Source organism: Nuphar pumila, chromosome 6, assembly GCF_984573655.1.
Source record: "Nuphar pumila chromosome 6, dmNupPumi1.hap1.1, whole genome shotgun sequence".
NCBI classification, from domain to species: domain Eukaryota; kingdom Viridiplantae; phylum Streptophyta; class Magnoliopsida; order Nymphaeales; family Nymphaeaceae; genus Nuphar; species Nuphar pumila.
Window position 1 is genome coordinate 130,873,915 of NC_143254.1, and position 72,089 is coordinate 130,946,003.

Sequence of the window (72,089 nt, forward strand, 5' to 3'; positions counted from 1 at the left end):
TTAACTTCAACAGTTTTAAGTTGTCTATCATGGCGTCTTCCTACACTGGTTGGATTTGGAAGGACAAACCACGAACTGTTTCCCTTTCATTTTTTGTAACCTTCTTTTCCTTCTGTCTATCTATACTAGTGGGGGTCTGCCTAACACCAGCTGGTCAATAAAAAAAAAACGTGTCTAACACTTGCGTGTGTATGAGAGATAGGGCTGATAAACCAGCCAAATGAACCGAGCTTAGGCTGTTCCGGGTTGGCTCATGAGATCATCATGAACTGAGCCGTGCTCGAGCTATGTGAGCTAATCACAAGCTGGCTCATTTTCTTTAAAATAATTTATTTTTAAGTGTTTTTTAAGCCGAACGGCAAGGTGCTTATTTTGTTTCCCAACCCTAATGAGAGAGAGAGAGAGAGAGAGAGAGAGATTTGTACGTGTCTTAGCCACAGTTACCAGAAAGCGATATGTGAAGCGGAAGTGGGGAAGCGAGTGTCAACAAGTAGGATGAGTTAGATAGCGGGAAGCAGGATTTGTTTTAGAAGCATTTGAGAAGCTAAAAAAAAAAGAAACGTAGAGGAAACAAGGTACAATGGGTGAGAAGCGAAGGGAAACTGAGGGAGAAATGAAAAATATAAATATTAACATGAAAAACACAAAAAAAAGGCGAAGTGAGGAGAAATAAGGTAAAATCAAGTAAAACGTAAAGAATGCAAGAGAGAAACGAGGGAAATCTAGTGGGAAACAAAAGGATAGCGAGAGACGAGTGATTTGATAAACGAGTGGGAAACATGATTCCTATAAATGGAAAACGAGTTTTCCCCCACACTGCCCTTTTTCGGGGGAAGCATGGCCCTTCCTGCTTGCGCTTCCAACAAATATGGTCTTGGCTGTTATCAATGTTGCCAATGAGTCTTTCTTTTTTATTTCATTAGTTTGCTTTTGCATTAACCAAATAGGCAAAAAAATTCATGCAAATACTGTTTGTTTGTTTTTTGCAATCTTTGCATGCAAAAAGTACTGTCCCAAATGAAAGCGTTCCAAAAAGTGGGCAAGGGACCTACCAGTTTATATCAACTACAATCTTTTTTTTTTCTAATACAAGTTTATCCATCACATGCCAAAAGATCTTCCTCCATTTTTCCTTATCTACTTGTATTTTTCCTATGATTCTATTACTTCCCCAAGGCGGGCTTTATGGTAGGCCCTTTGAATAAGACAAGACTGGTTTGCCTGATCATATCAACAACAATGGGTCCAACTAGACTTGAAGCTTTTCTCTGTCAGGAATCATATGTTGGAACCAACTCCTTGCACCACTCAAAACCAAATCTGAGTTGCCTTGGATGCACAAAAGGAGCAAAGCAACCAGCTCATGACTTTGCAGTTGGTGGAGCAGGTGTATCTTATCACTAGTTTTCTCTTCTACTGCTATAGTCCTATGTCACAAAGATACAGGTACGACCCGACACGTGAGTCATATTCAATAGGCGAGTTCGAAACTTTTTCAAAAACAATATGATACAGTGACACGGGCTTTCTAATTTTTTTAATAAATAAAAACTTTTTTTGATATTTTAATAAATAAAAATGTACTTATTGAAGTATTATAAAAAAAACTGCTAAAATGATATTACAAAATGTCCATACATGTCAGAGTCGTATCATATAATGCCCTACTCGTGTGATCCTTGACATACCCTAAATGGCGTGTCATTGTGACATAGCTTGTCTTCTATGCGTATATTTCTTGACTCTAATTATACTTGGTTGAGTCAGATGACCATGACCTACTTTACAAGGCGACAATTGCTTTTTTTGCAGAATTCTTAAGACCTGAAAGTTGATACTCTTTTCATCTTTTCACATGTATAATACAAACGGTTTTGTCTTCACATGTCAAACTAGGATCTTCTCTAACCCTTTTTGGTGGTGTCTTTAGTTATAAAGCTCCATTTGCGTATTAGCTTAACTTACTAACTAATTCATGTTTTTATAAATTTCTTAACTTCAAAGATATGGTACGTCTGGCACCTAATCAAGAATTTGAAAAAAAAAAGCAACCAAATTCATGATCTCAGATGTTTCTAAAATAGAGACCTCAAAAGTTTTGGAATACATGAAATTGGTTGTCTTTCACGTGGTGTCCAAACATGGGCCTTATTTTTTATTTATTCTCAGGATCAAGATTCACAGTAGCATCAACTAAAGGCCAAAAGCCCTTTTCTAAACTTGATTGGCTCCGAGATTACGATCCGGGAGAAGAGAGCATTTGACAGGAAGATTCTGAAATTGCAGGGACTTGGTTCAATTAAGCTACTGAGTATTGGAAACAAGCCATGGTGTTAATTACTCCATATATTGAAATTACTGATGCTCATAATCTTTTGTAAAAGTCAAACCCCCTCAGATCCTTGGAACAAAGATTTGCATCCCTTTCTTTCACAGAAACTTGAGTATTTTGAAAATGTTATGAATCAACTCCCATCATGGACATGAATCTATAGTACCCAAATGAATCCAATAGATGAATTCAATTTGTTCAAGTTGTTTTCATGCATTTGGTGGTCTCTATTGAGTGGGGTTACACCATTCTGATATTTTTCTACTAGTTGGTCTCATTTTGTGGTTAATAGAGCTAAGCATTACATGAGAAGCCGTGGTGTTCCCACTAGTAGCCCAATAATTAAAAGCAAAGGTGATAGAAATTAACGGATTCCCTGCTAACAAAGTAAAAGCAAGCAGCTGCACTGCGTCATTCCAAGAGCTTTTGTTTACTTGGACAGAATCTCATCATCACAAAGATCAAAAGTAGCATGTAGCCCCCCTCTCCTCATCCCCCTGTCCCCCTTTGAAATCCACTCTGTTCACCAACTTTACACTGTCTCTCTAAAGATTAAGATGCTTAATTTCATGTTTATTTCATTATAATACAATCAAAATGTACAAGCACAAGTAGACATCTAGTCAACAAGAACACTTTGTTTTTTTTTTTATCTTTTTCTTCCCTTTTTTGTTTTTGTTTATTCACTCCCTAGCTAGAAGTCTATTCTTTCTACAAAGCTTACAATCGAAAGCCAAATTCAAAACCAACATTAGTACCAAGTACCAACATTAACAATAACTACAAGCCAACCCTCCATACTCAAACTGCTGAATGACACCGTGAACCAGGCATCAAACTAACAGGAGGCCCACCAACAGCACTAAATTTGTTGTAAGCCATGAATGCATCACACTGCACCTCCAGATTAGAGTGACTAGAAGCCCAGCTCAATACTTTCCACCTTACTTTGCCTGCCAACTTCACACTCAACAGGAATTTCCCGGCCGACTGATCGACGGCCATGTCGTAACCGAAAGAAGGTGACACGGGAACCGAGTTCCCTGCCAACCATGAAGACAAAACATTGACATCATCATGGCCTTGGTAGAAAGGAGTGAAGGAGGACTGCATGGTGATCTGCTGTCCCTTGTAGGCAACATAAGCTTCAAGCTTGTCATAGTATATACCAACTCTTTGGTTTGGATTCTTGGACACCAAAGTGACCTGCATGGCTGAGGTGAGAAGGTGCTGACTTGTGAGATTCATCTGATAGATGGCAGCCTCCAGTAGAGAGAACCTTGGCTTAGAAGGATGAAGTGTGTACCATATGAGAACAATGATCATGACTAGGGAGAAAATCAAGGAGAAGAAGAAAGAGAATTTCTTGAACAGTTTCCTATGGTTAATTTGTTTGCCAGAGCAAGGTTTTGGAGATGTTGTGAAATAGTCTGACATGGGTTGTGGGAAAGGGAGAGGTGGAAGAAGAAGGAAAGATGGAGAAAACAATACAGCCAATGCAGTGAGGAAGATGAGGGGGAATGGGTTTATAATAAAAAAGTAGTTCATGGCAAAGCAGTGATTATTTTGGCCTTTTTGACCGGCAGTTCCTGTTTGGTTTGGTGAAAACAAAGTTGGGAATTTAATTACTATAATTGTTTCTAGTCCATGAGATCCTGGTGGAGTTCAGGGTTTTAGGTAATACTGATTGAGATTATTCTAGTAGATACTGGGATCTCTGGTTATGGGACAAACCGGGGGACGCTTTTAGAATAATTGAGAAGAAAGCGAAGCACTAATTGAATGCTTTTTCTAGATTGGAGAGGTAGATGCAAGTGGGTACACCAGAAGAATAATACCATCAAGATTCACAATAAGGTCATGGATTGCGGCACCACATTCTGGACGCTCAAACATGAAGGGCCATTGACATGCCACGTGGAAGATCGAACGGTTCATGATGAGCCATGATAAAATCACCAAAGCAATTTCATTGTTGCTGGAGACCCACTGCATGGCACATTCAAATAGGGAGGCCCATCAATGCATGACTGTATGTTTTCATGTTTTTTTCTTCTTTTTTTGGGATAGCCAAGCTATGACTCATGAAAGTAGATTCAGTAATCGGGGGGAGTACCTTTTAAGGTACTCGGCTATCCAAAATGCGACACATGTCTCCCTATCTGCGTTCTTCATTTTTTTTAATTAATGTCTTTTTTCGACAAAAATCGATGCCGGTGAGTTTTCATTCCCTTGCAATCAGGAAAATCGCTTGACAATTCAGTGACGGCACTATAAGAAAAAGTTTAGTGACTTTTAATCAAAGTCCCCAAAAAATGCTGAACCGTTCAGTGAATTTTGTAAAAGCCACCATTAAAAAAAATGCAAAAAGGGGTGATGGAAGGAAGAGCAGGTCCAGTGTTTCGAAGCAGGTTATATGTTTCCCCCCTCGAAGACGGTCATTAGCTACATCGCGTGTTTTGGGTCCCAATGAGCGCCATATATGTAAGCATGTGCGGTTCGTATTCTCATGTTTGTCAGCATCAGTTAGCGTCGAAGTCAGGTGCGGTTGCAAAGACTTAAGTACCCTTTCCTCCATTGGTGCCATAAAAATGACGATTCTAGAAAAGGAACGATTGCAAAGACTTAAGTACCCCGAAGATGGTTATTTAAGACCCAGTCCCTGCACTGCAGGATTATCCGAGAAAGAAATCCCTCCTGAAGAAGGCCATGAACATCAACCCTCTCTCACTCTCTCCATTCTCTTTATGCCTCTATACACATCCAACAGACGATCCTACATTGCTTTATCAAACACTGATTGACCTGCACACTGCCTCTTTGCACATCCAGCAGACGATCCTATATTGTAGCATGGTTCAACTTGATGAGTTGTGGAGCCTGATTCAAAGTTTTTGCCCTTACGAGAGGAGGGTCTGAGGGGTCCCCCGATTTTTTGGGGGCCTTGTATAAACTCTTTCTTTTCTTTCCCTCTTGTAACTATCGAAAATGAGCAATAAAGTGTTTTGTTTGATCGTGTCGCTCATATGTTTTCTTCGGTTGTTTTTTGCTCGAGGTTTTCGTAACACCCCTTCTCGTGATTTTCTGTTTTTTTTTTTTGCTACGCGATTTTCGTAAATTGCTACTCGATTTAGCGAATTTCTATTTTTTTTTTGCTACGCGATTTTCATAAATCGCTACTCAATTTAGCGATTTACGAAAATCACATAGCAATTTGTCATTTATTTTCGCTACGCGATTTTTGTAAATCGCTACTCGATATAGCAATTTGCCATTGATTTGGGAGGGAGGTGGGTCATGTCGGAGAGTACGATGCCGGAGGTTGAGATGAGGACCTCATGGTTCCAGAACCCGATGAATGACCGCCAAGACTTGAGGGTACGAACGCCTGTATTGAACAGCATCATGGTGGTCTGGAAGGCAGAGCCCTTATCGGAAGTATTACCGACGTAGGGGTAGACAGATTGTACTTTGAAAGACTCTGTTGTAGGTGTACTGGAGGAAGATTCTATTTTAGGTGTTCCTCGAAGGCGACGGAGGGGCCACCGATTGTGCTTTGAAACGACAAGGGCAGCATTCTAGCCACTGCTAGCAGAAAGAGGACGGTGATTACCATCGGATCGCCGACTCTTTGCCTCCCTTAATACAGTGTTTCACGGCGAAGGAAGAAGAAGAAGATGACGATGGAAAGTTCAAACGGAAAAAAAAGAGAGAGTGTTTCAGGTTTGTTTCGTTGTTTGGACTTTGAAGAGTTAACATCATCCTCGACTTTCTGGATTGAGGATATTTTTGTCCTTTTTTTGAACCATCGTTTCCCTTTTTATAAATGGAGGACATTTTTGTCATTTTTTTGAACCATCGTTTCATGGCGAGAATAGCAAGAAAGGGTATTTAAGTCTTTGCAACTGCACCTGACGCTAACTGATGCTGACAAACATGGGGATACAAGCCCCATGTGCTTATATACGTGGCGCTCATTGAGACCCCCCGAACGCACAATGTAGCTAACGGCCATCTTCGGGGAAAAACACACACCACCCTCTCTCAGTGTTAGGGGCAGAAGGCAGATCATCTTATAAGGTTATAAGGTGTTCCGCCCTAGCGCCTACCCCTATAGAAAAAAGAGGCACCCTTTATTAAAGAGGGGAGGGCACTGTATTAAAGAGGGGACCAGTGTATTAAAAAGGCCAAACACTTATTTGAGCACGAAAAATAACTGTATTATCTTTACAAAATGGTGCACTTCTCGAAATGCCTATCAATTTGACAATATTTTTGCTTGTTTAAAATTTTAATTCTCTACTTTTTTAGGACATTTTTGTCTATTCGCAAATATAACATGAACTGCTTTTAATTAAAAAAAATGCATAAGGAAGCACACAAAGGAGGACCTCTGCAAATATAGCACAAACTGTTATCAAAATGTGCAAACCTCATTTAACTAAATAATCGCAGATTTGTGAATGTCCCGAACTTCGCATGTGAATGTCATGGTTTTTCAATTACCTTCATTCTCCATTAAATAAGTTAAAAAATTTTATTAATCGAGGAAAAATCTCAATTCAAATATGGGGCATAGAGGAGATTGACACTATGTTGTATGGCCCACCTACAAACAGTTAAAACTCGTCTACCACCCTCTTTGCCTGCCAGGAAACATGCTACTTTGGAGTTAAACATGCATTTCAAGCATCGAATTCTTTACATCCTTCAACTTGAACACCTTAAGCTAATTCACCTAACCAGGCATGTGGAGCCCTCTGGTCTCCTAAATAAGTTTTTTTTTTTTGTGAAGGACGAAGAACCCACCCTCAAAATCAGAGACCTAGTCATGATGGCTAAGTTTGCTGTACCTACGGTCACTGTCCTCCTTGCCACTAGAGAATTGCCAAGCTTCAACTGAGCAAGGGATTGTTCGTTGTCCTCATTAATGTAAGTTGCTGATGCTCATGTGGAACCCAGACCACCTGTCTAATAGCCAAGAGGGTTGTCAACGGGTCAGGTTTGATTCAGACCCAGGTGGAATCAGACTTGGACCTTATTTTTGGATATAGTATCGGGTCCAGACCTAGGTCTAATCGGGTCCACTATAAGTGAAACCATACCTGGACCTGATAAGAACTACATGAACCAGACCCGGATCATACCCGATAAAAAAATATTTTTATTATTTTAACATTGAAAAACTGCAGGTCCTAATCCGAACTCAGGTCAGGCTGGGGTCTGTTATAAAATTTTACAAACTATACCCGGATCCATGTATTAATCGGACTTTCGAGTCTGAACCCGGGTCTTAAACAAATCTTCTTATTTATTATCATACCCAGAGCCTATAGGGTTTGGTCCGTGTCAGAGAAGTAAACCAAACCCATTGACACCCCTAGTAGCCAAGGCCCCTTCCACTGCACCAAACCCTTTAGGGCTTTGGGCTACCGAATGAGTTAACACCCATGTCGACATCCCTCACAGACTTATACCTGATCCAACATTAGCTTAACACACCAGGCATCATTCAATAGTCTGGAAAAAAGAAAAAAAGATGGGACACCAAAAATTTGAGGTCATTTTGAGACGTGGTTTTTACAAGCTTGATTTCTTCCTCTTCTGTCTTTAGTGCGCTCATTGAGAGGAAAAAGCTTTACAATTGGCAGTTAAATATAAAAAGGTTTACAATTGTTTAATTGTAAACTTTTTTTTCTCAGAGAGTGCACTAAAGACAGAAGAGGAAGGAACAGAGAGAGTCACGCAAGTCTCTTTTTGAGGCAAGAGGTGATTGCACACTCACATGCAGCCCCATATATATCTGTCAAAAGCTTCATCTTTTCTAATATCTAGATAAATCTCGTGCTTTAGACATCAAGGATTCAATCATAATTGAAATAGCGATGGTGTGATTATTCAAACCCTCTCCTTTCTCTTTGTGGTGGTCCCTTAAAAGCTAAAGCCTTTTTGGAAACCAGGAAGGAAAAAATATCGGTCTAGCCGCCACAGTAGCTAGCCGAACAAGGGATTTCAATTTGTTTTTTTATTTTTATTTTTCTGATATAATTTTAAAATGGACTGGTACATAATCATTCATGATGGTCCCATTGCTTCCATATGTCACACCCCATTGCTGTCATCATCAGTTAGGCTCATAAATCTTCTTTCCTAAGCATATCGTATCAACACTTTGTGCAAGCGTAGTGACAAATATGGCGAGATTTATGAAAATCTCGTGATGATATCGTGAAAAATTACTTGAACGTTTTAAATGGTAATTTCTCACGATATATTCAAAATATCATGATTTTTTTTGTCAAAGCATAAATATCGTGATTTAAACACAATATTTACATTTTTAAGGGCTATTTATCATGAAAAAACTGTGGTTTTTATTTTTACTCTATTTTTATTGTCAAAAAAATTTCAAAAAATAAATACAAGATTTTGAAAAAAATCAAATTCTTGCAAGATTTTAAGTGCTGATATTTTACCGTATTTAACTTTTGTCACTATGTGTTCCGGTACTGGCACATGCATGTGCTTGCATGCACATACACACACGTGTGCACACGGAGCAGATCCATTAATCTGGCCTGAGTACTCGAGCCACATAAAACACAGAAATCACTAAGCGAGCATGCATAACGATTTTCTGTGTTTGTGTTTTACACAAAAAAAAATCGCTGCACGGCGATTTTTTGTGTTTTTTGTTTCTATTGCATTTTATCTCAGTGTATGACATTCTGTTTTGTGATATTTGAGAATCACACCGTCAATACCTTGGTGTAGATTCGATGGCTATTTACAACCATCCAATTAAGAGTTCTTATGTGATTAACTAACACTGCATCAAAGCTGCAGTCATTGATTCTCTCAAGAGGCCATAATTACCAAGATCAAGGGTATTAATATTAATATAATGTCGAGGAACACATTTTTGCTATGCTACTAAGACTTGCTCTACTATTCTAGCTAAACCTGGTTGAGGAAGAGTTACAGAGACTAAAACACAAATATGCTGATTCGGACTGAGCATGCTATATGTAACTAATATCGATAAATAGTAAGGCCATTGCATTTCGACAAAAGATCTACACCCAAGTTCCAGCCTGAGTATTTTATAAAGTAATCAACCCGACCACCTAACCATGCCTCGCATGCATCTAGCTACCGAAATTCATCGACTTTTATTATCCTAAACAAATTCAGAGATTCCATGACCGAGTCAAAAAGCAATATTAAAAGGGATAGCATTTGGTAACCGTGTCATTATGTACAAAATGCCTCTAGATCTCCATAGCGTAGGTTATTTTGATCCAATCCAACCTCATGGATAGATTCCACATGTTCAAAATAGCGGAGACCAGTTTTTGGATCATGTTTTTTTGACAAAAAAAATGATTTTATGACCCAAGAAACTATCACATTGTAAGCTATTGATTTTTGTAGCCTTATAAAAATCTGTTTACATGTAATCGGACGATTCAAAAACAGATTCCCACTAAGCTAAAATGTAGATTACATTTGTAAGGTTAGTTTCATTAAAAACATGAAATTTTAAGAAAAAAAAAGCCGGAGTGACACCATTGCCAAATGTTATCCCAATTAGCCGAGTGTTTTAGAAATGAATGAAGCACGAAATTTTTTATGACGCTTGTAAGAAACAACAATAGATATGAGTAGAAAATGACAAAGGTATAACAAAAAATTATGTTTTTCACTTAAAACGAATTTTAGGTGTTCTTATTAAAAAAAATTAAATAAAAAATAAATTTTGGAGGCTTTTGAAAAAGGTACAATATCATGCAAGTTCATTTTGGGAGAAATTATTTTCCATTTTTCAGGAGTATATTACCAAGCATCAAAAGGTGGCATATTATTACAAGCATGAAAAACGTGTAGTTTCACACTTCCAATAACTATGGTCTTTTGTTTTGAATGATAACTAGGAAGAATATTCTTGCAATTTTAAACAAAAACACAGATGAATTTTGCATCTTCCCAAAATAGGCAGTGTATTTATTGTACTTTCCAAAAATCAGGCAATGTTTTTCCAACGGTTGTCTCACGAAAGTACCTTATCTAGAGTGATGGAACATAAAGCTACCATGAAAATTTGGAATTTATCAATGAAAATAAAAATTGAACAAACTTATGGTAACATCCACATTCAATTCATTCATAAAGGACGAATATAAATACTAGTTTGGCTGCAAAAGTCTTTTTGCTTTTTGACACAATAAACATGAACATTTCCATTTTCTGTTAATGAATTCCGATAAACAGTTAAAAAAAACATGTGACGTGCATAAACGGCAGGGGAAAAAATGCTAAACCTTTTCAAAACCAAGGAGTGGACTATTATAGAAATTGAAAATCTTGACAACTGAATTAATTAATTAAATAAAAACCCAAACCTATTTGGTTTCTGTTCAGTAATAGATAACAACAATATGATACAAAATTGTGCTTCTGTCAATAACATCAGAAGAAAGTGAAGACTTTTCAGATCAACTTCTAATGAAACAAAATAAAGCAAGAGGATTAAATCTCCTGTTTACATGACTTGAACGGACAATGATTCTGCTTTTTTATGTAAGCTGACATACCATGACCACTTTCCAACTGGACGGGAGTGAAACCAGTTCACATTGTAGAATTCAGCATTGCAGCAAATATTGGAACAGCTAATCAACCAGATTATCAGGGAAAACAGACTTGGCAACTCGCTTCAGTGACTCTGATGCCTTCAACAGATCGAAATCTGAGTGGGCAGAAGAAACAAACAAGCGAATCCCAGCAGGAAGAAGGCAATGATCAAGTGCTGACCTTTTCGAAACAACAAGAAGCACAGAATCTTCTCTCAGCACCTGAGAAACAACTTAGGTTATGAGGCTTATTCATCTTTCAATCAGTTGGCCAAAAAATTTCAAGACAAGTTATCTTACTCGTTCAACAATATCTTCAAGTAACTGCAGATCACCCTTGAAGGAGCCAGTAGAAATCTTTAATTTAAGAAAGACAATGGGTGACAAAGGATGGCTGCTAATTACAAGTCCTGGTACATCCGACAAACCTGCAAATCCCAAGTAAAATTTAGAGAGATCTCCAAGCATCAATGTAATAAACTACAGTGTCAAATATATATACTCACTTTGCCACCTCTCTCTCTCTCTCTCTCTCTCTCTCTCTCTCTATATATATATATATATATATATATATATATATATATATATATATAAAGAGAGAGAGAGAGAGAGATTTAACACTTCTACAGGTTTTTCCACAAATGAAAAAGGAAAGGAGCATGATGTTATAATTAAAGCTCCAAATTGAAAGTATTGTGATATTATGAGAAATTTGGTATTTTTCACAAAAAAAAATAGAATTTCAGTTTCATTTTTTAAATATTCAATATTCATTATTATTTTTTTCGGAAAGTAATTTTTAAAGTCTTCCGAGAAATACCCCCAGTATGTGACACCAGCATTGGTTACTTCACACCACACACACACAGGTTTAATAAGAAAATACCTTTCCATAGGAGAGAAATATTATCCTTCAGCTTTGACAGCAAATTAGGATTTTCCTCCAAAACATTGAGTGCAGTTATTGCAGCAGTTGCTAGATATGGTGGCAAAGATGCAGAAAATACATAACCAGAGCTGCTGAGACGCTGCAAGGTAATAAGAAAAATTTCATCAATTTACCTGGCATAACCTTATTTTTAGTAATGGAAGATAATAAGTATTCTATAACTGCACATATACATATATAGAAAGAGAGAGAGAGAGAGAGAGTAATGAGTAGCTCATAAACTGTCCTAAACGCCATCAAAGGGACAAAGTTTCAGGCTACGTCACACGGATACTCCATTTTGACTGCAGTTCCGTATCCCTTTACATACAAGTCATATTGGAAACTTCATAAAAATGGTTGTATCCCCATATCCGTAGCCATATCCATGTGACATAGGTTTCGGTCTTTCAGACTATGTCACAGGGACTTGGCCAACTGGGTGCCGCACCCGCGTCGACGCGAAGCAACGTGACGCGACGCGGGTGCGCATGCGGCTGTGGCACCCAATGCGGTCAACCTGACCCTGGGTGCATTGATCGCACCCAGGGTCATTTATATCTAACTTTTGGACTTTATATATATATATATATATATATATATAATATTTTTGCCGCACCCCCGCACCCAAGTTTTTTCAAAGTGTCGTAACCCCGCACCCGCACCCATGTGACATAGGTTTCAGATGTTTGACTAATCCAAATTCATGGACATATTCTCTATAGTTTACTTCCTAGGAAACATGTACTAGATTAGGCATTTTTTGTGTTTCGGTGTGTATTTAGAGTCGTTGATTTCTCATAGTACACCAAAACTTGTGATATAGAAATGGAGGTTTCTTATTGAATTGATTTGATCCAAAGCATGGTTTCTAGTGAATAAGCAATGATGAGACATCGGTTTCAGATGTTTGATAAATCCAAATTCATGGACATATTTGTTAAAATGTATCTCCAAAAACATGTTGTAAGTATAAATATATATACTTATATACTTAGAGATACATATACATATAATATATTATATGTATATGTATCTCTACATATATAAATATATATACTTATTCATAATTTTATTTTCTTACCCTAAAAGGGTAGTCTTGTAATCTTGCGCATATTCCATTTTGGAATATGTTGTAATTTATTTTTGTATTTTACATTTCTTTATTTTTTGTTTTTTGTTTTTAATATTCTTCATAAAGTGCATTGGGGGTCCCCCAATAGAGTCGTGGGGGCCCCCAATAGAGTCGTGGGGGCCCCCAACGGTCACAAATGTGACCGTTGGGGGCTCCCCAACGACTCCTTTGGGAGCCCCCCTTTGCACTCCTTTCATTTTGTATAAATAGGGGTGTTCCCCCTTGTAAATTCTTAAGCTTGAGAGTCTCAAGCATTTGCTCCTTCTATAAAATACATGCATTATTGCATGTTCATTATTTTTACGCTTTTTGCGTATTTTGTTCAAGTGTTGTGAGAGTGCTTTCGTGCACTTCTTTTATAAAGTATTTATGCTTGTATGTGTATTGTCTCTTCATAGACAATTTCACAATATTCTCTACAGTTTACTTCCTAGGAAACATGTATTAGATTAGGCATTTTTTGTGTTTAGGTGTGTAGTTAGAGTCGCTGATTTATCATAGTGCACCAAAACTTGTGATATAGAAATGGAGGTTTCTTATTGAATTGATTTGATCCAAAGCATGGTTTCTAATGAATAAGCAATGATGAATGCATATATACAATAGGATCAAGCAAGAAACATGCACAACTATATTTTTTAGAAGTGTATAAGATGGTTTAGGATATAAACTGTTTCAGAGCTACCCATCTCTCTCTCTCTCTCTCTCTCTCTCTCTCTCTCTCTCTCTATATATATATATATATATATATATATATATATATATATATATATAGATAGATATAGAAAGAGAGAGAGAGAAATTGATACGTGCTAAATGATACGTTTTAAACGGGTTTTTCTGCCCTTCCAGTGTTTTTTTTTTGCAGTTCCGACCCCATAAATGTCTTGGGCATGGTCGATTTACGAGGAATCCACACCTTGATCATGTGTTTTCGATGAAAAAATGATATTTGGAGCTTCAAAATTTTACAAACATTTTGGATCGTTGATTTTTCAAACATTATAAAAACTCACCCATGTGTCGGAATCGAACACTTCAAGAGCTGATCCCTATAAAATCAAATATATAGATCACATCTGTACGGTCAGAATTTAAAAATAAAATGAAAAACCCTGAAAAACTCATTTGGCACCTATCATTTTGCACCTATATATATATATATGGGATAGCATTTGCTACCCTCGTGGGTAAGGAACCCCTTAGTTAGAACTCATAGGGAGAGGTTATTTTGACCAAATCTGACATCATGGATGTGTTCAGCATGGTCAAAATAATAGAAATCAATTCTTGAATCATAGTTTTTTAACATAAAAACATGTTTTTTTGAGGTTTGAAAATCTGGTACATTGTAGGCCATTCATTTTTAACCCTCATAAAATCTGACATATATGTCAAAAATGATCCAAATGTCAGTTTCCACTAAACTTAATATGTAGATCACATCTGGAGGATCAGATGTGTAACAAAACTGAAAAAAATGAAAATATTATATTTTTCAGTAAGGGGTTCCATACCCAAGAGTGTAGCCGATATTATCCCTATATATATATATATATATATATATATATATATATATATATATATATATATATATATATATATATATATCACATTAGGGCATGATCCCTTCGTTATTCTCACTAAACTTACATCATATATTTACAAAAGGTGACCAGAATAGCATTTAAATATTACAGAAAAACAATCAATTCCAACCGTTTGGTCAAACCTTTTTATGCTGGTCATGTTTAGACTGGATAATAGCAGATGGCAATTCCCTAACATCTAGATGGAAGTGGAAAATCTTATTGAAAAAAAGGATGAAAGTGGAAAAGCCACTGGATTATAAAGACTACTTTTGAGGGTCTACAAAAAATCTGGTGCTGGTTCGTTAAGACCTTCCAACAGCTCTATGGCTGGAGAGAAGCAACTATTATTGCCAAAATAAGATTCCTTTAGTCCTATTATTGGCCAAATCCAACACGATATAAGCATCTAAGCTAGTGTCACTTGGCCAAACTCAAATAACCCTCAGCCTGGGATCCACCAAACTGGTGCTGATTATGGCTCGAAATGACCTTCCACATAAATTCATTTGGCTGATTGGAGCTGACTGCCTGCAACCACATTCTGTCCTGTCTTTTTAGTAAATTCCATTTTGCTTAGCTTTCCAAACAATATAAAGAGGAAGAGGATGGGGGGAGGTGTGGCGCATCCGAGCTGCTAATCTATATACTACTTATGAAGGAGCGATGAGAGCATCAGGGAGAAAAAGGTTATTTGTATTGTAATATTTTAAAAATGACAAAAAGAAGTATTTTGGGTTGAATGTCATTTACTAAATTGTTTAGTTTTTTTTCATAGGAGATACATCACACAACATTTTGCAAAATGACAACGTGAGTGCTATGGATTTTATTGTCATTTACTAAATTGTTTGTTGTTTGAATGTAATTTAGTAAAGAGAATTTAGAAAAGCTACTTAAATGTAAACCTATGGAGACGTGAGAGAGAGAGATTAGGAAAGCTATTTACATGGGATCTAAGTCATAGGGATATGACATTTTTGCTGAAGAACCCATACCGAACCGATACAGTTCAGATACTATTTTGACCATATCCCACCACTGCAGACCAAAAAAAAACTGTTGACCTAAACTTATATAGTCAAGGACTATTTTGACCTTTTAGGACAAATTCAAGGCTAAATGCCATTTAAAAAAATTGAAATTCAAACCCACCATAAATGCGCCTTTTTTTCCTTAAATGTGATCATGAAAATCAGAAAATGACAATAGTGGGATTGCTGAATTGCTTGTAAAAATGCATTTATGTATTGTTCTTGGGGACTGTGATATTCCTTTCAAATAAGAGATCAATCTTGTTGTTTATATGCTTTAGAATGCTTAAATAAAGTATAAAAAATTAAATAATATATATACCCGTATCCCCGAATCCTATTTTTTTGAAAATTGTCATTTGTACGACTCGAACTCGTGCCGTATCCCGTTTTTGCATCCCTATCTATGTGACATAGCATGGGATCCTATGGGAGAGATTAGGAAAGCTACTTAAATGGGGAGAGAGAGAGAGAGAGAGAGAGAGAGTTTACAAAAGTTCTCTCTCTCTCTCTCTTGTAAGCATGTATTAATTATTTATAAAATTTAGCCAAATCATAGATAATTTTTCAAGTTGCCAATTAGCATTAATATTTGGTGCTAAGCTTTACTGGGTGTGTCTTTACTCATCATGTTTGATTTGCAGGAGCATGTACATGACCCGTTCGTAAGGACAGGCCATTTTCTAGTCAATCTAATGTAGTCATGGTTTCCTTACCACTTAATTCAGAGATGGAGTATTTCTCTTCTGAGCAATAAAACTAAAAACTTTAGCAAATAATTAAGAAACTTAAAAAATAACAGAGTGCTCACTTGATGGTCAACAACTCTGACACTTCCAGTGCAAAATCCACCATCAGTTGCTAATGCATGTCCCATAGAAGCAGTGATAATATCAATTTTCTCAACCTGCACTTATCAGTAAAATTTGACCTATCACACGAAATAAGGTGAATACAGCAAACACAAGTTGAGCTAATCAAGCAACCATAGAACTTACAGGAACTCCATAATGCTCAGACAAGCCTCGTCCAGATTTCCCAAGTATACCAAATGAATTGCTCTCTTCCAACAATACTCGGAAACGATACTTTTCTTTCAACCGGATTATTTCATCTAACGGAGTAATTTGTCCAGAGTTCTGCAATTAACCACACAAAGGGAGTATTGTGGATCCTTCAAATGAAAAACAATCTAAAGCATGTGTTTTAAGGGGTACATACAAGTTTATCCATATATTCTGATCAGCGATATTTTTCTTCCACAATTAAAAGATCTCAAATGGCTAATTAGAACAAAGAACAAGGTGTAGCATATGACCAACTAATCAACTATGCATTGTACAAGCGTACACTTTCATTAAATGATGCAGTTCTTTGCCATTTATAAAGGCTGAAGTGTCCAGGTAACTTTTTGCAGTCAGGCATAAAGACAAAACAGCATGTTAACATGTTTTACTTTGTAGATTAGAGGAGCATTAAATGAAAAAATTTCAATTAGTATAAACGAAAATTTTTAAGGGAATTTAATATTAACAATCAAACTTAACCTGGTATATAGCTTCAACCACTATGTAACGACGCAACTTTTTCACCCGCTGATTTTCTTTAGTAATTTTCTCCAGTGTACTTTCTAGTGACTTCATATCATTATGCCTGAAAAACTTAACAGTGCTTCTTGATAGATAAAGACCATTTTGTATCGCCCAGTGCACACCTTCATCACTGAACATTAAGTCATCCAATAAATCAGTTTATAACACATCCAGAGAAAAAACCAATGATTCAGTCAGTAAACCACCAATAAGAAGCACAATAACTCATAAATAACACAAAAAATCAAGAGTAACTGCTTCATAAGGCAGTCAGGAACTAACATCAACTTGAGTGTGCAACTGCTGCATGAGTTTCATCTTCTTATAATGCCAACAAAAGTTACTGCTTACGATACAGAAATTTCAATTGGTAGCATGCTTCTTCCAACAGTAAATGTTTTTCCCTTCCCCCCCCCCCCCCCCTTCTCCTTCATTCAGTCAGCACATATATTCAGGTTATGTGCCTGCACACATTGCTTTATCTAACTTGAAGCTCAAGTAGTGCCTTTATTATTAGTAGGGGCTGGTAAAGGAAATGAACGAACTGAGCCTGAAGTGTTCAAGCTTGGCTCATTATTGTGGCAAGCCAAGCCAAGCTCGAGCTTATAATGAGTCTGAGTTAACAAGCCGAGTTCGAACTGGCATGTTTATAGAAAAACTACATTGTTTCAGAGCAGGGAGAAATAGGATTACAAAAAAATACATGTAAAATATATCTAAAATACATTTCTTACTACCTAACGAGCTTCTGCGAGTCAAGCCAAGCCGAGTACCTATTGTTCATATTCAGCTTTCCAAACCTATTTTATGAGTTTGAACAAGCTCTTTATGACCTGAAAATGAGTCGAGCCGAGCCATGAGCGGCTCGCTTTGTTTCCCAGCCTTATTTATTAGCCACAATAACAGCTACATTCATACTATGCTCATTATTGAAGTTTATCAATCCACAATCAATGAAGAACATGCTAAATGTGAAAATATCCATACTTACGCAATGATAAGGTCTCCTTTCTTGCAAAATGCTGGAATTGTGCTGAAAGCAGCTGAAATCCCATAGGAATACAAAATTGAATCAGGAGTTCCCAAGAAGTTTGCAATTCGGGCTTCACAATCAAGGTGTGTATCTAAAGGCAAGCAAATTGTAAATTGATTACAATAGAGATACCCATAAAATAAGTTCTGTATAATTATTCTAATACAATTAGCTGGTGAAAACAAGCATGCAAAATCACGAATAGTAAAAGTGATCTTCAAATGAAATTTCCATTTTTTTGTTTCTGAAACAAATTTACTGAACTGAGATAAACGCATAATATACCTATTGTCCCATAGAAACCTCGAGGCCCACAGGACCCAACACCATACTTCTCCAAAGCAACGGTGCATGATTCCTGGAGTACAATTGGAGTTATGACCCTTTTTCAACTAAGATTTAATACAATTTCGTTATAAAAGAAAATACAATGTTTTCCTCACTGTTAGTTTTTCATGCCCGATTAGTCCAAGATAATTGGCTGATGCAAAGTTCACAATTTCCTTGCCATCAATCATGGTATGTGGTCCAGCAGCACTGCACAGAAAAAAATCCTGAGCTGATGAGCGATATTCCTAGATTCCAATCTTTATTAGGGAAGAAAAGTCATAAGGTATAGATGCTACATACACACATACGCACACACAATCACATGCATGCATGTACACACACACATGAACAAACTTAATAAATCTAAAGCTCTACAACAGCGAAAAAACTCTTTTTGAAATCAGTGAAACATGGTTATCTGATGGCCGAAAATAATCTGTTTGTAAAAGAAATTCGTATCAGCTGCAGTCAAGATCTGGAGTTCTCATTAAAGAAAGAAACCTGTAAAGAATAAGAATGAAGGAGCAAATATCCATTCCAGGTGGTAATGAGAATACAGATAGTTGGCTCATAACAAACACACAACAAAATGCTTCAGAGGCATCAGGGAAAAAAATTAACAAGTTACTCATAAAAACAAGTAATTGAATAAAGTATATCCACTGCTATTCATTATCATCACATGTGCATATTAAGTATTCCATCTATTAACACTTAATACCGATATGGCGTTAGGGTTTTCCAGACACTCTTGCAAGGTGTTTTATAAAAATATAATTTCAGGAGGATTGGTAAGATTCAGTTTATTGTGTTCCTTAACTGGTCAGACTCGCTCATTGGATGCCAAGCTGGTCAGCTGCAATCCAACCCCACCCCAACTGAACTACTTCATGTTTATGCAAAAAAACAAAAAACTTATGATCCTGGTATTGTACTAATCGGATTCAGATCTAACTGATTCTATTTGGATTTGGATTTTGCTGAAGACATAGTGACCAGTCTTAACCGATGTACAGATCAGGATTAGGATATGTGCCAATCTAATCTGAATCCAGCCCACAAACATAAGTTCAAGCAATTACAGTAAGCAATTTGAAAACCAATGCATAAGTTTTTTCTTGGTCATATAATCATTGGATCAGAGGAACAAAGATTTGCATATGGTTTTTATTGATTTAGAGAAGGCATACGATAGAGTACCTAAGGACGTTCTCTGGTGGACAATGATGAAGAAAGGTGTTTCCCTAAAGTACAGTAGTATAATTAAAGATATGTATGAAGGAGTAGTAACCAATGTCCGCACTTGTGGAGGGGTGACAACCAATTTTCCGATAACGGTTGGGTTACATCAAGGATCTGCTTTAAGCCCTTTCCTATTTGCGATAGTGATGGATGAGCTTACGAGATCAATTCAAGAAAATGTACCGTGGTGTATGTTGTTTGCTGATGATATTGTTTTGATTGATGAGTCTAGAGCTGGGGTTAATGCTAAGTTAGAATTATGGAGACAGACATTGGAAGCTAGAGGTTTTAAGTTGAGTAAGAGTAAGACTGAATATATGGAATGTCGGTTTAGTAAGCAACGAAGTAGTGATGGGAGTGTAGTGAAGCTTGGTGAGCAAGAAATACCAGTGAATGATTATTTCAAATATTTGGGATCCATCATTCAAAAGTATGGAGAAATTGATGGAGATGTAAATCATAGGATAAAGGTTGGGTGGATGAAATGGAAAAGTGCAACTGGAGTGTTGTGCGATCGTAGAATGTCATTGCGGTTGAAGGGAAAGTTTTATAGGACGACTATTAGACCCACTTTACTATATGGTACGGAATGTTGGGCTGCCAAGAGACATCATATTCAAAAAATGAGTGTAGTTGAGATGCGGATGCTTAGATGGATGTGTGGAAATACAATAAAAGATAAGATTCGGAATGAGGAGATACGTAAGAAGGTAGGTGTTGCACCCATTGAAAATAAGATGCGAGAGAATCGTTTACGGTGGTTTGGACATATTCGGCGAAGGCCTAATGATGCTCCAGTTAGAAGGTTGGAGAAATGGGAAAATATATTAGTTAAAAGAGGTCGAGGTAGGCCTAGGAAGACTTGGATGGAGATGATAGGAAAGGATATGAATGCTTTGAACCTCACTGAGGACATGGCATTGGATAGAAATGATTGGAGGAAAAGGATTCATGTGGAAGACCCAAAATGAATTTCTTTTTTGGTTCATATCGCTGACCCCAATTGTTTTGGGATGAAGTTGTTGTTGTTGTTGTTGTATCATTCAAAAGTATGGAGAAATTGATGGAGATGTAAATCATAGGATAAAGGTTGGGTGGATGAAATGAAAAAGTGCAACTGGAGTGTTGTGCGATCGTAGAATGCCATTGCGGTTGAAGAGAAAGTTTTATAGGACGACTATTAGGCCCACTTTACTATATGGTACGGAATGTTGGGCTGCCAAGAGACATCATATTCAAAAAATAAGTGTAGCTGAGATGCGTATGCTTAGATGGATGTGTGAAAATACAATAAAAGATAAGATTCAGAACGAGGAGATACGTAAGAAGGTAGGTGTTGCACCCATTGAAAATAAGATGAGAGAAAATCGTTTACGGTGGTTTGGACATATTCGGCGAAGGCCTAATGATGCTCCAGTTAGAAGGATGGAGAAATGGGAAAATATATTAGTTAAAAGAGGTCGGGGTAGGCCTAGGAAGACTTGGATGGAGATGATAGGAAAGGATATGAATGCTTTGAACCTCACCGAGGACATGGCATTGGATAGAAATGATTAGAGGACAAGGATTCATGTGGAAGACTCAAAATGATTTTCTTTTTTGGTTCTTATCGCCGACCCCAATTGTTTTGGGATGAAGGCGTAGTAGTTGTTGTTGTTGTTGTTGTTGTATATAATCATTGGATCCCCTTGTCATGAAGAGGCACAGAATCCAAGTTACAACGAAAATAAAAATTAACACTAAATTCTATTAGACAAATAAAATCCAAATGCCATAACATAATGCTTTTGGATATAAACAACAAACATATCATAGACAAAAGAAAGACCCAAAAGTAAATAATTAATAAAAAATATGCACAAATTACATGTTACCCTCACTGCAAACACACTCATACACATACCTAATCTACCAATCACTCTCACTTAAACACACACTCTCTTTATATAAGAGAGTGAGAGGGAGAAAAAGAGAGAGGACTAGCCTAACGGCTAGTTGGACCTCTTCCAACTAGCCGTTAGGCATAGTCCTAACGGCTAGCTAGTCAAAATAGTTTGACTAAAAGAAAAATAAAAACAAAATTATAAATTAAAATTCCTATTCTACCCCTACAAGTATACTTAATCTAAAGACTAAATACCTAATAGGTATACCAAGGATATACCTAAAATACAAAAAGAATACAAAGGAAGTACCAATAAGTATACCTCGATAAATACAACACAAAGATACATTTATCTTAGCACCCCTCTCAAACTTACAGTGAGTAACTGGAAGTTTGCAAATACGAAAACAAAGGAAAGAACCCAAGACTTCAAATATCTTCATTATCTTCACCAAATGCCTTCATTAGTTGCTTCCATGGAAGGGCGTATCGAAAACTTTCATAAAAACTTCAAGATTTCCAACAATCATTTGCTCAAACTATTTTCTCTTTGAGAACCCATAAATAGAGCAAGACAAATGTCCCAACTATACAAAAGAATATATATCACAAAGTACGTTTTAAAAACAAAAGGATTTTAAAGTAAAAAATTGTTATAATAATAGGTAAATTTGATTTAGACAACAAATAAATTAATATAATGTTATATATTATGAAGAGAGGATGGTCGAGCACACCAACAAAACCCAAAAATACAATATATAGAAAATAAACTAGACAATATATAGAGAATAAACTTGTTTTATAGAGGAAAAAGATTACCATGGTCGAGCACACCAACAAAATAGGTATAGAAAATAAACTGGACAATATGTAGAAATAAACTAGACACATATTATGTTAAATATATATATTCAAGTAAATAAATGTATTTTTATTTATTAGAATGTACTTCAGGTTAAAATCTAATTTTACTTTTTTTTTCCTTTTTGTTTCTATTTTCTGTATTTTTTGTACATTTTACTAGCCATTGGGTCTAGCCCAACAGCTAGCTCTCATTCCTCTCTCCTTTTTTGTGTAAAAATAGGGGTTAAAATCCCTCACTCTATTATGATTCTCTTGAGCATTTTAAGGGTTAATAAAATTATATTTTTTACCCTTGTGAGAGTGGCCCTTTAGTAGCTTGTGTGTGCTCTTGAGTGTTTCTTTCTAGCCCTTAGTAGCTTATGTGTATGTCCCTTGGTGGATTTGTGTGTGTGTGTGTGTGCACATCTATTCTAGGTTTACATGGTATCAAAGCCAATAGGTTTTTGACCCTATTGATGTCCTACATGGTGATCGAGTTTCATCTTGGAGAACGTGCCAAAGCTTCAAATCTTCATCAACTCTCTCTCCAAAGCTTCATCAACTCTCTCTCCAAAGCTTCAAATCTTCATCAACTCTCTCTCTCTCTCTCTCTCTCTCTCTCTCTCTCTCTCTCTCTCTCTCTCTCTCTCCTCGTCAACTTTCTTGCTTGTTATGAAGAATAAATTTATGTTCGTCATCTATGTCACATAGACACAGCAACCAGGCTGTTGTACCAGTATCGACATGGCTCGACACAGGTACTGGTAACGGACGTGGCACGTGTACGTGCTGGTCTGGGTTGGGTCCAACCCTGGCCCAAAACCAAAAAAAAATTGATGTTGGTGCAAGGAGGAAGAGGAAGAAGAAAGAGGAAAAGAAGAAAAAGAAGAGGAAGAAAAAAAAAAGAAAGAGGGGAAGGAAGAAGAAGACAAGAGGAAAGGGAGGAGAAGAGAGAGAGAGAGAGAGCAAACCCTCTTCAACCTCTTTTTCTTCCAATCTGCCCGAGAGAGGGGGAGGGAGAGATAGAGTACCTCTTAGGGCGGTCTTCTTCTTCTTCTTCTTCTTCTTCTTCTTCTTCTTCTTCTTCCAGCAACAATCCGAGAGAGAGGGGGGAAAGCACCTTCGACCTCAGTATGCGAGAGGCAAACATCTATCCCTCCATTTGGCCCTTTGACCTCACCATGCAAGAGGCAAACAATGTGCAAGGGGAAAGCACCCAACCCCAGCGTGTGAGAGTGAGAGAGAGAGAGAGAGCAAAAAAAAGGGGGAAGCACCTTCGACCTTCCCCTTTTATTTCTCCTTTTAGAGAGCGAAGTTTGGGTTTGGGTCGTATGTGGATCCAGACCCAAACTTTTTCCTCTATTTTATAGAGAGAGGGAAAAAGTTTGGGTCTGGATTGTATGTAGATCCAGACCCAAAGTCTTTCCTCCCTCTTATATATATAGTCGTGTCCCTGTACCCGCATTTTATGAAATTCGTGTGTCGTACCCTCCTTACCCATACCCATGTGACATAGTTTGTCATGCATATCAAATTAAATGGCTCCAATTATCGTACTTGGGCCTCTACTATAGAAAATCACATTCTATCCAAAGGCTTCATCAAGTACATCGAGGGAGATTGTCTGAAACCTCAACTCTCATTTATAAAGATTGTTGATGGGAATATGAAGTTCCTCGAAGATGACGAAAAGATCATTGTCACTCTTGAGTTCAAAAGAAGACACATGAATGGACAATGCAAAGATTCTTGCATTGATTGTAAATAGTATTGACGCTTCCATTATTGATAGTGTGACCCAATTTTAAATGGCCAAGGAAGCATGGGAATTCTTAAGAGACATGTATACTATGAAAGATATGGCTCATTAGTGAAATCTCCATAAGAAAATGACGTCATTAAAAGAAGAAGATAAAATCATTTGTGACTACTACAACGAGATGGATCTTCTTTGGAGGGAACTTGTCGTCTTAGAGCCTAAGTGAGAAACTACCGGGGACTTACGCCTTAGACAAGAACAATTGAAAAGGGAACATTTTTTTATTTTTTCGATAGTTTAAGCAGTGTTGTAAGTATCGTATGATACGTATCGTTACTTTGGGGGAAAACGATATGATACACACCCTGTATCATACCATATCGTACGATACAGTACTATACGTATCTTTTTTTTATCGTATTTCATAAACTTGGTTATTTTGTTTTTGTTTATATAATATGAAAGTATTGAGTCTTATGGCATTGTTCTTGTGAGATATGCATGCTATATTATCTATGATTCTATATTTGTTGATGTTTGATGATGTCTTATGTAGCTCACAAAGACATAAATGTGATTTTATGGTTGTATTTTGTGCAATTCATCAGTGTTTCATGTGTTATGTTTTTTTTAGAATTTTTGTTATTTTTATTTTTATTTTTTGAGATTTTTAGAATTTTTTTATTAAAAAATTATGATATGTTTACGATACGATACGGTGTTGTTTTGGGCCTGACCGATACGGGTAATGATATGATACTTACAACCTTGGGTCTAAGGCTCGAATTCGAAGGGGTAAGGATGGTGTTGCTCTATAAATTCAAGATTCCTTCTCTTCACAAGACTCTTACAAAGTTAAGTATGGAAGGAGAAAGATTGAAGGAAAAAAAAAAGAAAAAAATAGTGACATCGTTCTTGCCGCTTCCAAATCCAGGGCGACCACCAAAGCATATAGGCCTCCACACTTGGGAAAAGAAAACTATGAAGGACCTAGGAGAATCATTTGCCACTTTTGCAACTGAGTCAAGACAAATAAAGTCGGCTTGCCCCAAATTAAAGAAAGTGGCTTTCATTGGAGACTCCTCTAAAACAAGTAGTGATGTCAACAAAGGAGGAGAGATAAAATATCTCTTAATTGCACAATTGGTCGTGGTTCTACAACAATACTTGAAGACTTCTACTTCTACTTCTACTTCAGGTGTCGCGGTATCATCTTCGTCTTCTTTGGGTATGTCACCTTGGATCATTCTCTGGGTATGTCACCTTGGATCCTTAATTTGGGAGCTTCTTTTCACATGACGCCTAATGCATCTCTATTATCCGATTGTCGCACCAATAAAATTTCTTCTAATGTTTCTAGAGCTGATGGCATCACTTTAGAAGTCACAAGCATGATTTTAAAAATGATTCTAAAATTGTTTTTATTCCAAAAAGAGTTATTCCTAAACTAAATTTAAACTTGCTTTTGGTTTTCTCAAATATCTGGGTGTAAAATTTTCTTCTCATCTAAAGGTTGTTTTGTATAGGATTGTCAATCAGGGAAGTTGATTGGAGAAGGCCATAAAAGAGATTTATACTACATGGACTTTTTATGTATTCCAAAAAATTCTTTTTGTAATTACACCAAAAAACAAAATATTGAAACTTGGCATAAAAGATTAGGTCATCCAAGTGTATCCAAACTCTCTTTTTCCATTTTTTGAAAAAATTTGTAACGAGAACGAATTTATGTGAAAAGATTGTATACTCTTCTTTTTCTTTCTAGATCCTATCTGACTAAACGAGCTTTTCAAATTGGTGCACTTGGATGTATAGGGACCCGCTCTGGTCATGTCTAAAAGAGGATTCTCCTATTATGTTATATTTGTTAATGACCATAATAGATATACTTGGATTTATTTCCTTAAGCACAAATCGAAAACTGTCTTGTTTTAAGGAATTTCATAATCTAGTTAAAAATCAATTTCAAACTAATATTCATATTCTTCGTTCAGATTTGAGAGGAGAGTTTTTATCAAATGAGTTCAAAAGTTATTTGAAAGAAAATGGAATTTTACATCAAAGATCTTGCCCAATAATCCCACAACAAAATGGTCTTGTCAAAAGAAAACATAGATACATCCTAGAAACTACTACGACGTTACTTATTTCAAAAAATGTTCCTAAAAGCTTTTGAGCCGAAGCTGCTCTCACCACAATCTACTTGATAAATAGCATGCCAACTTCTGCTTTGAAAAATATTTTCCCATTAGAAAAGTTTTTTAATTTTGAATCAGATTTTAAAAGACTAAGAGTTTTTGGTTGCAAGTGTTTTGTGCTTTGTGATAGAAATGATAAATTGACACCTAAGGCCATTGAATGTATCTTTTTTGGATACAGGGAAAACAAAAGGATTATAAATGTTATGATTTAAAAAATAAAAAACATTATATTTCAAAAAATGTTCCCTTTCTTGAAGATGAAAGTGACTTTGAGAAAGATGTGACTAAGAAAGATAGTGATTCTTATTTCTTGTTTGATTTATTGCCTAAGGAAATAAATAAATCATCTAACATTAATGATGGAATGATGATTGCATTACTAATGAACTAAGTAGTAATGATGATGGTGGTAATGATAATGTTTGGAAATGACTATCATTATTAAAAACAAAGACAATATTGGATCCAATAATGACAAATAACTTAAGGTTTATTCTCGACATACTAATGAGGACCATTCATGCGCACTTGAGAAATATATGCAAAATCAACCTATAAATGAAACCAATTGTAGGATATCGGAATGCATATCTAAGACCCTTAGTAGGTTTGTGTCATATGAGTCATTTACCCCAAAGTATAGAGCTTGTTTATTAGTTGTCACATGGGTGTGGGTGCGAGTACGGGTGCGGGTGCAGCTAGGGGTGGCAATCGGGTCGGGTTGGCGGGTTGGCGGGTCGGGTTGGCGTGTCAGCATACCTCAACCCGAACCCGACCCGTTTAATAAACGGGTAACCCGACACGACCCGCCAACCCATTTAATAAATGGGTTGGGTTGGGTAAACGGGTTTTCAGGTTCTCGGGTCAGGTTGGCGGGTTGACGGATCGGGTTGGCAGGTGGGTAGGTTGGCGGGTCGGGTTGGTGGGTTGACGGGTCGGGCTGACGGGTTGGCGGGTCGGGTTGGCGGGTTGACCCACCCGCCTAACCCGTTTATTAAACGGGTCAGCCGGGTTGGCGGGTTGGCATACCCCCAACCCGAACCCAACCTGTTTAATAAATGGGTTACGCGGGTTGACCCGTTTATTAAACGGGTTGGCTTAAGCCCAACCCGAACCCGCCTAAGAGGCGGGTTGGCGGGTCGGGTTGGCGGGTCGTGTCAGAAATTGCCACCCCTAGGTGCAGCGCAATTTCAAAAATTGGACAAAAATAGACTCGATCAAAGTTGATCGAGTTTATAAAGTGGACGAACTCGGCCCAAGTGTGTTGACAAGTTCGGCACTTGTTGACCAAGTCTGCCCCGTGTCTGAAGCCGCACTTGTGCCGGGGTGTGTCGACACGGGTGCGTCGACCCCCTAGCCAAGTCCATGTGACATAGTTTATTAGTCATTCATGTCCCTTATGAACCATCTACCTACAAAGAAGCCAAAGATTATCCCCATTGGACAGAAGCTATGAAGCTTGAATTAGATGTCCTCTATAGAGCCAAAACCTAGGAAATTATGAGTCTTCCTTCAGGAAAGAAAATCATAGGATATAAATGGGTCTTCAAATTAAAAGCAAGAGTGATAGAACCTTAGAAAAATATATATCTAGGTTAGTAGCCAAAGGATATGCTCAGGAATATGGAATTAACTTCGAAGAAACTTTTGCATATGTAGCAAGAATAACAAGTGTTAGGACACTTACAGATGTAGCCTATATTAAAAAATGGCCAATTTACCAACTTGATGACAAAAGTTCATTTCTTAAAGGAGATCTAAAAGAATAAGTGTACATGGACCCTCCTCCCGGGCTTGATGTTGAAGAAGGCAAAACTCTTCGACTCAAGAAAGCATTGTATATGGTATGAAACAGACTCTTAAAGCATGGTATGATCATTTTAGCAAAGTTATGATTGATCTTGGTTTTACATTATGTTATACTGACACTGCTCTTTTTATAAAGAATGCAGGAACATGTATCATCATCTTACAATTATATGTAGGTAGTGATAAAAAGGGAGTTTAATTTATAAAAAATATTCTTAAAAATAATATTCATATGATTGATCTTGGCTTTTTTAAAGTATTTCCTAAGTATTGAAATTATGTATTCTCCACGTGGGTATGTTTTATCTCAAATGAAATTGGCATCTGAAATTGTTGTTAGGTCAGGATTGTCAAATGAAAAGATTGTAGACACACCTAAAGTAATCAATGCTAAACTAAGAGCTAACGACAGGATTCCTTTGGACGATCCAACACTGTATAGAGTCTATAGACAGCTGATTGGATCCCTTGTCTATTACTCAACTTGACATAGCACATGCAATACACAACATCGGTCAATTTCAGCATGCACCCACTTTAGTTCATATAAGTGCAATCATGCAGATCATCTAATACATCAAGGGCACTTTAACTAAAGGATTATTCATCTCGAGCATGCACCCACTTTAGTTCATATGAGTGCAATCATGCAAATCATCTAATACATCAAGGGCACTTTAACTAAAGGATTATTCATCGCCTCTTCTTGTCTAGATTTAATTGCTTATACAGATTCAGATTGGAAAGGCAATCTTAATGATCATATTTTTGTAAAAATCTCTATAAAGAGAGTGTGTGTATAAACACAATACTTGAGACAAGAAGTGTGCTCAAAGGCACAAGGAGAACTCTCACAAGTGCACAAAGGCACAAGTACACATGCACAAGGGCATAAAAAAATGAACTTTATTGAAGGTGAAAGGGCTTTATGAGAAGCCTTAAAGAAAAACACAAGGGGGTCACCCCTATTTATACATAGTTGGAGTTATGGGGGAGCTCCAACATATACGTTGTGGGCCCCATCATGTCAAATATGAGGAAAAAGAGAAAAAGAAAAATAAGAAAATACAAACATATTCTTAAAAGAGAATATGTGTAAAAAGACAGTTTTACCCTCTATCGGGTATTTCTACATATTTATATATATATATATATAGTTAGATAGGTACATATACATATATATATATATATGAAATATATATGTATATGTATCTATATATATAAATATATATACAAAGAAGACAAAAAAACACATTACAATTTAACACCCCCCCCCCTCCTCAAACTTAGGGTGAAATAACCGAAAGTTTGCCAAGAAGGAAGTTGAATCTAGGAGAACAGAGCCCCATTTGTGAAGAAGTCTGTCAGTTGATACTCTGATGTCACATAAGAAAGATCTATAACTTTTCTTAGATACTTTTCACGAACGTAGTGGAATCCATTTCAATATGCTTCGTGCGCTCATGAAATGTGTGATTTTTGGCAATGTAGATTGCACTTTTATTATCACAACATAGTTTTGTGGGCCCTTGAACTCGTACATTCATATCTTCGAGTAATCTTCGAATCTAGACAATTTTCATGGTAGTGGTTGTCATGGCTCTATATTCAGCTTCAGTGGAGGAGAGAGATACTTTATGTTGTTTCTTGCATATCCATGAAACTGACGATTATTTGGGTCACCTCCCCAATCAGAGTCGGTATAAGCAATTAATTTTAATTCAGAAGAAGACAGAAACACCCCATTTGTTTATGGTTCCCTATGTATCTGACAATCCGGAGAATGGCACTCATGTGTACAGTAGTAGGAGCATATTGAAACTGACTAGCAACATGTATTGTATGAGAGATATCAAGTCTGGTAATGCTGAGATATGTTAATGATCCAACCAGTTGCCTGTAAGGTGTGGGATCATATAGCAGAATCTCATCATCAATCTTCATTTTCGAACCCACTACTTCAGGAGTTTCACAGATCTTGTCATCCGTGATTCCTGATATGTCAATAATCTCACAATCAAGTTTAGTTTGAGATAAAAAATAACTTCTGTGAGAATAGGCAACCTCAATTATTAAAAAATATGTCAAAAATCCTAAGTCTGACATTTCAAATTTTGTTGTCAAAGTGGATTTAATGATCTTTATCCCTTTAGTATCATCACATGTTATCAACATGTCATCAACATATAATAGCAATATAACAATTCCTGCATCAGATTTCTTGACAAACAATGCAGTGTCAGTATAACATGAAGAAAAAACATTTTCTAGCATTACATTGTTAAATCTATCGTACCAAGCCTTGGAGCTTGTTTCAAACCATAAAGAGCTTTTCGAAGGCAGAAAACTTTATTTTTAGGGATTTTCATACCTGGTAGATCATCCAATATAGACTTCTTCATTAAGATCTTCATTTAAAAAAGCATTTTTGACGTCCATTTGAAAAATATTCTATTTTTTAACTAAAGCAATGGTGATGAGACATCTGACAGTGACCATACGTGCTACTGGAGCAAATGTCTCTTCATAGTCAATCTCATATTCTTGACTATACCCTTTAGCTACTAAGCGAGCTTTATACCTTTCAAGAGATTCATCACTCTTGGTTTTGACTTTAAATACCCATCTGTATCCTATAGTTTTCTTTCCATTAGAAAGGGTTTAAAATTCTCATATGTTAGCTTTCCTAAGGATTGTGAGTTCATTTTCCATGGCTTCTCTCCATTCGTCACATTTTTTTGCTTCCTCAAAGTTTTTCGGTTCAAAATATGAGTGAATGGCACTAAGACAAGCTCGATATTTAGGTGAAAATGAATCAAAGGGTACGAATCTAGAGGGAATTTTCCTAGTTCTTTCAGTTCTTCCAGTACGTGTGGAAGTAGTTTCACTGGGTTCACTATATTGTTCAATCGCACTTCTAAAAGTATATCTATATTTATGTATATAAGTGATAAAATCTATAGATGTCCTTACTTCTTGATGATGGGTGGTAGAGGGGTTGGAATCATTGTTGTTTTTATCCAATTTATTATCACTATTACATGTTAATTTATCATCGCTACAAATATCATCTCTAGATAATAAGTCAAATAGAAATGAGTAGTCGACATTTTCTAAAAGTGATTCATTTTTTTCAAAACCACTATCATTTTCTAAAAATGTCACATTTCTTGAGACATAATTTATCATTCTTAGTATCATAACATTGAAACCCTTTTTGTATTTCGTAATAACCAAGAAAAGCACAAGGAATGGCTTTTGGTGAGAGTTTATCATTTTTGTCCGTAAGAACAAAATATAAACATCAAAAAATTTCTAATCTATTATAATCGGGTTTTTTTGTATAGTATTTCAAAAGGAGAAATTTTATTTAAATTTTTTATGGAAGACGATTAATAAGATAAACGGATGCAAGAGACGCCACGGCCCAAAAACTTTTTGGAATACTTTGTGATATAAGTAAGGTTCTAGTGGTTTCAATGATATGCCTACGTTTTCTTTCGACCAATCCATTTTTTTGCGAGGTTTTAGGACATGATCTTTGGTGAACAATATTGTAGTCTTTAAGGTACCTCTTAAATTCATTGGAGAGGTATTCACCTCCGGAATCAGTCCTAAATATCTTTAGATTGATATTAAATTGATTCTTAATCATCATATGATATGATTTAAAACACGAAAAAACTTCATGCTTATGTTTAAGAAAATATATCCAACAATATCGAGAGAAATCATCCAAAAAATCGCATAATATGTAAAGCCTCCCTTTGATATAACGGGTGTCGGTCCCCAAACATCCGAATGAACAATTTCTAAAGGTTTAGTGGTAAACATAGATCTTTGTTCAAAAGGCATACTTCTCATTTTTCCAAGAATACAATCATTACAAGAGAAAGTACTTTTACAAAGATTTTTGATAAAATGTAAATAGGATAACTTAGTGATGTTGGGATGTCCAAGTCTTTTGTGTCAAACATTTATATCTTTATGTTGGACAACATTACAAAAAGTGTTTTTAGGTATTTGAAAAGAGTCCATATAGTACAAATCTCCCTTCCTAGAGTTTTTCTCAATCAACTTCCTAGACCAACGATCATGTATTAAGCATTTATTAGATGAAAATTTAATGTCACGTCCATGGTCCGAGAATTGAGAGATGGAAAGTAAATTTAGATTCAATTTTGGTATAATCTAATTTTTGGGATAAAGAAATTTTGTTATTCAAAGTTTCCAATACTTTCAATTTCAAGAGAAGTGTCATTCGCGGTTGAAACAAAACATGGTAATGTATTTTTTTAATATTCGGAAAGAGAAAAAGTGTTTGAAGACAAATAAAATGAGGCACTCGAGTCTAAGAGCCAAGAAGTTTTACCTGGCGAAGAAAAAGTAGACACGACGGCTCCGAAAATGGCTCCCTTAAGAAGAGGTTGAAGAGCTTCCATAATTTGATTTAGAGAGAGAGCTTCATTTGTGGAAGTACATGAATTCTCTTCTTTTTGAGGTTGGGATGCAGTTGTCATAGCCAACAATTTCTTCCATTTGGGACAAACCGGTTTGATGTACCCTGGTTCTTTGCAAAAATGACATACGAATTTGTTATAGTGCCTTCTTTCGCCTTATCCACCATTAGATCCTTGATTTTGATTCTTAAAATGAGGGGGTTTGTATGTTCTCAAGTTGTTCCTCGGCCTAGAAACAACATTTACTCCATCATTTTCTTCTTGATTTGAAGGCATTGCAAAAACACTTAGATTTTGCTTGTTTATGCCCATATGAGTTTATTCTCCACTTAGTTTTGTAATGACATCTTCAAGAGAGGGAGAAGTGAAGGAAGATAGAAGAGAAGATCTAATTTGCTCAAATTCGGGCCTTAGCCCATTCAAAACATTAAAGAATCTATCTTCCTCAAGTTGTTTATGTCTAAGCTCTATGGTTTCTCCGCTCCACTTTAATTCGACCATGGCATGCTCATCCCAAATAGAGGAGAGTTCGGCAAAATATTCTCTAATGGTTATTTCACCTTGAAGAAGGGTCAAAGCCCTTTTTTAAAGGTAGTGCTTATGGGATAAGTCCCTTGAAGTGTACATTTTCTCAAGGTATTCCCATACTTGAGATGCTTTCTTGAACTTTATAATGTTTGCATTGATTCTTGTTTCAAGGGATGAGAAGATCCATGATAGAATCTTGAAAATTTTCATTTCTCACTCATGTTTCTTGCTATATTCTTCAAGAGCTTTAGTTTTCTCTTCTCCTTCAAGGATCTTAATTTCACCTCTTTCTACCAAGGTCATTTTGGGCTCCGGTTTCGGGATTGAGCCTTGGACATAACCCCAAAGCCCTTTTCCTTTTATATGGGCTTCTATATTTTCGGCCCAAACGTGATAGTTTGAACCATTAAGCTTGAATCCAAGAAAGAAATGAGAATCTTTTTCACCCATTTGAGATGAGAGAAGAGAGACAAAGATACGTACCACAATAAGATTTTAGATCTTACTTGTAATATTCTTCTAATGAATTGAAGAAAGTCTTCACGCCAATCACCAAAAATATGAATTGAAGGCACGTCTTTCGAGGCACCCGATAATATGAAGAAGTACACGATCCTCTTTCTTCAAGAAACCTTGCTCTGATACCATGTAAAAATCTCTATAAAGAGAGAGTGTGTATAAACACAATACTTCAGACAAGAAGTGTGCACAAAGGCACAAGGAGAACTCTCACAAGTGCACAAAGGCACAAGTACACATGCACAAGGGCATAAAAAATGAACTTTATTGAAGGTGAAAGGGCTTTATGAGAAGCCTTAAAGAAAAACACAAGGGGGTCACCCCTATTTATACATAGTTGGAGTCACGGGGGGCTCCAACATATATGTTGGAGCCCCTCCAACAATTATAATTCTAACCGTTGGAGGGGGCTCCAACGTGTATGTTGTGGGCCCCCTCATGTCAAATATGAGGGGAAAAAAATGAAAAATGAAAAATGAAAAAAGAGAAATAAGAAAATACAAAAATACAAACATATTCTCAAAAGAGAATGTGTAAAAAGACAGTTTTACCCTCTATCGAGTATTTATACATATATATATATATATGGTTAGATAGATACATATACATATATATATGAAATATATATATATATGTAGCTCTCTCTATATATAAATATATATACAAATAAGACAAAAAAAATACATTACAATTTAACAATTTCTACTACAGGTTATTGTATTCTTCTTAGTGACTTATTTCTTAGAGGTGCAAGAGCAACAAAATGTATCGCTCTCTTTCACCGAAGTTGAGTACCATGTAATGGCAACTACTACCTAAGAGATTGTTTGGCTGAGAAGTCTTTTGAAGGATATGGACGTTATCACCTCTACTCCATCGAAGATGTGTTGTAACAATAAGAGTGTCATCTACATCACCATTAACCACACCTTCCATGAGCACACGAAGCACATAGAGATAGATTGTCACTACATTCGCAAAGAGCTTCTCAACGGCACTATTGAGTTTTCCTACGTTACATTCATATATCAACTTGCAGACTTTTTCACCAAAGCATTGTCGGCACCTCATTTTTTCTTCATCTCTAGCCCTTAGTGGCTTATGTGTATGTCCCTTGGTGGATGTGTGTGTGTGTGTGTGCACATCTATTTCTTGTTTATTACATATTAAACATAATAAAAATAATAATTTTAAAAATTTTGGAAAAATAGTAATTATTCAAGCAAGACACTAGCCATTAAGATAGATAAGAGGAACATACCTCAAAGGCAATTTTAAGAAATCTAATTTAGACAATCATAACCACAAAATCAACATATTTTTCAAGAAAACATAAATACAGATCATCAGAGAATTTGACCACTAAGGGCATATTTGGAAGCAAGAAGAATTCTCATGGGAAATTTTGCCTATAAAGTTTTGATATGATAACTTTTCTAAATGAAAAAAATTCACTTGTTTGTATAGCATGAGAAAAACTTTCTATGATCAATATTTATGTTTGATAGGAAAAATAAAATATATATATAGGAAAAATTCTGCCACCCCCACCCCTAGGTGGAGGAATTTTTCCTATCAAAAATCACACTTTTTAGAAAAACTCTTTTTAAAAAATCTCACTTGGAATGGTTGAAAAAGTTGTCATTTTTTCTTTCTAAATTGCACTTTTCCTACCATTTTCTCACTTCCAAACGTGCCCTTAAGTTTAAAAGACAAGCACATGTTAGATCAAGAAAAGATAAACAATCATGCATAAATAATATCCCAAAGGTTTAGATATACATTTCAAATGAAAGTACAAATCATCAATTATACTAAGCAAATATGACATGCATATAAAATGTAAAACCTCAAAAGAGCTCACAACAAAAGAAGAATTATTTAAATTCATACAAAAATGCATAAGACAATGCGTGCAAGATAACCAACATGAAACAAATCTAAATGACCTCAATATATATATCCAACATGCAATTAAAGCATATTTAACGTACATAATAATGCATGAAAATTTTCAAGGAATAACCATTCATACAAGGGCAAAAGAACAGCAGAAAAGATTATAAAAAAAAACTTGAAGAGATTTTAGAAATCCCAACAATAGTTGACCTCACTGAGCTCCAACTCAATAACCTCAAAATCTGAGTGTATCAGCACATAGGACAAGAGAAAAAAAATCATGTCAGCAACCATACCAGTGACCATGCACCGGCAATACCGGCTATCAAAACTGACAATAAAATCCAACTACAACCACAAGAGGTGCACACATGTCACCTCATAAATGGTTGTAAAACTGTAAACCACACCATCAACTATAACGGGTGTAGATAACTCACCACACACATGGTTGTAAACTAAAAAATAAGATCCCTTGTTCAAAGAAAACTCACTCAAATAGGAGGGGAGAGTGAAAAAACAAGAGAGGTAAAAATATTGTAATAAAAGCAAGTTAATGTCAACAAAAATAAACAAGAAGATTTGAAAACAATATTCAAAACAAGGCAAGAGCAATAATTTTTACAATATTATGAGAATTAATCCATAAGGACTAACATAGTCGCAAGGCAATTAACAATTTAGCCATCACAGTTAAAGATCAATACAAGCATCCAACATAATAAGAAAGAGAAAGTCATTCAAGAATATTAAATAAAAATAGAAGATTGGGAAAGTGAACATGCCAAGATATTGGCATGGTTCATGAGCAATGTTGAGCTAAAAATTTATGCCAACCTTGCTAAGTTCCGGAAAGCCAATGAAGCTTGGATATTCATGAAAGGCAAAAGAAAAAAACAAAAAGATAATAACAACCATGTCCCCATGGCTTAGGCGAAAACAACCTAGCCACCGCCTAGGCGGGAAAACAAGGCCTTACTGCTCAGGCTTATGCGCAGTATCCCTGCCCCCAACCAGCCTAAGCACTGCTTTTGACAACTAAGTTTTCATACAAGCATGTTCTTTTTGTTATTACAGTTCATTGGGTCCATTTGTTTGAAAGAAAGGCCGTCATTTTCAGATCCCGCCAGCATGAAACAAACAGACCCATGGGAAAATGCAGGGCCCGTGCATTGTCTATGTGGCAATGCATTGGACCCTGCAATTTTCCGTAGGGCTCACCATTTCATAAGAAATAGCTTCCGCATTGGGAGGGGCGAGGAAGCAATTCTGTATGGAAAACGACCACGCATTGGTTTTCAAATTGCAAGCCCCTTTTACACGAAAGGAGATTCCCTCTCCTCCAATGTAATAAACAAGCCCTTAGTTAATCATATATACATGGACGACAAAGACAGGAAACATTCAAGCAAAAATCCCTTAAAAACAAGTCATAGAATGAACGCTCTCGAGTTTCAACTTACGGGTATTCAAATGCACCCACTTATCTAGAAATACAAGATAAGGTGAGAAATTGCACTTTAGAGCACAATACAATAATCCATTATATCTTAGTTTTCTACATAAGTCGGTATATTGAAACAACCTTATTAATATCATCTGTCAGCAAAGCAAAGTCTCATATATGAAGAGAGAATTGATAAAAATACAAAAATTTCCCTAAGATCCATGATTTATTAATGAGCACACATACCAGGGCAAGATCTTGCAACACAAACTTGTTCGTAGAACAAAGCAGCAGAAGCTATGTCACATAGGTAAGAATGTGACACAGCAATTTCAAAATAACTTAAGGGTTAGGGCACAATTGCGTAAACGCTCCCCCTTCTCAACGCTTTCTCCGACTCTCATCCCCACTCCTCTTCCTACGGCAGCGGCGACAACTTCGGTAAGCTTCTTCTTCTTCCTTCCTTCTCTTCCTCCCTCCACCGCCTCCTCCTTTCTTTCTTCTCCTCCTCCTCTCCCTCTCTTCTTCCTTTTCCTCCTCTCTCTCTCTCTCTCTCTTCTTCCTTCTCTTTCTCCCCTCATTGCTGCAAGGGCTGAACCCAAGGTTGGGTTCGGCTCTGCTGAACCCATGGGTTTGGCAGAACCAGAACCTAGACCTCGGTTCAGCATAAACAAAACCTGGACCTGGGTTTAGCATAACCGAACCCAACCTAAACCTGGGTTTGGCAGAACTTGAACCCATTGTGGGTTCAACATAACTGAATCCAAGTTTGGGTTGGGTTCTATAATTCTATTCTAAATTTAGCCAATCATTTTTATAAATTTTATTTTAATAAAATATTTTTTTATTTTAAAGACAAAAATGGCAGATAAATGGAAAGGACTCGCGAACAAAGGGCAAGGAATTGCATCATCTTCATCTGTACATGCAAGTTCAACTGCTATTGTTAATGTTGCTGGTAGTGCTAATGGTAGTGTTCTGTATCATGTAATGATGGGCCACTATGGGCACATGTGGAGAGACTTGGAAAAGCTGGAGGGGGTGGTGGAAATATGAGATTTTGGTACAATCTTTGTGAAGTAAATTTTGTTTGGTCTTACACAAGAGTGAAGGCTCATTTGTTGAATATATCAGGCCATGGGATTTCTCGATGTAAAAGAGTTGATTAGGCAATGCGAAAACAATATAAGATGAATATGAGAAGAATAAGACCATGACTAAATCTTGTGCAATCAATGTATCCATTTCAAGCCATCAAGATGCTAAAAAAAATGGTTGTAGGAGGTAGAGGAACAATACAAGCATCATTCAATACATATAGAAGGGAGGAGATGGATAGAAAAGTAGGGAGGTATTTTTTTTAGTTCACTTTCCTTTAATGCAGTTAGAAATCCTTATTGGAAGGATTTGGTTACTTCTCTAGCAAATTGTAACTTGAGTAACTATGTATTTCTAAGTTTAAAAAAATACGAACAACAATTCTTGCAGAAGAGAGGGAAAATGTTGAAAGATTGCTAGAAATTAAGAAATTTTCATAAAAACAAAATGGAATTTCTATTGTTTCTGATAGGTGGATGGATATTCAAAGGCATCCATTGATTAATTTCATTGCTTGTTCGTTTAGTGGGGCAATATTCTTAAAAGCAGTTAATGTATCTGGAGAATATAAAAATGTTGAGTATTTGAAGGGGTTTTTTAAAAAAATAATAAAAGAAGTGGGTGAAAAGAAAGTAGTGCAGATATCACATATAATATTTCAACTTGTAAAAGTGCAGCATTGAGTTTTTGAGTTTAAAGAGTGAGTATTCTCACATTTTTTGAACACATTTTTTGAACTCCCTGTGTAGCACATATCTTGAATCTAGCCCTCAAAAGCATCTACAATCCAAAAGAAGAAGAAGATTCTCCTTCATATGCTCTATGTTCATAGATTGAAGAATTGAAAAAAAATGTCAAAAATATTAGAAATTTTGTTGTCAACCACCATCATGTTAATGTCATATTTAATAGGCATTCTGATCTAAAATTGTTGAAGGTTGCTAAAACACATTTTGCATCCATCATTGTGATGGCGAAAAGAATAAAGGGAAGTCAAGAATGTCTTGACTAACATGGTGACTTATGATAATTGAACATTCTATCGTACTAGTGATGTTGTCAAGGCCCAAGAAACTAAGAAACGCATTATTAATGATGAATGTTAGGATAGAGTCATGTACTTTCTTGATTTTATGCAACTTATTTGAGAAATGCTGAGAGAAGTTGATAAGGATGAGCCCATGCTTCACAAAGTTTATGAAATGTGGAATAATATGATTGAAAATTTCAAGTTTCAGTTTTCAAGCATGAAGAAAAATATCTTGCACTGGATTATTCTAAATTTTTTAATTATATACATTCAATTTTAGTTAAAAAATGGGATAACAGCAACTCTCCTTTGCATTGCATGGTGAAAAGTGTATTCTGGATATATTTTGGATATTAGGACCCGAGTCTTAAGTATGGTCCATTGTATGTTTTATTTCTTTTGGGTCTTTCAGGTCTGGACATTACACCAGACCCGGACCCATACTGTTCATTTAAACTTATTAATATAATGTTTAGGTCACGATTTCAAGTACAGTCGCACCCTCTGTTCTTCTATTTCTTTCTCCTCTTTTCTCATTTCACAGGTTCCTCTCGAACTTTCATGGTATCAAAGCCGAGATCCAGGATCGAAGGGGCTTTAGAGAAGGGTTCAACCAGAACTAGAGGTTTGAGGTTTTATCTCTCTCGTGTTCTTCATTTCTCGTGTTTTTCTCTCCTCTGTGGATTCATGCTTCACATGAAATTCCTAATTTCATCACGGTAACGCGAATCGTGTTTCTCTCCTTTATCTCCTCTCTGTGGATTCACGTTTCACGTGAAATCCCTAATTTCATCACGGTAACGTGAAACTTTGAAACATCCAAAAGGATCAATTCCCTCATCCCTCGTTTCTCTCCCTGATTTTCTGGTGGACTCACATTTCACGTGAGTCCCTAAAGTCGATATGTTTTGGTCTGATCGTTTGTACTTGGAAATATCTCAAATATTCTCTAATGTTCAGTTCTCCTCCTTCTTCGTCTGATATATCCAGATCTAATCACATCTTTGCAGCAGATCTGAGGCATTTTTCCTTCTGCGTGTTCCTTTTTTTTTATTGAAGTATCAATTCATTCCTAACCAGCGTCTCCATCTCCATTTTGTCTTTCTATTCTCGTTGTCTCATTTGGTATTCAGAAAACAGTTGACTGCTCATGTTATTTTACCTGTGTTTTGTCTGCTATTTGTTCAATTTTTTATTGCTTCAAACATAAGCCTTATAAAAGAAGGAAAGGAAAAAAAAATGGATCTGACAAACTCAGATCGTCAGTCTCTTGAAAAGTGACAGCCGCAAAAAAAAAAGGTGACCAGTACCCTTCTCGGCAACAAATTGAGCATTTCACTTCGTAATTATTATTGTTAATTCTCTCCTCCCTTCTTTCTCTTCATGGATTCTCATTCCTCTCAATCAAGCATTTCTTCGAGTTTTCTCAATCAACTTGTTTCTGAAAAGCTAAACCCCTCAAACTTCTTGATCTGGAAGAGACAAATCATCCCTTTTATAAGGAGCCAAGGACTCTTAGGCCACCTGGATGGAACCACTCCAATACCACTAGAGTTTGTTACGAGAGAAGAGAAAGATGACAAAGGGGTAAGTTCAATTGTGTATATTAAAAATGTGGAGTATCTCAACTTGGAAAGGAAAGATCAGTCAATAGTTGCATATATCACTTCTACCCTGTCCCAAGAGGTCCTTGTTGCCATTTCCGACAATTGTACAGCCCTGCAACTCTGGGAGAGATTAGTTCAAACGTATTCACAGGTTTCGCAGGCGAGGATGGTTTTTCTCAAGAGGGAATTTCAATTGCTAAAAAAAGATTCCATGACCATCATAGAATATCTGAACAAGATGAAGACTATCACAGACCAGCTTGCAGTTATAGGATGTGTGGTAAGTGACAGTGATATGGTGCAACAAACTCTGAGTGGATTGGGATTTGACTACCATATGATCGTTACTTCACTATTGTGTCTACCTGCCCTTCCTACCTTTGATGAGTTACGAGCTAAATTAATTCAGTACGAAATGACTCTGAAGGGTTTTCTGAAGAAACTCATGTTCATACAAATTCCCAAGAAATTTTTGCCACAAGGGTGACTTACGATCGAGGAAGAGGACGAGGGGGGCAAGGGCGAAATGGACACGGAGGACGTGGTTTGCTCCCCACTCCGAACATGATGACTCATGCGCAGGGACAAAGATTCATCCCCACTTGCTTCCTTTGTAGCAAAAGGGGGAATATCAAGGTGAATTGTTGGCATAATCCAGAAAATAAAGGAAGTGGAGAGATTAAAGAAATGTTGATATCCGCTTTGTCAGAATTAAAATTGAAGCAGAATGATCAAGGCACTTGGTTTGTTGACTCAGGGGCAGCAACTCACGTGACTGGTGATGTAGGTAAACTTTCCAACCCTATTCCTTATTTTGGCAAAAGTAAAATTGTCACTAACGATGGATCCCACCATCCTGTTTCTCATGTTGGAAAATTGTCATTCTCATGTCACATTCCACCCTTGAACTTTCTGATGTTCTTCATGCTCCCAACATCAAGAAAAATAATGTCTCTGTTTCCAAACTTATTGATGATAATCATGCTTCAGTTGAATTCACTCCCTTCTCTGTGCAGGTCAAGGACCTTCGCACGAGGGAAACATTCGCTGAAGGAAAGAGATGAGGCAATATGTATGTCTTTGAAGAAAGTCCATGTCATTCTGTCCGCCCTGCTCATCTGGATTCGAAGTCTTCATTAGAGTCGTGTTCTTCCTCTTCTGCAAATGTTTTTAGTATTTCTGAATGTAATAAGCATTTCTTATGGCATAGTCAATTAGGACATTGTGGGAGTCATTTTATTGAGGAAACTTGTGTCGAATAATCTCATCCTAAAAGAAAGTCTCAATGGGGATGAGAAAAGTCAGAAGTGTTTCAATTGTCTTTTATGCAAAAGTCATGTATTGCATTTTCATTCCATTAATAAGAGAGCTTCAAAACCTTTTGAGATAACTTGTTCTGATGCATGGGGACCCGCCCCAGTTGCCTTTGGAAGCAGATACTACCTAATCTTTGTTGATAGTTATTCTCGATACACCTGGATATATTTCATAAAAAATAAGTTGGAAGTTTTCCTTTTGTTTTGAAATTATCTTTCCCTAGTAAAAAATCAATTCTCTGAGTCTATCCAATTTTTCCAATGTGATGGAGTTGGGGAGTTCAGATCTAGTGACGTTATTTCTTTTCTTCAAAATAATGGGATAGGAAGAAGGGTGTCATGTCCACACACCCCTCAACAAAATGGGATTGTTGAGCAAAAACATAAGCATATCGCTGAAAGTGCCATGAGTATGCTCCATGACAGTAATCTTCCCATCAATCTGTGGACAGAAGCTTTTCATTCTGCCGTACATGTGATAAATAGACTGCCTATGGTTGTTCTGAAAAATAAGTCCCCTTATTACTGTCATTGTGAAGCTCATCCTAATTATCATGATTTGCGTGCCTTCGGATGTGTTTGTTATATGTATATTGATCGGCCTTTGAGAAATAAATTTTAAGACAAGGCTCAAAAGTGTAGATTTGTGGAATACGCAGACGACTACAAAGGATATAGGTATTATGATCGAACCAACAGGCGCATCAGAATCTCAAGAAATGTTGTCTTTGATGAGCAAAATTTTGATCACAGAGTCGACACAATGGACATGTCCTCTAACACAACTGAAGTTTATTATCTTTGGTTGAATTCAGAACTTTTTACTAGTTCCAATGAAGTCTGTCCTCCAGATTGTGTGCAACAACAAGAAGAAATATTTGAAACCACTGGGACATCGAGATCACAGAATGAGGAAGAAGTATCATCATCTGTACCGGGCAGATACAAGGGCATTTCCTATTCTAAACAGAGAACGAGAACATCAAGTCATCTAAATCCCGTCTCAGCAACCGACCCTACACTCTCTCTCATACCCTTGAAGTTAGTAGATCAAATCGCATACGACATCCTATTGATAGGTGGGTGAGCTACAACTTTTCTTTGGATTTTCAGCTGTTTTTAACAGCCCTCAATAAGGAAGATGAACCTATTATGTATTGTCAGACAGCTACTTCTACCAAATGGGTAGAAGCCATGAATAATGAAATGCAATCCTTACATGAATGTGGAACCTGGGAAATTGTTCACAGACCACCTGACAAAAATATTGTCGGATGCAAATGGGTCTACAAAATAAAGTATAAACCAGATGGAACCATTGAACGACACAAGGCAAGACTGGTGGCAAAAGGGTTCACCCAAGAATCAAGGCAAGATTATGATGAGACCTTCAGCCCGGTGGTGAGAATGGGAACGATTTGAATCATTCTTTCCCTGGCTGTTGAACATGGATGGAAGTTGAGTCAGCTTGATGTAAAAAATGTGTTTCTGCATGGGGATTTGAAGGAGGAAAACCTCCTGGATATCAAGAACAACACTATAAAACCCATGTGTGCAGGCTAAAGCGAGTTATTTATGGTCTAAAACAAGCATCTCGCTCTTGGTTTAACAGCTTCTCGCTTGCTATTCAAAAACACGGATTTTCACGTTCTCTACTGGACCACTCATTATTCATTTTTAGAAGTCAGAATGTGACCACCCTACTGTTAATCTATGTTGACGATATTGTCATCATAGGAAACTCTGAAGCTCATATCAAAGAAGTAAAAAACTTGCTAGGCCAGAGGTTCAAAATGAAAGATCTTGGTGTCTTGCATTACTTTCTTGGTGTAGAAGTTGACAGTCAGGCTCATGGTTTGACTCTCACTCAGCACAAGTATACAGTAGATGTTCTCAGTAAGGCGGGTATGAAAGATTGCAAGCCTCTAGGAACTCCAAGTGTGCTTCACCAAAAACTTAGCATTCATGATGGAGACCTGTATGAGGACCCCACCAGATATCGCAGTCTAATAGGGATGTTACAGTATACATTCACTCGTCCTGACATTGTTTATTCAGTCAATCAAGTGTCTCAGTTTATGCATGCACCAGGTACTGGACATATGGAAGCGGTTAAGAGGATCCTTAGATATCTGAAAGGAACCATTGGGGACGGATTCATATATTCACCACAGTCATCTGGCAACAAGGATGAGCATGAACTTACTGTATATTGTGATGCAGACTGGGCAGGAGATCCTGATGAACGAAGATCTACATCAGTATATTGTGTCTTCATTGGTAGAAATTTAGTCTCTTGTAGTAGAAAACAAAAGGTTGTCGCTAGATCAAGCACTGAGGCTGAGTATAGATCCATGGCTGCCGCTACTGTCGAAGCCACGTGGATCAGGCATCTACTAACTGAAGTGGGAGAAAAGATATATCACTCTACCTTGTTGTGCGACAATCAAAGCGCTCTCAACATGTCATTCAATCCCGTACATCATAGTCGTGCTAAGCATATTGAGATCGACCAACATTTTGTGAAACAAAAGGTTGAAGAAAAAGAGATCAAGCCTGAGTTCGTCAATACTGAAAGACAAGTTGCAGACATATTTACAAAGGGTTTGACAAAAGATTGTTTTTGAATGCTTAAAGGCAAGTTGTTCATGGTCCAAAACCATGATCAACTTGAGGGGGTGAAAAAGTGTATTCTAGATATATTTTGGATATTAGGACCCGAGTCTTAAGTATGGTCCATTGTATGTTTTATTTCTTTTGGATCTTTCCGGTCTGAACATTACAGCAGACCCGGACCCATACTGTTCATTTAAATTTATTAATACAATGTTTAGGTCACGATTTCAAGTATTGAAATCGTGACAGCCGCACCCTCTGTTCTTCTATTTCTTTCTCCTTTTTTCTCATTTCACAGGTTCCTCTCGAACTTTCACATGGCACATTCTCTCAATCTCAAATATTATGCAAAGAAGTGGCAAGAAGGTGGTGTTGGTCATGTTCCTCCAAATTTAGACTCAGAGCTATCAAGGCATAGAAATATATATATATAACAAGACTTTATCGAGAACCGATATTATAAAGCAAGCCACACAAGAGTTTGAAATTTTTTTTTCTTGAAGGTTATATAAACAAGCATTAATAGCAAGAGAGGAGAAGAATATAGATCCTATCACATGGTAGTCAACATATGGATCATAAACACCTCTTCTCCAGCGTCTTGCATTGAGATTGTTATCTCAACCTGCTCCATCATCATGTTGTAAAAGAAATTGGAGCACATATGCCCAAATCCACAACATCAAGAGAAACAAACTCACCAGCAAGCATGCAGAGGATTTAATCTTTGTTCATTCAAATCTTCGATTATTTTCACGAACCAATGAGGAATACATATACTATTTATTAATTACTCTCTTAATTATTTGACTATTTTATAGCTTTTTTATTTAAATATGCATATATTTAACATTTTTAAATTTTAATTATAATGCAGACAAGGATCGTCCAAATTTTTGGACGGTAAACCCAAATAAGTGTGACTTGAAGGGGGGGCATCATTTCAACACCGCAAACATGGACTTAAGTGAGCTTGCTCTTCCTTCTTACTATGAAATTGATGAAGAAGAAAAAAATTATTAGGATTATTACCTCATGGCTCATCATCATATATATTGTGTATGATATACTTTTGGTACGCAATTATGCCTTGTTTGCTTCTTTTATTAGTATAATTTGTTTATTTTGTTTGATTGGTATGCAATCTAATTGACTTAACTTGTACTTTGTAGTTAATTTGATTTGTTGCATGAATTTATGCATGATGAATTGATGATATGATAATTATTGTTATTTCATTAGTAATGCTAACTTAAAATTGTTAAAGTATATATACATATACTCTCCCCGCACCCAAGTTTTTTTAAAGTGCCGCATCGCCGTATCCGCACCTATGTGACATAGACTCCCACCTACTAGAATTCATAGTTGTAGGTTGCATATTCTCAGTAAGACCTTATAGATGTACTCAACATAGTTTATTTGATAATAAATCATGTATTGGATCATGTTTTTTGGACATAAAAATAGGTTTTTTATGTCATGGAATTATGGTACACTGTGAGCCAGTGATTTTTTTAAGTTCCTAAAAAACCTACATGTATGCCATAATCACATGATCTAAAACTTGTTTTCTATTAAATAATGCTTGTAGTTGTAGATCATATCTATATGGTTTGATCAACAAAAAAGTTCAAATTTTGAAAATTTAGAGATTTTGAAAATTTGATTTATTGCATGATGAACTATGTCACATGGGTGCGGGTGCGGGTGCGGGTGCGCGTGCGGGTGCGGGGATGCAGCACTTCCAAAAAACCCAGGTGCGAGGGTGTGGCAAAAATATAATATATATATATATAATATATATATATAAAGTCCAAAAGTTGGACATAAATGACCCTAGGTGCGTTGACTGCACCCAGGGTCAGGTTGACCACAGCAGGTACGGGTGCGGCACCTAGTTGGAGAATCCCTGTGACATATAGGTCAAAAAAAAAAATTCTTGGCAAATTTTTTTTTAAGTCCGAAAAAATGGACCAAAATGACGGGTCGGGTTGACCTCACCCGCGTCGACGCGGGTGCAGCACCCTGCTAGCCGAATCCCTCTAACATAGATGATGAATAATATATATATATGCACACACATATAAATGTCTATAAATAAATAAATGAATAATATATATATATTATTCATTTATTTATTTATAGACATTTATATGTGTATGCATATATGTATGTGTATATGTATGACACATATTTATATGTGTGTGCATGTATGTATGTGGTATGTATGGAGCGTGTATGTGTGTCATATAGATAAAACTGGACTTGTTAGGGTTAATGGGGACAATTTTTGGACAGAAATGGACCCTAGTGTGGTTGACCGCACTTGACACTATGGAAGTCGTGTCCAAGTGTCGCATGCACACCAACATAGGTGTATTTCCCTTTTAGAAGTGTTCATGCTACATAGAGCAGAAGCCAAACATTTGAAATCTACACAAACCAAGAAAAGAGTGAAATGAAAAAGGAAAAGTGAAAACAAAGATCAAATCTACCTTTCAAGGATTGGTGGTTCATAATGCATCTCTTTTGTAATAGGAGGATGAAGGGGCTCAGGGATCCATTCTTCACAAAGTTGATCTATCTCCTGCACAAAGTTAACAATAATGCATCAGATAACCAATTGCAAAAAAGTCATTTGATAGCCTAGACATTTTTATCATAGAGAGAAATTTGTCCAAGAGGCAAGTTTATCCTTTAATGTAAGGTCATTTTTATCTTTGTTTGAATCCAAAGAAGAAAAATCTTTTTGAAAAACATGAGCAAAGAGATTTGATTGAAAAAAAATCAGACTTCCTAAGGTCTGACATCTTTTCTAGAAAAAAACTTCCAAAATGGCAACTTTCTCTAAGAGGAACATATCCAGCTTTTCTTCGCTCCCGATAAAAAAATGGACCCCGCCACCTTTTAGATAACTTTTTATGATTTGACAATTTCCTCTGGGCAATGGAACGGTACTTATTACCCAAAACACCCAAAGATTTGCTTCAGGTTAAAGGTATCTACCTAAAGTTTATATATTTTAACTATATCATAGTTACAACATGACTTTAGGCACATTGAGCTTGTATAGATAGTATCTGCATATCCAAAGAAATTCAACCCACGAAAGTTGAAAGATACTTTTGTTCTCTGACATAAGGATAACCTGGAAAACTACCACCCAGCAGAAAAATAAATAAATAGGTGTATGAGCATAAGTATAGGGGTAAACGTGGCAGAGAAGCTACTTCCCTGCTTTCAAGTAGAAAGCAAATAAGCAGATGAGTGATAAAATCTCGTGCTGCAAGAGTGCCTCCAGAAGATAATTAGACCAATAAGCACTTTTTTCTTCCCCATTGAAACAAATTTCTTACCAATTAAGATGTATCCTACATGGTTAAACTCATGTTGTGTTCAAATTCACACAGTCCAAGAAATGAAAGCAGGAAGAAGTTCCTTGAAAATGATCTCAGAAGCACTGGAAGCTTCTAGGAAGCAAGAGTTCATTGTTCAATGAGAGATCAATAACATAAATAAAAAAGCTATATTAAGGCATCAATGTACTAAGAAAAAAAAGCTACAGGTTAATTCAACAGGAAAAATGCAACGGTAAAAGAGACAGTCAAGAACATTGTCAAATGAAACAACGCCCAGAATTTCAATGACAAGGTAGCGTAATCACATTAATCAGCTATCGAACACTTCAATAATCAAGATCAAGATATAAACAACGACAGAAATTAATGCAACAATTTTAGAGGCAAAATGGTTGGCCCACTTATCCAGAAAAGTGGGATAAGTTAGGCAAAGAATTTTGCTCCGCAACACAACGTCCAAATGTGTCCAAACTTTTGTGGATAAGTGGGTGCATGCAGACCCCGCCAAACATAAACTTGCCAGCTAACACTTCATCAGCATCATTGGCTACTACTGTATCACTCAACATTCAAATGAGAAGCCAAATTAGTTCAATGTAAATCAAATAGCTAAATATTAGTTTGAAAATCATAAGAATGAATCATCGGTTCCCCCTGATACAGAAACGCGAATACCCTCGTTCAAGAATCATCATCGCCCATCATATGAACAACAAACTGCTCATTTTCCTTCCGATTTACAAGGTTTTATCCAAAAAAGAATTCCTCAATGAAACACTACACTCTAATATAAGAGAATGTCGCAGAACACATATCGTCATGTCGATTTCAGACGCATATAAATTCAAATTTCGCTCGAAGAAACAGAATCGATTGACAACATAGCTACTATTAGATACCCAGAACGCACCTTCTCGGTAAGCGGTTTCTTCGGGGGCTTGTAACTCTTTTGCAGAAGCAGGAAGACGATCGCAGCCACTAGAATGGCGTCGACCACCAGATGCCCTTCGATCACAGAAACCCCAAAAAAGAACAGAACGCCTCAAAACCCCCAAAACAATCGAACGCAAATTCCCAAATTGCAACGCGAGACGGAAACAATTCTCACCGTCGATGTGCACTCCGAAGACGACTGCGCGAGCGAACGGCACGTCGAACGCGGCCGCGACTCGATCGAACGCCTCGGCCGCCATGGTCGCAACAGCGAACGCCATCTCATCGAAGGCTTGGCTCTTTCCCCCACGAAGCTCTTTCAAACCAAACAAACAAACATCAAATCAACGCCAAAAAGGCGACATTTAAGGTCGATCGTTCTCGATCCGAGCATTTCGATCGGCCGCCAGATCACCGATTCCACCGTTTGGTTTTGGATCTCCCGGAAAGAAATAAACGAAATCAGGGAAAACGATTCCGATTTCCGTCGGACAATCGATTCGCCAAAACGATCATGATGCGATTTCCCACATTCTCCAGAGTACGGAAACTAGAAAATCGAGGAAAACAAAGATGGGAAAGAAGAAGAACTTACCCTCCCGCCAACCCAATGGAAAAACTTCGCCGGGAATTTTGCGGGAACACGACGTTGATGCCCGTCGCAATGGTGCTTGGAGAGAGAGAGAGAGAGGAGGAGGTTTTTCATTATTTAAACTTACCATTTTTTTGCAGAAACAGTGCTAAACTTTTTATTATTACATTTAAGCTCCTTATTTCGCATAATCCATTTCAAATAGCGGCCTCGGGATGCGTGCCGATGGCTGAGTTTGACCCGGATCTGACCCATATCAAACCCTATAGGATTACAGTTTGGTGAAAAAAGAAGGAGAACCAATTAAATACCGAGTCGGATCCAAATGGTCCGATTAGTATATAGAGCCTAGTATGGTTTGCAAAATATCATACTAGACCCGGGTCCAACCCAAGTCCCAATTAAACCCCGTGATTTCAATATAAATAAAAAGTATTATGTTATTGGGTACGAGTGGGTCGGGTTCATCTAATTTTTATAGAGCCCACGTATGTTTTTCTTACAGCACACCCGGGTTCAGACCCGGTAAGTTCACCTCAAAGTGGAATCTGGATTAGAACTCACCTGGGTCTGAACCAGATCTGACCCGTTGACACCTAGCCGGCCCTCAAGTGTGAAATGGTCACAAACTTGTTCACAAAAAAATATAGGCAAGGAAATTTCTTGTGATATTTTAAAAAATCGAGGCAATTTTGGAAAATTCACCGAAAAAATATTGGATATAATATATATAATATAAATAAAAGTATGAAAATATAGAAAACTCCACAACAAATAGTTTTAGCGTGTTAAGAACATGATAAAATTTTATGAAAATGAGATATTTAAAAAATATGTGATATTTTGAAAATATTTTTTGACATATTATCAACCTTTGAAAAATATCGTCATAAAGTCAAAGATATTGGTGATATTTTTTACTATGGTATGAACCTCACCTTTTTGTCCATGCTTTGAAAATAACTCAATTTATGTTTTCTACGAATATAGTAAATATTAATGGTGTTTTAATCGTTTTATTTGATAAAATAATTGTCAGTTAAACTATTTTGGGTCCTAGCACGGCCTTCCTAACCCCAGATTGCTTATTTAAAAAAAAAAACACTTTGGGTTTGGACTAGTGTATCCTTCAATTGAGTGATCTTTTGGACATAAGATGTCTTTGAATTTTTTTGTTCTTTTTTTAGATATTAGCTGAAAATGCTAGCATATACAATATTAAAATACGTAACTCATATAAAGCATATAAAATATAAAAGTCAAAAGTTTAAAATACAAACATAATATTTTTGAGGTAGATGATATTTTGAAAATTATTTTTTTTATTGTACTTAACTTTTCAAAATATCGCTTATATTTGATTCATACTCCTTGTGTTACAGACTGCATGGAGATATGATTTTTGTTATTTTGTAATTAACTTTTTTTAATTTCAATACCATAGAAATATAATGAGAATTGAAGTAGAGGGATGCCGCTAACACTTGCATCTTTTACAAAAATCACATCTGCTTCCAAATTATTTTGGAAGAGAACTTTTTTTTTAAATTTATAACCCAAAGAAACCACACTCGGCACGAAGACCTGGTCGCGCTGGCTCAGCCTGCCATAATGGCCATCGTGCCGGCAGCATAAAACTCTGAGACTAGGACCCCTACCCCCAAGTCCTGTGCTACGCATTGGCTTGCGCAGAGGGGTGACGCCCATGAGAATCAAACCTTGACTGCCCGTCTAGCAGCCAAGGCCCCACCCCACTACACCAACCCTCCTTAGCGCTTGGCAAGGAATAAACGGATCCGTTGCTTAGCTTTGGATATCCTGGCAACTGGATTTAGTTACATGGATTCAGTAGGCCAATCCAAATAGTTAACCAGCCAGGTCTTCTTGTTGAATTTTGTATGCAAAGATGAAAAGATATGGACCCAAGTACCCGGAGTCATAAAATAATGTCCAATCATCTCTAAAACATAGTTGGATCTAAATCTGGCAAGGTCCAGAATTATTTGTGTCCACAGTCATGATGAGTTTGGATCTAATTGTGCAACATTTCCACCAATTGGACTGATAGTTTATTTCTGCCTTCACATGGAGACCCTTTTCACCAATTGGACTGATGGCCATCGCCCTTGTGGGATTCTAAATAAGACCAGTGGTTGAGAAACAATGTTGTCAGTATCTGTATCGGCCAACGATTCAGCTGTATCAGCCCGTACCGATACTCACGTGAATCATTCTGTATCGACCAAAAAATAATAAAAATTATTACATGCTAATCAAAACATGACATGTGTTAAAACCATTAAAATAATATATAAATTAATTTTTAGTATTTTTTACATTTATTAAAAATGGCCGATTCAGGGGTGATGTGTATCGATATTCTGCTAATACGATATGTATGGGCTGATACTCACAACTAGGGGTGTCAACCGGTCAGGCTTGGTTCTGACCCAGGTGAAACCAGACTTGGACTCAATTTTGGGGTATGGTATCGGGTCCAGACCCAGGTCTAATCGGGTAAACTATAAGAGAAATCATACTTGGACCCTATAAGAACTGCATGAATTCCAGACCCAGATCATACCCAATAAAATAATATTTTTTATCATTTTTGCATTGTAAAATTGCGGGTCTTAATCAAAAAAACGGTCAGGCCCGGTCTGGTAGAAAATTTCACAAACTATACCCGGATCGTTGTATTAATTGGACCTTCAGGTCCTGACCCAGGTTTTAATCGGGTCTTCTTATTTATCACTCTACTCAGACCCTATAGGGTTTTGGTTCGGGTCGGTTTGGAGTAAACCTGACCTGTTGACACCCCTACTGACAACCAAAGTGTAACTCTATTCGACAGGTTATCAAGTTTGATAAGTTCGATAATCGGGGTGTGCATCCCTTGCCTTATGACAAAATGAGCAGGCTCCCTGGTGTGCAAGGGGGGCAGCTGAGGGATTTTAACCATTTGGGGTTGGGTCATATGGCAGAACGTCAGTCTCTCCCACGCCCTACCACTTGAACCAGGATTCTCCCTTGATAAATCTCAAAAAACATGCTATCGAATTTAACACGTGAATTTTTCCTCTAGGTGTTTGAATATATACCTTGGCTCTCAAAACTGAATTGATCGGATTTGTGGAAAAATGAGGATTTTAGATTCATGATTCCTTAGGTCTGGGCTAGATGTTCTTTTTTGAACAATGACCGTATTCACTATTGTATGAGTAATTTGACCCGATTCTCTAAAAAGCCTATAGTTTTTTATATTCTCCCGATGATCAAAATCGCAAATATCTCACATCATTAAGACACTTTTACCCTTCACAACTGTGAATTTGAGCATTTTTGCGATACAATTATATTGCCCATCAAATATGTCAAATGCTCACTTAAATCCAGAATCGCAAGCTTTTTATTTGAATTTAGACCTCACAAATTTGCATAAATTTATTTGCAAAATCTCGATCAAATTGAAATCACCAAAATCACAAATATAATAATACTCTTTCGCATATATGTTATTATATCACAAAATTTTATTTGTGAAACACTTACCACTATTTTTTGCAAATATCTTACTTTTTACATATGTTGAATGCTTCCGCATAAAGTTACTTGTGAATCTCCAGATATTACAAATAGCGTACTTAAATATTTGCAAAATTATGATAGATATATAAAATTTTATATTTTTTGTGAATTTCTTGAATCATATATAAACCTATGTAGATTTTCACATATAGCAACCCAAATAATAATAAATCTAAGCAAATAGACATTCAAATCATTTAAACATTCAAATGATTTGAAAATATATAAATAATAACATTATATACAAATCATTTAACTGTGCTTTCAGTTTGAGCATTCAAATCATTTAAAGTGCAAGCGCAGTGGTTTCAATTTAAACATTCAACAGTTATTTCAGTTTTATATTCAATCAATGACATTATATACAAATGAATAACAAATAAATGATTCTATATAAAAATTCATTCATAGAAATATCCAAATGACATTATATACAAATCAATGAGTTACAATGTTGATTTTTGAATATATACAAAAAAACTGAAAATAATTAAATAAATTTATACAATTGAGGATGTGATTGATGCAATCATAGCTCATCGATGGCCTTATTTGCATTCTTCAAAAGGTCAGCTTGAGTACGTATCATATTATCTTAAGTACATACCATATTCTTTAATTTGCAGATTTCTTCAAGTGCAATAGTCAATTCTCCCTCCTATTTACTTACGTTCTTTCTGTGCTTCTCTTCAACTTTCTTCTTCCTGAAATGCCCTTTTTGTAGTTGGAGAACATGCAATCGGCTGGGTGGCTATAAAATCATCATTGATGGCACGTTTCATGGATGTCAAGCCGATGTTTTCACCACCATAGCGCCAGTCTTGAAGTACAGAGAAGAATACCGTAGGATAATCCTTTATCTGATCATTCATGGCATGCGATAGAAATTTGCTAATTGTACGACACCGACTAGTTAGTTGTTAAACAAACCCAAACTGTCGAATGACTTAGCTAGCTATTTGACTTTCAGCTTCATTAATATTGTGGATCCAAATATCCTTCTAGGCAATGTCCTTAACCACTACAACCACATCGGCATTCTTCTCCTCCTCTAACGCACCTTAATAGGGGCACCAATTTACCTATATTTTCTTTATGGTTAGGCCTATAAATATGTATTTATTAAAAAATATATGAAATATCAACAATAATACTTACATTTGCCCTAGTCAGTCTGCCAAACAATGTAGTGCAGTCGGCATGTGACATGAGAGGACCCACTCATTGCATGACAGACTCCACATTGCATCACATGGAAATTCATGGGCAACATCACACATTTGAGACCTTTTAATGGATATGCTCTCCCATATCCAAACTTGCATAACATTGATTAACAATAATTAATACATAATATGTATCAAAACACACTAGTATAAGAATAACTAGAAATCAAAAGGTTGGGGTACAATCAAGGAATAAATACCTCCAACAACACTAATATCTCGACCAAGTTTCTTTTTCCGATGTTTATGCTACTCAAACTTGCATACAGGTGCGTAAGTGACGCTGGTCCCCATGCATATTGATCGGCGCTATCGAGGTTTTTTACCAATTCAATATATGATGCATGGACTAACTTTCTACCAAATAAGCATGAGCCAAAGAAGTATAACAAGGATGTTCTCATCGTCTTGTCTATCCTATTATCGCTTTTCTCTCCTACACACGGTAGTTTCACGTTCATCCTCCTCACCATACTAGGTCATAATTGCTCATAAGTCATGAAAATTTGATCTTATCAGCTTTGAATGCATGATCATCTACTTGCAAATAAATATCACACAACTGCTTACAATTTTTCTATCGTTGTCCACTGATTGGTTCCCCATAGAACTTCAGTTCGATTATTCGTGTCACGTCCTTCAACGTGATAGTCATCTCATGATCTCCGGACTAGAATATGTTGGTTGCCGAATTTCAAAACTACATAATGAATTCTAAGAGGGGGTAACTGATGTTTCATGGTGTGATCTCTAAGAATTTATGAAAATGCATTTAATCTAATAACTCATTTGCTTCTTATGTTAGTGTTAAAAACTATTGGTGTGCTTGGTTCCAATAAAATCGGTGCATGCAGGATGTTGGCTCTTCTGAATCAATTGGCTAAGACTCTTGAAATCTAAATTAATTTTACTCAAATCAGTCAATTTCAATGAATTCATGTATAATAGCAATAGCAATATATATATATATCAATTTAATCAATAAAATCAATTAATTACAATGGTTTTTTATATTTTGCACACATATATAACAAACTAATCAATTGTATTCATGTATAGTAGCAATATATATATATATATATATATATATATATATATATATATATGTATATATATATATATATCGATTTAATAAATAAAATCAGTCAATTACAATAATTTTTTACATTTTGCACACATATATGACAAACTAATCAATTGCATTCATCTATAATAGCAATATATATATATATATATATATATATATATATATATATATATATATCAATTCAATCAATGAAATTAGTAAATTACAATGAGTTTTTATATTTTGCACACATACATGACAAACTAATTAATTCTATTAATGCATAATAGCAATAGCAATAGCAATAGCAATAGCAATAGCAATAGCAATATATAAATACCAATATATATATATATATATATATATATATATATATTTAAAATCAATGAAATCAGTCAATTGCAATGAATTTTTACTTGTCCACGAGCACCAAAACTTCTTCATGTTGTGACTTCTTCATCGAAGCATGCACTTTCTCCTGCATATGGAGAGCAACATTAGACTCATGGGCAGTGTTCGCATTCGACCCAGCCGCATGACCCTCACTTACATCTACTTCCTCCAAAAGGTCTACATTAACCTCAGCCCCTTGGTCAAGTACTTTCTCTGCCCTCTCATCATTGCCACTACAGGTGACCACATCTCTAGCTTCATTTACTCGGGCATTGAGGTCAACAACATCCTCATAACCAGCCAATGAGTTACCCTCCCCCTCCTTAGATGCTTACGAGATAGGAAACAAGATTGTGTCTGCAAACTGCTTAACTTTTTCTACACATCTTGTCTTAGATATAGGCTACATTGAAATTTGAAGCTCACTACTTGAACGCAGTTGCATGTGATTATCGATGGTACATTTTTTGTGAAAAATATCAGACACCTACATTTTTGGAAATGGAAGTGGCTCCCTCTCTACTCACTTATGCACAATAAGTCATGGTTCCAAATTACCAGGATGACCCAGTTCATACTCCTTCGTTGGCTTTTGTATGTGTGCTTGAGAAATTTCAAATGAAGTGGATGTGGTCTCCTTTAGGGGTGGCAATCGGGTCGGGTTGGCGGGTTGGCGGGTCGTGTTGGCAGGTTGGTGGGTCAGCATACCTCAACACAAACCTAACCCGTTTATTAAACGGGTCGGCTGTGGCAAACACGAACCCGACCCATTTATTAAACAGGTAACCCGACACGATCCGCCTAACCCGTTTAATAAACGGGTCAGGTCAGGTCGGGTAAACGAGTTGGCGGGTCTGGTTTAGGGTTTAGTGAAACCTGAAGAATCAAAACAGAGAAGAGAGATCATGATTCAGGCAGATGGAAGGGGAACAGGGCATCGACGATTGCCTACGCCGATGACCAGCGAACGCCAACCGGTTGGTAGATCCTGTTAGTTCCCTAGTATACATGAAACAAGGAAGCAAACGCGGGAAAGGTCGGTGTCAACCATAGGGAGAGAAAAGAGAGAAGGAAGGGGGAGAACCAACAGAGAGGGATGTCGGTGGATGGCGCCTGACACCTGGATGGCGTCCAACGACGAAGGTCAGGTGCCTATGTCGACAAAAGAGGGTGGCCAACATAGGTTGGTTCAGGGTTTTGTGAAAGGGAGAACGAGGGAGAGAAGGAGAGAGAGGAGGATACTCGGGGTCAGGGGTGATTGATTGGAGGCTGGCAACCAACGTTCGACGACGTGTAGAAGTGGAGAGAAGAGGGTGGTGGTGTGCAGCGTGTGCCTGTGCGGTGAATCGTGATGGCAACGAGGTGGAGAGGACTTAGACGATAGGTCTTCGTCGGCTACGGCTGGTAGGAAGGAAGGGAAGTCTTTACACTTTAGGGTTATAGGGTTAGATAATTAAATATATACGGGTTGCGGGTGGTTGGGTTCGGGTAAACGGGTTGACCCGCCCGCCTAACCCGTTTATTAAACGGGTCAGCCGGGTTGGCGGGTTGGCATACCCCTAACACGAACCCGACCCGTTTATTAAACGGGTTAGGCGGGTCGACCCGTTTATTAAACAGGTTCATTTTTGCCAAACCCGAACCCGCCTAAGAGGTGGGTTGGCGGGGCGTGTCAGGTTTTGCCACCCCTAGTCTCCTTTGACACAATCTTCCTCTTATTGGTCATATTGTATTAATAAACAAATTCAATTTTTCCTATAATAATAATATAGAAAATATTGAACAAGCATTACAAAAAATAAACAACATATTTGTGTTTCAAAAAGCATTTAAAAAAAACAAAAGTGAATATTGTTTCATTCATTAAACAACATAGAACAATGTTTGATTCAACCATAAACAAAATGGAAACAATGTTTGACTTGGCCGTTAAACAAAATAGAACAATGTTTGATTCAACCATTAAATAAAAGGGCATGTTGTGCTTACTGAAAAAACATGCCATCAATGATTCAACAACGATGAAATGCCTTCAATGAATAGTTGTAAAAAATAGTAACCGGAAGAGAAGCAGGTTGGGGACCACTGGTTGGGGATAAAAGACAAAAAAAATCAGATTATATGAAAATATTCAGGTTAGGACCACAACGGATTTATATATGATTCGAGTAAATATTTTGCAACAAATAAGCAATATCACATATGTGTCATGCTTTCACAAATAGTTAAGTAAGATATTTATGATATAAGGCGATTCACATATTACGCTATGCGATAACGTGTAGTATATGTGAATAATTAAGATATTTGTGAATTTAGTGGGGTTTCACAAAATGGAATAATGTTATAAATTTATGTGATATTGTATCATACATGCAAATAGGTAAGATATTTGCGAACTTGGTGGTAAGTGCAGTTTCACACATAAATTTATGTGATTTCGGGAAGTATATGCAAAAAAGTATGATATTTGTGAATTTAGTGGTAAGTGGAGTTTCACACATATTTTTGTGATTTAATAAAATATATGCAAAAGAGTATGATATTTGTGATTTTGGTGGTTTCAATTTCACCGAGATTTCACAAATAAATATATACGAGTTCATGAGGTCTAAATTCGCATAAAAAAACCTGCAATTTTGGATTTAAGTGGATATTAGACATATTCAATGAGTGATACAATTTTATCACAAAAATGCCTAAATTTGCAGTTACGAAGGATAAAAGTATTCTAACGATGTCAAATATTTGCAATTTTGGACATCGAGATAATATAAAAAATTGTAAGGTTTTTAAAGAATCGTGTCGAATTACCCGTATAGTACAATCATTTTTTGTTCTTTTTTTTTCGACAGAGAAAGCTGAGGTTAGGCTGACCCCTACTAGTTATACAACTAGACCATATGGATTCAAACGTGCAACGTCCCAACACAAGGTGAAGTGCACTAAATGTTCCTGCCACACAAGCGGAGCCCCTTTTGGTAGGGGCTAGAGGTTTTTGAATCTAAACTAGAAAATGAATTTCAGATACTAAAAAAAACAGAGATTTTTGAGATTTAGTTTGTATGGTCTCTTAACTCATCTCCCATGTTTCAAGGAGCAATCAAATGGCAGCATTTTAAGTGGGGCCCATGTTAAGTTGCAATGGACCATATGGAGTGTCACAATGTGATTAGCCATAACGATAACAGAGATGAGTTAGGAAATCATCTGATCTCAACTCTCTTTCTTTCTCCCCAAAGGTGTCTGGCGTAATGGGATGGGGCTTAGGCCGCTAGGCAGGTGGTGTAGGGACACCCATTGTGCAAGCTGAAGGGTGGCGAGTCCCTGGAGTTAAGGGGTAAGCCCACGCGCGACTAGGTCTCTGATTCTGGGGGGGGTGTTTCTTCGTGTAAATATATAAAAAAACTCTCCTTTTTCAGTAAAATGTGCAACTCTCCATTCATGGCTTTCCTTCTTTTTGACTTAGGGACCGTTTGTTTCACGAGAAAAAGACCCTTTCCCATGAGAAAAAAGGGTTTTTTTTCTTTTTCTGCTGGACACAAAACAAAAAGGTCCCGCAAGAAAGTGGTAGGACAGCATTGCATTGTAGTTAGGGGTGTCAACTGGTCGGGTTTGGTTCTGATCCAGGTGGAACAAAACTTGGACCAGATTTTTGGGTATGGTATTGGGTCCAGATCTGGGTCTAATCAGGTCCACTATAAAAAAATCATACTGGACCTGATAAGAACTACATGAACCAAACCCGGTAAAACCATATTTTTTATCATTTTTATATTAAAAATTTGTGGGTCTTAATCGGAACTCGGGTCAGGTACCGTCTGATATAAAATTTTACAAACTATACCCAGGTCCATGTATTAATCAGACATTCGGGTCCGGACCCGGATCTTAATCGGGTCTTCTTATTTATCACCATACCCAGACCCTATAAGGTTTGGTTCAGGTCAAGTTTGAGTAAACCAGGCCCGTTGACACCCCTAATTGTAGTGGAGCCATATTTTGATGGGACCCACGGCTTTTCAATGAAAATCCACCAAAGGGCGTTTTGTGGCCTCCCAGACCCTTGGCAATTATGAGTCAGATTGAATTTAGGCTCAGTTGGGTTGAGTGGTACCCAACGACACTAGGGATGCAAATGGGTTGGATTCAGGATTTAGGTTTTGCAATTTTTGGCTGTTCCGTGTCCGATTCAGATCCGAATCTCCATCTATTTAGTTGTTCCTGATCTGAATTGCATCCCTATGCTTCTGATCATGTTCAAATTAGTCAGGTTTTGAAGACCAAGACATATACCTCACATTACCATGTTTGACTTAGCCCAGTTTGAAAGTCATGCCCGATGGGTTTTAGGTTGATCATTATTTTCATATTTTGCAACATCATATTTAAATAGATTGATTAATAAAAACTCTTTAATTTCTTAATAAACTTGAATATTTCTTCATATCCAAAATTACATCGTAGTAATCTCATAGATAAACTTTATTTTTCATATATGATATATACAATCATGGATATATTTAAAGAAAAACATGTATAGTTTTATGAAGTTTTGGGTTTGGTCGGGCTAAATTCCATTTTTGGCATGGAACAACCAAAACCTAGAGCCAGATCAAGGCTTGATTGAGTATGAACTTCAAACTTGCACCTGATTCAATACCAACTTGGGTCAGGTTAGGACCAACTAACGTAGTTAGGTTGGGTTAACTCGTTGGGCTGGGTCATGTTTTTTTTTTCCTTTGTTGAATCGATTCTTTAATGAGGCTATATTTGGTCGTGCAATCGAGCGAACCTTCAAAAATGGTCTTTTGGGAAAACCTTTTTTTGTTTAAATGCAACTCAGGATCTGACTAGATCCAATTCTAATTTTATGTAATTTGAGATCTGTTTGGGATAAGTATCTATGCAAATCCAGGTTTGGGATAGGCTTTGCTCGACAAAATATCTGATGTCATTCTTGAGAAAGGCAGCCATGGGATCAAACTCACGACCAACTTTCTTAAGTGTGTATCAACTCTCTCAACTTGTCCACTACTTTCTTAGCCTGCCCTTTCTCAAGTTTGAGAACACCTGAAAAAAATGGTTGGGTTGAGCTTCCTTTTCTCGGTAACCTAAGGGCTTGTTTGACAGCTTGTCCGAGATTGGACGAAATGAACAAACAAAACAGATAGAAGACTCGTTAACAACTGTACCAAGTCCAATGTTTGTTTCAACAGTACAAGAAGTTATGCTCCTTGTGTCCAACTTTTGTTTTACGCTGTTTGCGGACAGCATGAACATCAGCATCGCCCAACGCTGGCGCCTCACCACCACAGGCCTCACCCAATGCTGCTGGCCTCAATGAACGCCAGCCTCACCGAATGCCAACATCAGCCTCACCCATCGCCACCGTCGGCCTCACCACCGCTGGCATCACCTTCGTGAATCTGAGTCGCTTCGATCCCGCGACCTCCCACTTTCAAGGCGAAGATGATGCACATAATGTTCTACTGGGGGGAAGCAGGTGACCCTCCTCTTCGACGACTGGAAGATAACGACGTGGATTGGCTACTCCCTCACCTCCTCGCCATCTTCCTCATGCTCGCCATGATGTTCTTCAATGCTAGGTTCTTTATCATGATTGTCGTCGGGCTCACCTTTGGCTACCTCACCTTCAGAGATGAAAATGAGGCTGCCATCATCATCATCGAGGTTGAGAACACCTGCGCTTGCACTTGAGATTTTTGCGGAACCCCTCCCTCGACCTTTTTCTAAAAATATTCCCCCCATCCATATTTTAACCATAATAGAGGGGGTGGAACAAAATTAGCACATTGAAAAGGATGCGACAGACACATTCCACGCATCCATCGTGTCCCTTGTTTGTTTGATGCAGCACCACAACATCCCGCAGAATGCCACATCAAATATACCTTAAGGGAGCATTTATTACACTCTCACCCAAAGAAAGCCTCTTTCTTTTAAAAGGGCCACTTTGGAGGGAAAGCCCTTTCCTATGAGAGGAGGTATGAACCTATCTTGATAGGAAATCAGTTTTTTTTTTGCATTTATTATATGGGTTCTACTATATGTTTCTCATGGATATGTTTGTTTCACCTCTCCTTTTAGGAAAGAGACTATTTTTTATGAAAGAAAACTTTTTTCATAGGAAAGGGAATGAAACAAATGCCCCCAAGAAAGTTCTAGTTCCTCATGTGCTTGAGAACCTGCTCAAAGTGCCTAGTTATAAGTGACTACCTGTCATGTCGCATCTATGAGGTTGGATTTGATCATAATAACTTGCATCACTACAAGGATGATGGTCAATAGCATAAACTTTTTCATTGCTATTGCCCTATTTATTGCCGTTATAGGTCTATTATGGCAACAAAAAATGGCCGTCAATTTTTTGCCTCAGTTGTGTAACAATGGTTATTTATAGGTCATTGTTAATGTGTGACCTAACAACAACAAAGAATCTCGACTAAACTAGAAACACCTATAGTGGCGACATACTTATAACGGTGACATTTCTATGTCGTCTTTATAGCCTATAATAGGAAGAATTAACTCACCATTATAATCAATAACAACGAGAAGTAAGTCACTGTTATAAGCTATAAAGGTGACAATTAAGTCACAATTATACGTTATAACGATGACATAGGGCTAAGACCAATAATTCTGACACAGGAATGTCATCATTATAGGCTTCATACCTGTAAAAATAAAAATTTTATATTAATTTTAATATCTTTTTGTGTGTTGATGAATAAATTTGAACGCTGGGAAGATGGGGCTTACTTAGATTCGTTGCAAACGTAGGGATGTTGTTGTAAGCTCTGACTGTCCTTCACATGATGAGAAAGTAAAGATGAGGCTGGTTTTCTCAATCTCCATAGCTCAAATCGCATCGTTGTGGATTTCAATATACGAATCAAAAGATATAAACATATATAACTACCAAATCAAAAGGAGAAACAAGATTGAAAGATATAGATTAGGGATTTGAAATTTACCTTTTTCAAACTTAGGAGGGTTTTTTCTATTATTCAAGCTCATTTTTTTTGCCTGTTAGCACCTTCGTGTAGATAGGAGCGTTCATTAATGGCATGTGGACAACATGTTGTCAGAATTGAGTAGATGTGTTCTCGCAAGGCCAACACGTAGGTATGAGATTTCCAGATGCTCTAGGGTATAGGGGTGAGTCCCTATTTATAGAGTTCAATATGCTCACCTAGAAGTATTTTTCCCGTATGAAAACTCATCTAAAGAAGAGTTCTTCTACCCTAGGAGATGTACCAGGCAGTTGGAATCAGATACAGATAAGCTCAGGCTTATCCATGCATGTTCGGTATAGTGGACGCCGAACTGACTGTGTCGTTCCCTAGTAGATGACACCCTATGTTTTGTCATCGAGCAACATACGACATTACCTTTCAACCATCCAGTAATGGACGGCGGTCCATTCCAATGTCTAGTGCGAGGGGGCTACCTGCACACTTATCTTGAAGAGCATGTTAGCAATCAGGCATCGTGAAATTTTGATGTCTACAACATTCCTTTAAATAAAATAACAAATACACTTCAAATATACACGTCAAACATACATCCATTCAAATATAAAAATACACTGCAAATATCAATTCAAATATATATCTATTTGAATTGATATTTATATATAAATATATAATATTGTTTATACATCCTTAAACATACATTCAAATATAAATATACACTTCTTCAACCTCCTCAAACATTCATCCTCTCCAACCTCCTCAAACATACATCCATTCAAATATAAACATACACTTCAAACATCAATTCAAATATAAAGATACACTAGTGTTTATATATCATGAAACATACATTCAAATATATATACTTCTCCAACCTCCTCAAACATTCATCCTATCAAACTCTCTCAAACATTCAACTTCATACATACATTCAAATATAAACACACTTCAAAAAACAAACTTAAAAAAATACACACACATCCTCTCCAACCCCCTCCCCTACATCCTCTTCAAACCTACAACAAACACACTTCAAGAATGAGTATAATCTGACAATTCAAAAAAATTAAATTCTAAAAAAATAATTATAACAATATTAATGATGATGATAACCGTATGAGAATTTAGTATGATAACTTATGAATATTTTAATTACATTACAATTGAAGTTTTGATAATGCATTTGCTTTTTCTTGCACTTCCAGTAAAATCGACGAGCATGTGATGCTTTAATAAATTGATCAATTCCAGATGTATAAGGATCAAAACTTCTATCATGAATGTGTATCCATGATTGATCCATATTCATAGACGGTGACTCCACTATATTCAACAAGAAAAATGTTAATCAATGGCATTTATAAATAAAAATACAAATTTCTAAAATTCTAAAAGATGCCCATTAAATTCTAAAAAAAGACCTTAAATAATGCCCCTAATATCAAGTATAGTTTGATAAGTGATTTAGATGTGGTCTATGTACTTCATTTTATAGGGATCAATTTTTTAAGTGTTCGATTTTGACACATAGTTGGGTTTTTATAAGGTTCAAAAAATCAATGGTCCAAAATCTACAACACACACACACACACACACACACACACACACACACACACACACACATATATATATATATATATAGAGAGAGAGAGAGAGAGAGAGAGAGACTGTCCAACCAAAAGAAGGTTCAAAATCTACAACTGATGATAATCAACAATGTTAATTCCAAAATGACCACCTGCAACATACACACTCCGTATATAACCCTCAACTTCCACCCAATGTCAAATTTCAAAATGAGATGCACTTTAAATATATATAGATCACAACACAAATGTAACTCAAATGATTTTTTTTTATCAAGATAAAAATTATGTTATAAGAATTTCAAAAACCATAATTCTGATGAGTTCACTCACGACAAGAAAATGATAATTAACCACAATTCAAGAAACAAAAGATAGAAGGTTACCCGAGTTGAGAGATCGCAGAGAGAGGATCATCGGTCTAGCAACGTCACCCGAGCAGGGAGGAAGTCTCCCATGGTTTGACAGAGATTGCAGAGAGAGAGAGGGGAGGATGAGGGAGGTTGGTGGTTTGGCAGTGTCACCCGAGCAAGGAGGAGGCCTCCCGCAGTCTGACAGAAATCACAGAGAGAGAGAGAGAGGAGGGAGGTTGAAGGTCTAACAACATCACTCAAGCAGAGAGGAGGGAGTCCAGTGGTCCGACGACGTCACCTGACCAGGGAGGAATCCTCCCGCGGTTCGATAGAGATCACAAAGAGAGAGAGAGAGAGAGAGAAGGGAGGATGAGGCCGATGGTCTAGCGGCATCACATGAGCATGGAGGAGGGAGGCCAGTGGCCTGGCAAATATCACAGAGAGAGAGAGAGAGAGAGAGAGAGAGAGAGAGAGAGAGAGAGAGGAGGGTCCAACAACATCACCCGAGCAGGGAGGAGGGAGGTCAGAGGTCCGACAATGCCACTCAAGCCCGAGCATGTAGGAGGCTTCGAGAGAGGAGGGTGGTGGTCCGACAAATCTAGAGAGAGAGAATGAGTGAGAAATAAATTATTTTAAAAAGGGTTCGACGAGCCCCAATTATAGACTCTATAGTGTCACCGCTATAGAGTCTATACTTAGGGACCAACGGGTCACTGTTATAGAGTAAACCCTATAACAATGATATTTATATATCATCATTATTAATCTTTAATAGTGAAATTATCAATCATTAAATATTATCGTTAAAGTGTTTTAACGGCCAGATAATGTCATCGTTAAAGACATATCTTTACTAACGATATATAAAGTCATCATTATAGATATGTCTTTAACGATGACTTGTGTGCAGGGGCAAGGCATTCACGATGTTGTTTATCTCATCATTATTGATGAAACAATAACAACGAGATTCATGACCATAATAGAGTAATAATGGCGCAAAATTTATGCCGCTACCTAGCAAGTAGCGGGCACAAAAAATGCACCATTATTATTTGATCAATAGCGATGACTTTAGTTGTCACAGTTAAAGAGTAGCCGCTTTTGACCCTCATCCTTGTAGTGATCAATGAGATTCCAAGATGGAGTATGAATATAGAGATGACATAGGAGATAGGGGATGAGTGTAATTGAACTTGTCAAACACACCCTCTCAGAGTTCTTATTTAGCATTAATTTCTACTTGCTTCATCCTAAATTTGTGATATTGCTCGGAACTCTCTGGCACAAGCTTGATAGGAAGCAGGATAACAAGTTGTTTGTGCATAAGAAGCTCATCACAATTGACCTTTGACTTGATCAACGGTTTGCAGCCTTATAGGCCGTATCTAAGCAGGATCTCTTACAAAACTATGGAAAGGACTCACCCAGTCATTCCCATTTGTTCAATTTGTGGATCAGATAAAAAACAGATCGATCCCTAAGACTAAGTCCGTTTTTGGTTGCACCCGCTAGGGATCCACAAATTTCCTAGTACTAGTATATATGTGTGCAAATTTAAAGGTCATGCCTTATGTTTAGGGATGGTAAATGAACCGAATGAACCGTACGGGGCATGTTTGGCAGGTTTAAGCACGTTTACCAGTGGATTGAGCCCATGACTTGGCACTTGTTTGTGTTTTGCTAAGCCAAGCTCATCCCTGAATGAGACAAGCTCATGTTTGCCTACTTTCCTCGATCTCTTTTTCCCTCTCATTTTCCTTTTCCTTGGACGCTGCTTTGCCCTAGCCCTTCAATTAAGTTGCACCAATAAATAATATATATATATATATATATATATATATATATATATATATATATATATATACATTTTTATAATTAAAAACAGAAATTAGACTATACCCTACTGAACTAAGTTCAATAAATGCATTGTTTCAGCATTGTAAACTATAGGGTTTGACTCTAAACTTGTTGCTTGCAAGCCAACACTTCAATAATATGTTTTATAATGTAAAGCATATGTAAAATATATTTATGACTAATTAACAAACCTATACAAACCAAACTGAGCCGAACACTCGTTCATGTTCGGCTTGCTGAACCTACTTCATGAGTTCAAATGAGCTCCATACAAGCTGAATAAGAGCCGAGACATGAGCGGCTCATCTTGTTTCCCAGCTCTAATGGAAATGGTCTTTTTCATCCCAATGCAGGGCTCCCAAACAAAGCCTTAAAACCAATCTTCCTTCGTTTGTGTTTGCATGTACTTACAGGTATTGAAATTGTACATATGACAACATTTTCTTATCCAAGGCGCTCCTCATCTTATCAGTACCTTATACATTTTTTTTAAGGTTAGGCAGATCCCACCAGTTATTATTCAACGTACTACTGGGGTTTGAACCTGCAACATTCCACCACAAGGAGACGTACACTGACAGCTCCTACCAGGAGCCCCCGTTGGTAGTTGGGAGCATTCAGTTCTTGATTGTCTAAGATGTATGCATCTGTAATTATGGCTGTCCAAACCGGGAATAGTTGAGACTTGAGAGTTTGGGTGCCAGGAGGTTCGATCTGGTTTGGATCCAGGTGGGACCAAGCCCGAATTTGATTTGAGGTGCTGATACCAGGTCTAGTTAGGCCCACCACAAGAGAAACCATACCTGAGTTCTATAAGGATTACATGAACCAGAACCGGACCATACCTGATAAAACAATAATTTCTATCATTTTACATTAAAAATTTGCAGATCTTAATGGAAACTCGGGCCGAGCCCTGGTCTGGTATGGAATTTCACAAACCATACTTGAATTCAAATGGGATCTCCTTATTTATCACCAAACAATCCGGGTCAAACTCAACCAATTGTCACTCCTAGTAAAAGTAACTCAGTTAATATACAAAGTCGGGTATGGTTTGTGAAATTTCATGCCAGACCCAGGCCCGACCCTAGTTCAAGTTAAGATCCACAATTTTTATTGTAAAAATGATAAAAAATATTATTTTATCGGATATAGTCTGGGTTTGGTTCATGTAATCTTTATAGGATTCGGGTATGTTTTCTCTTATGATTTGTCCGATTAAACCTCAGTCTAAGCTCTGGTACCATCATCTCAAATAAAGTTTAGGTCTGGTTTTACCTAGATCCGAACCAAACCAACAGGTTGACACCCTAAATAATGAGTAGCAGATTAAAAAAGAAGAGCAAGCTGAGGGCCTCCAATAATTGTGCCATAGAAGTCCTTGCATCCTATTCATAAATAAATAAATGGTGATTGAACTTGAAAAGTGAGAGGAAGAATAAAAAAAGCCACCATCCATTCTTTAGTCCTTGGGATCCGATCCCATGCCCACTTTCACGAGGAAGCATCCAATGTGATATCCACATTGGCCATCGAACCCCACTAAAAAAGAACCAAAGAACCTTCCCTTTTATCCAATTTACCAAAACAACCATGCAATAATAGACAATTATTAGCGTTTCACTCCAGTCAGTGGATTGGGGAAACGGGGCCCGCCCCCACCTTACTCTGTTTGGACCGGGGATGGTGGACATGAAACTGGGAAGAAAGCAGGATCATGAAGGTTAAAATCAAAACCCGTGCGGGGATGGATTTATGCTTTCTCCCGCCCCGATGCCTGCCTTGCCCTGCCCCATCCCCAATCCTTCTAAAGATGGCAATGGACCGAGGAAAAAATGGAGCCATGCTCCGCCTCACCCTGTTTGAACCGGGGATGGAGGCCAGAATAAAAGTTAAAATCCAAACCAGTGCAGGAATGAAAGTCTGGATTTTGAGACGGGGCGAGGGTGGAGACCTTGTTCCCTGCCCCTGCCCAGTCCACTGCCATCCCTACTCCAATCTCTGAATACCCTTTCACACTCTTTGCAAAAGAAAACATATTCTTTCACACTTTTGTACTTCAAAGTTCAAATTGCCAAAGAAGGTTAAAAGTGAGGCATCATCTCTTGCTATTATTCTCCACACCACAACTTCTTCCATTCATGTCTATTCACCGACACTTTTTGAGCCTCACTGTACACGTGAAGACAAGAGAAAAGCATCCCAATGCAGACGAAAACCAGATCTACCTTCAATTCCCATTCACTGGATTTGAATCTATCCTCTTGAAAATCAGAGCACCCCAAGAAAAAGAAGATGAATGAGCTGATGCAGAAGCTCAATATGATTGCTGCAAAACCAACATGAGAGTGGTTGTATTCTATGGTTCCAATCACTTATTTGTTGGTTTCCATTAAATACTGCACATAAGTTGGTAATCAGAGGCTCAGATAGTAAAACAAAGACAAGTACCAATCTCAAACTGCTTTAGATCTGCCACCACCGACACATTTTGTTTCTGTCATTGCCCACATTGGCTGAAAAAGAAAACGTGGTAAAAAATAAAGCAAACTCAAACCACCATCTACTTAGAAGCTTGGCGACTCCTACGGGTAAGGGGTAAACCCGCCGAGTTTCGCTCCCTCAGGACAGTGATTATAAGTATAGCAGGCAGAGCTAGCGTGGCTAGGTCTCTGATATTGGAGGCAGTTTCTAGAGTAAATATCAAAAAAAAAAAAAATCTCACCATCTACTTTACAACATTTAGTTTTACTACCATTCATAAATACACCTTCAAACTACTGTGCACATTCCAAACTGCCCTCTTGAAATCAGAGCACCCCAATAGAAGAAGATGAATAAAAAGATGCAGAAGGTCAATAAGATGACCCAAAACCAAAATGTGAATATATATATATATATATATATATATATATATAAGAATGATGTGCATCTTTCAGACTACCCAGACCTCTTTAAAAACACCACATAATTTTCTCTCTTTGTTGCAGATACAGTAAAACATAAACAAAGCATCAATCTCAAAATGCATCAGAATTTGCCACCACCGACACACTTTGTTGCTTTCATTGACTGGTTGAAAAACTTGATCCTTTCTTTTTATTATTTTTCTTTTTTTTATCAAACTTTGTCGTTTAAACAGGCGAGAACTTTTAAGGTCACCCATCACAGTACTAAGCACACTTAATTTCCGAGTTTTGATGGGATGCGGAGGAGTAATGCTGGTATGATCGCACCCAGACCATCTTGTTTGAAGTACAGAACTTGGTAATTAAAAACTAAAAAGAACTAGAACTGGAACCACCATATCTTTATCTCATAACACTTGGCTTTACTAATAACACTACCTTCCATAGATTCACAATTAACACTACCTTCCATAGATTCACAATTCCCTCTCCTTACATCCATCACGGCTTAGAAAGATTCATAGAGAAAAACACCAAACTGGGTCAGAGTCTAAGAGACTCAGAGATCGACGCTACACTCCGGGGAACCAAGAAGGGGTACCTGGCCGGCCACCCCGGGCTTCAAACCCACCATGACATCACACCTGACATAGATCCCATAGAGCCCACTTTTGAAAACACCGGACCTCCATCTGACGCTGCCTTGCAAGACCCACCTCATGGACACGAGCCCATAGGCCTGAGCCATTTGGAGCCCACTAACCACCTCGGGCGAGATGGGCACGAGCCCACCGCCGACTATGGGCGAGATGATGACGGTGCTCTTGCCAGCCTGGCGGAGATCGGGGAGAGGAGTGGGCGCGGTGATGGCTTGGTTTCGGTAGGAGACGAAGGCGTAGAGGTCGCGGTACTCGGCGTCGGAGCGCCTGTTGGGGTTGTGGGCGGAGACGGTGAACTGCATGGTAGCGGTGATGGTGGTCAGGGCGGTCGTGTTGAGCTCGTAGACGGCGGCGGCCTGGACGGCAAAGCGGGGACGGTGGGGGCGATAGACGAGCCACACGACGAGGGCGGTAATGCCCATCAGGAGGAGGAGGGCTACCAGGACGGCGCAGAGAGAGCGGCAGAGATGGCCTCTTGCCGGTGGCATTGGTTGGTGCTGCTGCTGTGGCGGTGGGTCAATATTCTTCTTCTCTTTCTCTTGTTCATCTGCCATTTTTCACAAGATTTGTGTGGGGTTTGAAGGGCTGGTGTCTGAAGATAAAGGGAAGGGTGGTGGTGGGATGGTAAGAGGAAGGAAAAAACAATAGGGAATATCTTCTTCGATTGGGAAGAGAGAGAGAGAGAGAGTAGCAGTGTTAAATAGGGATGGCAGTGGACTGGGGGAAAGCGGGGCCCCGCCCCGCCTCGCCCCGGACCTGGGATGAAGGGTATGAGACGGGGGTGGGGGGGCGGGGACGAAGGTTAAAATCCATCTCCGTTCGGGGATGGAGGCGGGGACGTGCACTTTTCCCCGCCCCGCCACGATCCCCGTCCCGACCACTTTTCCCCGCAATATCCCCGCTCCGCCCCGCCTCATCCCTGTTTGAACCGGGGATGGAGGACATGAAACGGGGATGACGGCGGGCCGGGGTGGAGGATAAAATCCATCCCCGCCGGGGATGGAGGTGGGGGTGGAGGATAAAATCTTGAGGCCGGGCAGGGGTGGTGACCTTGTCCCCCGCCTCGCCCCACTGCCATCCCTAGTGTTAAAGTGTCATGAAGAAGGGGGTCTCCTTTATGTTAAACTAGAGGAAAAAAGGAGAAAGAGAAAAAAAGGGGGCAGTGTTAATAGGAAAATATAACTACGCTCTCTAAAGTACTGTACTTTCTAACTGAATCTCATATGTTTCAGTTAAGGATATCAATGAACCGGATTTTATCCGGCATCTCACAGAATTCCATTTCTTTTAGTTGCATTTGGTAAGCCAAAACCATATAGGATTATAACTAGATGCTGATGTGGTTTTGATTTTTTGATACTAAATCCCAATAACATCCAAATTTGACAGATATCTGAACCCATTTACATATAAAAAAAGCAGATATGATATGAGCTTTTCACCATCCGATTAGTCAAAGGTATTGACTACATCCTATCTAAATGGGAGCCGTTTACATTGCTAGCGCCAGCTTTATTTGGCCATGCGTGTAGTATGGTCCATTTATTACGAAATACAATTTGCATTGTGCAATATTGATGTAAAAAATATAATTTTTTAATTTTAAAATTTTAATGCATTGCAGACCGTTGCATTTCATAGCTCTTATAAAATTTGATTTTTTTAATTTATACACCCTCAGGATCATAGA

General features: G+C 37.4%; 2 protein-coding genes and 1 pseudogene across 2 annotated transcripts; all 3 read right to left on the minus strand.

Annotated features, from left to right (window-relative positions):
* Window positions 1-2,918: 2,918 nt before the first annotated feature.
* LOC149836246 (NDR1/HIN1-like protein 26 pseudogene) lies at window positions 2,919-3,812 on the minus strand (annotated as a pseudogene).
* Window positions 3,813-10,681: 6,869 nt separating this feature from the next.
* On the minus strand, window positions 10,682-49,845 carry LOC149836247 (long chain base biosynthesis protein 1b-like). Its single transcript, XM_090009083.1, has 13 exons — window positions 49,759-49,845; window positions 49,339-49,479; window positions 49,141-49,235; window positions 47,367-47,458; window positions 18,720-18,813; window positions 18,562-18,634; window positions 18,235-18,367; window positions 17,199-17,373; window positions 16,650-16,790; window positions 16,463-16,558; window positions 11,852-11,993; window positions 11,266-11,393; window positions 10,682-11,187 (listed from the first exon to the last, which is right to left on the minus strand). The coding sequence occupies exons 2-13, from the start codon at window positions 49,442-49,444 to the stop codon at window positions 11,005-11,007; spliced, it is 1,458 nt and encodes a 485-aa protein (XP_089865209.1). The 5' UTR covers window positions 49,445-49,479; window positions 49,759-49,845; the 3' UTR covers window positions 10,682-11,004.
* A 20,316-nt stretch (window positions 49,846-70,161) lies between these two features.
* On the minus strand, window positions 70,162-71,060 carry LOC149836248 (NDR1/HIN1-like protein 12). Its single transcript, XM_090010836.1, has one exon. It carries the CDS (start codon window positions 70,951-70,953, stop codon window positions 70,300-70,302), a length of 654 nt encoding a protein of 217 aa, XP_089866962.1. The 5' UTR covers window positions 70,954-71,060; the 3' UTR covers window positions 70,162-70,299.
* Between the last annotated feature and the right edge of the window lie 1,029 nt (window positions 71,061-72,089).

Coding starts and splice junctions, on each gene's coding strand:
- LOC149836248 (XM_090010836.1), bottom strand. CDS start 70,953: ATGGCAGATGAACAAGAGAAAGAGAAGAAGAATATTGACCCACCGCCA.
- LOC149836247 (XM_090009083.1), bottom strand. CDS start 49,444: ATGGCGTTCGCTGTTGCGACCATGGCGGCCGAGGCGTTCGATCGAGTC. Junction 47,459..49,140: donor AGAAACCGCTTACCGAGAAG/GTGCGTTCTGGG, acceptor AACTTTGTGCAG/GAGATAGATCAACTTTGTGA. Junction 18,368..18,561: donor AGGTTTCTATGGGACAATAG/GTATATTATGCG, acceptor GCTTGCCTTTAG/ATACACACCTTGATTGTGAA.